General features: G+C 41.6%; 1 protein-coding gene across 1 annotated transcript; it reads right to left on the bottom strand.

The window, feature by feature from the left end:
- Window positions 1–8,131: 8,131 nt before the first annotated feature.
- On the bottom strand, window positions 8,132–44,125 carry LOC112542117 (cell adhesion molecule CEACAM1-like). Its single transcript, XM_088140203.1, has 8 exons — window positions 43,921–44,125; window positions 35,330–35,578; window positions 28,989–29,357; window positions 27,611–27,880; window positions 9,941–10,201; window positions 9,020–9,292; window positions 8,349–8,591; window positions 8,132–8,160 (listed from the first exon to the last, which is right to left on the bottom strand). The coding sequence occupies exons 1-8, from the start codon at window positions 44,123–44,125 to the stop codon at window positions 8,132–8,134; spliced, it is 1,899 nt and encodes a 632-aa protein (XP_087996329.1).
- Between the last annotated feature and the right edge of the window lie 8,630 nt (window positions 44,126–52,755).

Raw genomic sequence — 52,755 nt, 5'->3', positions numbered from 1 at the left:
CATACCTGAGATGACTAGCTTTATATGACTTTCTAATGAAACTCCAGGTGCTCCTTCTAGCAGCATATAGGTTGAAGAATCCTGTAATTTCAAGTCCTGAGTGTGAAGGGTGCAATTTTCGTAGATGGTTTCTCGCCCGGTGTATCCTGGTCCTCGACTGGACCCTTCACAGGGTGACCGGAACAGTCTCCCAATTATTTTCATTGTGTCTGGTGTCTCCCCACGGGACCAGCTGCAATAGACAATATCAGCTGGGGGTTCTGGGGGCTGGAGTACGATCTCCTGCCCTTCCATTGGTTTGGAAGGATCCAATGTAATGGCAATTTCACCATCAGCTTTGACCAGCCAGAAGTGAGCAAGGAGGTTGGTGGCTGCAGTGACAGAGGGAAAAGAAGACAAGGAGGAAGGAAAAGATCTTGAGCAAAAGGCCGTTTATGGGAACAAGTTTATTTATAGAAGCAAAACTTTCTGGCATCAAATAATTGCAGTTGTGTGATGGCAGCTGTGTCAATGGAACGAATGAATGAGAGTAAACAAACAAACATTCTTGTTTGCTTATTCACAATATTCCAAAGAATAAAACAAAGAAAGCCACCCTTAGTATCACGCAGAATAATTTCAGAACAACTGTGAAAAGTCCATCCAACCACATTAACAAAAGAGCAGAGACAGTTTGATAAAAGGCTGAAGGAATTTAAGCATCTTGGTTAAATTGTCATTCATTTAGCTAAACTGTTAGATAAAGGGAAAACCAGTCAGCTGGCCAGAAGCATTAAAAATGAAGCTAAAGCTGTTCGGGATACATAACATGGAAGCTAGAATCGTTGGAGAAGACCCTGATGCCTGGGAAAATGGAAGGCATTAGAAAAAGAGACTGGCAGAACAAGATGGTTAGATACTAACACTGATAGCATGAGCCAGAAGGTGCAAGAACTCAAAGCTAACTGGCAAAGCGGTGTCCAACTAGTCACAAAAATCTGGAAGTAACTGAACAATCACAGGAGCCAAAGAAGGCTGATTATATTGTCCAGTTGTTGCATTTCTTAAATTTACTTGAGAACATGCATTCGTAGATTTCCTTAAATGGAAAATGTTATGCCCCTTTCATGTATGGCCTATTACAAGATAGTAATCCTGTGGAGGATGGAAAAGGCCAGATGACATTTACTCAGTCTTTCTGCAGCCTTGTTCCTCTCTTATGCACTGAGTGTTATACAGGGAGTCCCCGGGTTAAGAATGCCTGGTTTAAGGATGACCCATAGTTAAGAACGGAGCCTATTGTAGCAAAATTTGAATTAAATACACAATACACAATGATTTGAGTTAAATGCAGGTAGTCCCCAGTTTAAGAACAAGTTCCACTCCCAAGGTCTGTCTTTAAGTCGAATTTGTAATGAACAGTATTATTGTACAATAATATTTTATAATATATATATTATATATATATATAATATAAGACACTGCTAAATATATATATATATATATATATAAATGCATCTGGAATTCTGGAGGACCCAATCCTCCACCCAAGCTCACATCCAGCCCTTCCAAACTCTACCTATTCAAGGTTCTCATTCATACCTGCTCAAAGCACCATCCACCAGGAATTCTTCCATCCAGGGATACTGTGTACACCATCCATCGAGCAAGGTAACTTTAGCTGAGCAGTATACATGGAAGCTCTTTCTGTTCCTTGGCTCCAGATCCAAAATTTGGTACCACCAGGGCCAAGCTTTTATCCTGCAGAATTTGGCAGGCAAGAGGTGGCCATTTCTTATCTCTCAGCCTCCTCACAGTTAGCCAAAGCCAACTTGTTCTTTGCAACCAGGTGTGGCAAAGATTCACAAGTTGTAATGTACAAGGAAGACACAAATGTACTGTAGAACCCATAAAGTGTTTCATTACTAAAAGAACATGAGTCATGGTAACCGAATTCAAAGCATCATTAGATGTTCAAAGCATATAACTAGTGACAAAGGGCTGTGGTTTATGGCGTCTGTGCTGAATTTTGCAGATGTAATTTAGCCTTGGGATACAAGTAGAAATAAATGAAAAAGTTGAATGTTGAATATTATTCCTATCAGATATCAATGATTCTTCCCATTGATGCAAGATGTCAAGAAGGTTTTCCCAAACTCTTTTCCACTGAAAAGAATGAAATAAGTGTGTCTTATTATTCATTCCTCTTATACCATGAGGATAACCAATAACAAATAATATATATGCCCTGGTACCTGTCATAACCCCTATTGAACAAGCAGGTAAATTAACCAAGAAAATATTTGACCCCTGGCTCCTGTTTTACTATTCTCTAACAAATTAAAGCGATAGACTGGTTCCCAAGTGCTGGTAAAAAGATTTTATTTCAGCAAGGGGTTTCCTTATCAAGGCACTCTTAAAACAAAATCATGACAAGGAAATTCAACAGATGTACATTGGAACAGATTCTACAGTTAGTGGTATGACATTCATCTTCTAAAAACAGAAGGGAAGATAAAAGCAGAAATAAGTGACAAAGTGCTTTTGTATAAGCATCTGTAGGGTGTGGTCAAAAAAGTCCCAATGATGACCACAATTATTAGCAACGCACATAACCGACAGGCGGAGCTTCAGTTGCACCATTATGGCTGCCATTTTGACTTTTGACCACAGCCTGTTCAAGCCCCTATGTGTGTGTGTGTGTGTGTGTGTGTATGTACACACATACACACTAATATTAAAAAGGAGGATGAAAGATTATAAGGCATCTCCACTGAGTAAGAACTAAACTATGGGCACTGTCTGCTACTGCATGTATAAAAAGTATAATTTCTCTTGGTGAGCTTTCTGAAAACGATTCATCCACCTAGTTGAATGTTTCTCAACCTTGGCCACTTGAAGATGTGTGGACTTCAACTCCCAGAATTCTGGCTGGCTGGGGAATTCTGGGAGTTGAACTCCACACGTCTTCAAGCAGCCAAGGTTGAGAAACACTGCTGAACTTAGGTACCATTGATTGATTGGCAAACTGTAGTGTGGGCAGGTTATGGTACCAGTTATTTGGCATGTGTGACGCCACTGCTCCACAAGCTGGGTTGGCAACAGTTGGCTTCTGGATGCAATTCAAGGTGCTGGTAGTTACCTTTAAAGCCCTCAATGCAGTGTTTCTCAACCTTGTCAACGTTAAGAGGTGTGGACTTCAACTCCCAGAATTCCCCAGCCAGCCATGCTGGCTGGGGAATTCTGGGAGTTGAAGTCCACACATCTTAATGTTGACAAGATTGAGAAACACTGACTTAATAGCTTGGAAGTGGGCTATTTAGGGGACCAGCTCTTCCTGGTTGTTTCTACCCATCCTACCCAATCCAGTAGGAGGATATGCTTGGGTCCTATCGTTGGCGAGGCCCAAAAGGAGAGCCTTTTCTGCTGTGGTGCCCAGTGTCTGGAACATCATCTCTCTAGGGCTCAGATTGCCCCTGACCCTGTTAATTTTCTGCAAGGCTTTGAAAACTTGATTTTATGCCCCTGCCTGGGACCCTGGGTGTGGGTTGGGGCCTATCTTCTAGCTGTGTTCATGGTTGTTTTATGATTCTGGCTGCTGTGTGTCCTTTTTGAAATACCGTATGTGTTTTATTTAGTTTTTATCTATTTTTTTGGTAAGCCACCCAGTGTCACCGATGTGAGATAGGGGGTGATACCAATCCTTCAATTAATTAATTAAATAATAAAGGAGATCAAACCAATGTGTTGGGGAGGAGCCCAACATTCCTCTATCTGTTTGGGTGGCAAGGTTAACAAAAATTAACTTTAGAGAAAAAGGGAGTGGTTGTAAATCCCACCCTACGCAATTGCCCTTATCTACCGAGAACATTCAGGTTCTTAGGGACAGACAGAAATTCCCACTAAAGAGAAAAAAATCTTTTTGGTGGATATGTAAATAAACCTAAAATGAACCCGGTCAATCCCACGGGAATCTCTAAATATGACTTGCTTTAGTTGTATATTAAGCCAAGAAGGAGTATCAAAACCCAGCTCCCTTACGCAGTACAGTTCCTGCAGAACTGGCCGATTGGCATCATTGAATAAACTGACTGGTATTCAGGGCCGTTACTGTTTATAACACAAACAAACTACAGTAATTGTAAGGAAAAGTTCTCATTCTTAAAGAGAATGATATATAGGGAACTTTAGGGCAAGTAGGAGATATTTTCATTTCATCCTTTAGGGATAAGTCTATTTAATCACAGAATCCACTTTATTTCTTTCCTTAGAAAAGCGTCTCCCCCTTTTCCAATACCAGTGGCCCCAACACATAATTCTGAAATCTGATGCTTCTTCTCTATGAAGCATTCAGCTAGTAGAGCTCGCTTTCTTATATCTCCTAGATCTTCACAAACGGTAATGGAAAATAAATAAATGTATAATTGCTTTAGGATTGGGGAAGTTTTTATCTGTGGAAAGAACCTGAGTCCGAATAATTATGGGATGAAAACATCCTTAGAAGTGCAATTCATACAGGTTATTTATGTAGATATTCAGCTCATACTACGGCGTATTTTGCAGAAATAATCTAGCCCTTCTCTTGGAAGGCAAGCCCAAACAATAAAAATGTTGTACGTTGAAGACTGATTCCTACCAGATGCCACATGAATGATTCTTCTCATTATTGCAAGATGTCAGGAACGCTTCCCCAAGTCCTTCCCACCGAAAAGAAAGCACAAAGAATGACAGAATTATGCTATTACTGTACCTTATTCTCATATGCCATAAACAGACACATGTGAAAAAGGTGTGGGACTTCCACTGTGGGACTCCATCTTGACTTTTTTGACCCCCCTCTGGATGCCTCTGCCAAAAACCAACACAAAAGTCGTTATCTACAAACAACATCCACATTGCTAGAGGCAGATGAAAATCCCTGCTAAAGAGAGGTGCATTTTTTACATGGCCACATAAATAATGTTGAAATTAGCAAAGCGCATCCCCGTGAACCCTAACCGTTACTAACTTCAGTTGTACATTAAACAGAGAAGGTGCATTGAAATGGAGCTCACTTTTACCTGTAGAAACTGGGCGATTGGTATCAGTGAACAAACTGACTGGCATTCTGGGCTCTTATTGTTTGTAACCCAAACAAATGATACCATAATTGAAACGGAAAGTTCTCATTCTTAAAAAGAATGTCCTGAGGTAGTTAATGGTAAGTATGAGATACCTTCATTTACTTCTGTAGAACTGGGTTTAGTTAATCCAGAATCCACTTTATTTCCTTTAATAATAAAAGTGTTCCTTTGTCCCACCATCTATTGTTCAGCAGCTCCAAAACATGATTCTGAAATCTGATGCTTCTTTTCCAAGATCTGTTGAACTGAAAGAGAACTCTTTATTTACCTGCCTAAAAATTTGCTTCTCTTTATTCTGAGCATGGCGTGATTTGCTTTCTTCTTCGGGAGCAGATAGGAGTATCTGTCCAATCTTTTTTGGGCTGGGAAGCTAAGCAGGGTCATCCTATCAGATGATAGCAGATCCCAAGAAGATCTCAGGGCTGAAAGCAAGACTGCAAAGTTGGGGGGAAAAAAATCCTCCAAGAAGGTAGAGGAAACCACTTTGGGACTGTGGCCAGGAAAACTGCAATGACATGTTCAAAGGTAAGGTCAGGCTGAACTTTTCTTTCCAGCAGCCCTTCCAGAATCGCTGTTGCCGCGCAAGGTGGCTTTTGCATCTTCTGAGATACGACTGCCTTTCTGGAGACTATCCCACCGGGCTTGAGATAGGGTTACAGCGCCTTCTGCTGATCAGAAAATTACTTATTGCTCTTCCCTGGCAAACTTTCTATTTTGCGCTAAGAGTTTAATTCAGTATTTCCCAACTGTTCGCTTGTCGGGAACTGACGCTTTCACGGACAATAGAGAATGCATTTTTAAAACTTTCACAAAAGCCAAGGTGTGCTTGGCTTAGTCAATAATGATTCTGCAAGCTCCAGTCCCAGCAGATGAAGGGGCCGTATTGGAGAAGACTAAAGCAAGCCGAAACTACAAATAAAACATTAGAAATAAAGCTGATGCATCACGTCTCACTGTCGCTGATGGGGCCAACAGCCAAGATGGCCAGGATGAGGTCCCCGTGTGGGTTGGGGAGCACAGAATGCCAATTTGCAATTACTTCTTTGCAAATCTTCTCGGGGCGGTGGTGGGGAGACTTTCATTCTGGGCTGCTCCCCCCATCTTTGCAGCGCTCTTAAAGACCTTCCTCTGCATTCAGCTTTCTTTATAGGACTAGTCTGTGTTTGATTGCTGTCCTTTACTTTTGCTCTCGCTCCCTAAATGGCCTCTGCCATGTTCTTCTGTATTATGTTTAGTTACTTTATTCTTTGTATTGTGTATTTCTTCTCAATGGAAACTGCTTCAAAATAGACTTTTAGTAATAGAGGTTGAATGTATGGTCCTTATAATCACACTCTGTATGTACTGTGATGATCATGATTCTACATAGTTTGTTTCATCATTTCTACTTTACTCTTCTATCCTTTTTTCCTTTTTATATAACTTATTTAAAATGTGTCAGAAAAATACAATCTCTCTCCCCAGATCTATGGATGTTTCTGATCCTGTCTGAAGATTGCTCATAGGATGTGCCCTAGCTAATGTGAAGGGGTGCGCGATGGACCCCCAACACCAAGAGATTCACGAGAACAGTATGGTGTCAATGACAGTGACAATAACCACAAAAACAGCATAATGCCAACAGGTCAGAGGGAATAATTTATTGATTACAAATTTCCATACTTCTCAGTGCATTTGATAAACTGCACACATTTTTTTCCAGAGGGGAAAATAGAAATCATATGCAGTTATTGAAATTGATCCATTTTCATAAGAACTTAAACAAAGCAAGGCCATTCTTTTCTGATATATGTGGAAGAGAGAACAACTAGTGATTCAAGGCATCTTTAAAATGTAATGAGAAGATCAGAATCCTATGCCTTGAGAATAAGACGGTCATTTTAATACATAGTGATAAAGATTTGTTTTACAGATTTACTTAGGGTATTTAATACTGGTATGGATGAGTCCCCCCCAAGGACTCTGCTTTAGAGAGGTACAGATTTCAAAAATCAAAATAATTTCAAAGCAGATGAAGCCTCAAATAGGCTGCTGTTCTTGCATTCTCCTGCTTTGATATTTTCCATCAGAAATCAGAGAATAGAAGCCTAAAAGAGAAAATACCTGACTGTTAGGGCACAAACTTTGTTCCAAATTTTAGGGCACTGTTGGAAAACGCTCCGCTGGAAATATGGTTTTAAATACAGGTGAGGTTTTGAAAAATGTTCCCTGAGTTGTAGTAACATTGCCATTAAGGAAAAGAGGAGAAGTTGCACCTTGAAATGAGCAAGGCATACTGGGGCATCTCCCCTTTCTTTTGTAGTAAAGTTGTGTCATTTCTTATATAAGAAAGAAATTACAAAGAAATCAGTTCTGTATTAAGTTACCCATTCTGAACAGGTGGACAGTTAAGTATTTCATACTGCTGATCAAGAAGCAATAAATGGTTATTATTTCCAAACAGAAAGTTTAACTAAAGGTTCTTCAAAAACCACCAAGTCTTGGCCAGTTCACCCTGGGGATGCTGAAATGGCCAGCTCACAGTGAAATGGTCCAGAAGTCTCTGGAACGCCTTGGTTTGATAGCATCATCTGGGTGTTCCATGAAAAGTTAAGTGTACAAATACTGGCAATTCCAAAAAAAAAGAAAAGAAAAGAAAAAAAAGGATCAACAGAGAAACAACTCCTCTGACACAAACACAGTATGGTTGCAAAGCTGATTCCTCCCAGGGGACCAGGGGTGTCTGCAGGATATGGTATAAAAAGTCATGGTGGCCCCAACAATGTGGCCCCAACAAAGCTCCACCAGCTTTTTATGTGCACTGCACACACTACACAGATAAAACCTGGTGGAGCTTCCACTGCACTGTCATGGCCACCATGTTGACTGTTTTCACCCTACTCTGTGGACACCCCTGCTATGGGTCCTGGATGCCCTGCCCAGATACCTTGTGAACATCAAAACACTTGGGGAAGCGAGGGCAAATGAATGATTTCTGAATATTTTCTGTAAAACTGATACTTACAGCACCCTCATTGAGTTTCCATTCCTCATTTCCGTTTTCGGCTTTTGAACTTTCCTAAACAGAGAAAAAGAGAAACAGACCCCGAGGATTATAAGGGTTGCAACAATCTTCCTTCTGTGTGAGCCATCTCTGTATCAGCGACCATGTGTCTCCACCTTTTGAGGGGACACCTTCAGTCCCAAGGCAGGAACTCGTCAATCTTTCTGGTGACTGATCAGGAGCTTCCTGCTCTGTCTACTCACTTATCATGTCAATCTCCAAGGTGGTATTTCTCTTCAGGAAAGAGACCGGATTGATCACACGGCAAGTATAGTTTCCAGAATTCTCTTGGCTGATTTTCTGAAAGAGGATCTTGTCAGCCAGTTCCATCCCATTGTAAAACCAGGTATAAAATCCAGGAGGAAAGGCAGCAGCATTGCAAGTGAGCTTGAGTTGTTCTTGAGGGACGTCAATAGTCTCATTGATAATAGGAGGGTCAGGTCCATCTGGGACAAACATGCATGTGTATGATTATTTTTAAGCAGAAGAACATTCTTCTAAAAAACATCCTTGCAATCTTCTGAGGCACCACAACGAAAAACTGTTCCATTTCATTTTATTTAACTTGTCAGTTGAAAGGACTGCCTTAGTCAGCAACTAGACTGACTAGGAGGCCAACGGAAGAAAAAACAGAATTAACCCAGTTTCTGGGTCCTACACTGAAAATTGTATCATAAACTAACCAAATGGGCTAAGTTCATGCAATGGTAAGCCACTGAGAACTTAAATAGAATGAAAGGTTAAGGTTAAGTAACAAATGAAACATTTCCCAACTCTTAACAGAAATGCAAGGCAGACTGAGTAAAAAAGCAAAAATTGAGCTTATTGATCACTGGTTGCATGCCATGACTCAAGATAAGAAGATCAGACTTACAGATGATATCTAAGCGATAGGGGTTACTCTTATCAGAAGAGATGCTGTTGGAAGCATGGCATGTATAGTCAGCAGCATCACTTCGGTGACATGGGTTGAACCTCAGGGTCTGGTTGTTGTTTATCAAAGAGATGCAGCCACCTGAATGCACCACCTGGCTTCCTTTGGTCCAAGAATAAGAAACATTTTCACCTCTCGATGTGCAGCGCAAGGAGATCAACTTGTTCTCTATGGCCTTTGATGGACCAGTGATGGTGACCTGGCTTACACGACCTGCAGTGAGAGAAAAAAGGCAGATACTGCTGCAGGTCTCATCAGGAGAGTGAGGCCTTGAGTGACAAATTAAAAGCAAATTGCAGAAGAGGATAGGACTAATGGCCATAACATGGGAATATTGGTGACTAGAAGCTAACAGGGACTCAACTGCTGCTTGATTCTTCAGTTTGGTTGTCCATCTCATTGCTCAACCCACAGAACTTAGTTTTGATCTGGCAGTTCTTACATGCTAAGCCCAAATGGGCAACCTTCTCCCTATCCTTGTGGAATAACAGCTGGCATCTTCCTACCTCTTTCCTTTCTCAAGGAGCTCAATTGCCCACAGTTCTCCCAGTTCACTGAAAGATTGGCTTGTGTATATGTTTGTGTGTTGGAGGATTTGACAGGAGTGACTTCAAGGCCACATGCGTCCTATGAATTGTCCAAGGGATCTTAGGTCACCAGGACATGAACTCAATAAGCAAGTACAAAAACATCCCGAGAAACAAAACTCTGCTGAGAAGTCTCTCAGACAGCTTGCAGTGAAAGGCAGCCCAGCCATTGGTGATGGTGGGGGCAATGCTTGGGAAAGGGGTCCCAGCCACAAATGGCTGGCTGGAGCAGTGGCAATAGATAACAACCTTGTACCACACTCTGGTTACTCACTTTTCTCTAAGTAAATTTCCAAACTGCTGCTATTTCTTTTCTTGCGAAGGAGTTCATTTTCAGCCTGGCAGATATAGCTCCCCGTTTTGTCCTTTGTGAAATCTACAATGAATAATTTTGGCCCGGTATCTAATCGCTTTCCATTATGAAACCAAACATACTGAGGCTGGGGACAGGAATCAGCGGTGCAGGACAGCAGAACCTTGCTGTGTTCTTCATAGTATCGTTCAGTTGGCTGGATTTCAGGTGTATCTGGGCCATCTGGGGACAAAAACAGGAAAATTTGGGTATGAATGGAATACCTTCTCTCTGCTATTTTGGTCTGAAAGACCCTTTTACAGATTAGATAAAGCACAGGGATGATTATTTCAAATGAAAAAAATCCAGAAACAGCCACTTGGAGGAACTGAGAAGGAGTATCCCATGAAATCCAGGCACACTACACTGAGCTCGGGATGACCTTCCACATTCTTAATTCTCAGCTCCAGGACAGCCGGTCATTTCTACCCACTACCATTTTGGGGTTATCTTCCTTGTGAGATGGGCAGTGTCCAAATTTGAAATATCAATCAATCAATCAATCAATCAATCAATCAATCTTTATATACATACATACATGTTTGTGTCTATAATATGGGCTGTAGTGCTCATAGAAGCAAATGAAATTAAATTTTAAAAATAGGAGAGATTGTTGCCTGCTTGAAATATACAAGATGTACAGCAACACCCTTCAAACATATCTTCAATATAATAAAACCAGAGTTTGAAAGATAAAGTCAAGCAAACATTGTGCACCAAAAGATTGTGCCAGTTAAGTGTTTCTTTAAAAAAAAAAAAAACTTGGTAAAGCTCATGAGATCCATGTCATGATCCTAGGAGGGAGTCCTCATTCAGAAGAATAGCTATGGTAGATCAAAGCTCCCTCTGGCTCTTTTCTGACAATGGGCTGAATGCTTAATGCATTCACATGCAAGAGTAAGCAGTCTCTTAAATATGGGGCTCCCACACATTTGGGTTTTGAAAGCCCTGGTCTTTAAGGACTCAATGGGCCTTTGGACTGGGCTGCCTCACCAATGAAATCCCTGATGGGCAAGATATGTTTTGACCATCCTATCCCTGACGCAAATTTAGCTTTAACCAAAATGCCGAGAATGGACTCCCTTGGGAACTGCAGCTATGTCTGCGTTGGGGCCGGCCCTGTCGTTGGACGGAGTGAGGCAGTTGATGCTGGGCAATGGCAACAAGACGCTGCAGCCTCTCTTTATGGACCAGGGGTGGGCCCCACTTGGTCATTTAGTTCTGGCTGATCGCCCTGCCCTGTCCCCCACATTCCCCAGGTCGTCTTCAGAGAGGCTGGGTGTGGCCCACTGTTCCACCGCATTTACCGGCAGCCATAAATTCCCTTCCTTCTGACTTTTAGAGGCTGTTCCCCCACCCCTGGATGTCCTTTTCCCCAGTTATAGGTTCAAGCCTATTTTGAGTCAAGGCAGTGCCAGTTTAGTCAGATGCAATAAGGAAACAAACCCTCTACGAAAGACAAACTCTTTATGAGAAATGTACTTCTGTGCTGACCAGATATATTTTCACCCTTCTCCTATTTAAATTCTCTCTTTTTTCCCTGCACAGTATTGGGTCACTCTACTAAAAAAAATGACTTTCGTTTTCTGCTATAACACCAAACTTTCCTGCCTGTGGCAAGCTGTCATACTTTGCCTCAAGATAGGTCCGGCCCCATTTCAATCACCTGCTGATGAAGGTGGAGGATGAAGGACATCTCAGAGCAGTGGTGGAAGGGAGAGCAGAATTAAGGCGAAGCTAGAGATGTTGGAAGCCAAATACTTACAGAGAACGTTGAGGTTGAGAACGTCACTTATTCTCGTGCTGTTTGTGTTAGAAATTTGGCACTGATATCTCCCAGCATCACTCTTGATTACAGAAGGAATAAAGAGAGTCTGATTATTGTCTAAGAGCTGGGACTCCTTCTTGAAGAGTTCTCCATTCTTAAACCACTTAATGTTTAGGTCTTCCGATGTATTGCAGGTTAGACTACCTGAGGCAAATTCCTCAATGGAATTGCTTGGTTTGGCAATCACGTTGGGCTTGGGCAGAAATTCTGCAAACAGGAGAGAGATTGTTATTACCAGGAACTTTTGTGTCTGCATGGATGCGTTCATGTGGGCAGTGATAGAAATGGCGGATGAGATGCACCACCCGAAGCCCCATGGCCATGTCTTAATGGTGTCTTCTGGAGACTCCAGAAGGTGTTACAAAATTGTAATTTTTTAACACGAAAGAGGGGAAATGTTTATTGTTTATTAATTTATGGTCCAAAACCAAACCCTCAAACATGAAAACATGTACAACACTTTTAAAAAAAATCATATATATATATATATATATATATATATATATATATATATATGATTTTATTATTATTATATTATATAATATAAAAGCCCAAAACAGTCAAAGCTGCGAGAAAGGCACCAGCCAGTTCCCATGGGCTAAAGCTACAGATAAAAATGTTGTCCCCACCCTTGATAAGTTTAGAAATTGGTCACTGAAAACAAAAGCAGGAACAACCTTGTCTTGAGGAAAGTTAAACTTTGTAATAGTTGGAGTTATAAGTTTTAATTGCTGCTGTGTATAGAGTAGACATTTTAATAGATCATGGGATACAGGTTCAACCTCTGTATCTGAACATATACAAATACAATTTTTGTATGGGAGGTTGAGATGTTTTCCAGTTCTTGCCCTGATAGGTAATGCATCAATTTGGGCCAGAGAAAAGAAACTTCCTATGTGGAACATGCATGATCTTAAAAAAAATAGCTAGGGACTGTCCAGGAGTATGGAGCAATTCTTCTATAACAGAGATGGGAGATGTTGGCCCAATTTGAGTGGATATCGAAGTTCCAGATCCCTGGGATGAGTTCTGCTAAAGTTTTATTGAGGCCTAAAGTAAGTAAAGCTGGTATTGGCAGACCACAATATATCATGTCTTGATGAATTTGCCTTTGCAGGATGGATACGAATCAATCAGACAGGGTAAGATGAACCAAGCAGGTCTCCCAAATGATTTACTTTGCCTAAGACCTTAAGTGGCAGAGTCCACGCATTTTGGGGCATGGGCCCCAAAAGAGACACAGCCCAGTTAGAATTGCATTACAGCACTACAGGTTGAGTGAGGGATGTGTGCTCCTGTTTTAGAAAATGTAGCTTATACAGAGTGGACATCTTCTTATAGACATACACCTGGGTACCTTAGAGCAACATACTCAAAACTTTGGCCATGAATGGCTTAATGGCAGCTGGGACAAAATTATTCCCATGCCAGTTTGCAAATTTTGTAATTGCTAGAGATGATCTTCAGGCCTTTACAGGTTGGTTGCCCCAGCAGGTAGAGGATTGGAAGTAGACACCTGTATATTTGACACATTTCACCTGCTCAATAAATCTTTCACTTATCAACCATCTAGCTGAGTGGTTGAAATGTTTTCTTGAAAATACCAGGGCTTTTGTTTTTGGGTGATTTATTTCAAGGTCTTCTCTACTGCATTGGGCCAGTAAAGCTGTAAGATATCTACACAGTTCAACTATTTATAGAGAGAAAATGGCTGTATCATCTGCGTGTAACAAAATAAATATGGGATGATTGGCCAGAGAGGGAGAGTGAAATTCTGGGTTGGCAAAAACCTCAACAATTTCATGAATAGAAAAACTGAACAGCAAGAGAGCAAATATGCATCTTTGCTTGACTCCTTTACAAGTGGAAATAGGTTCGGTAAGGTCCCCATTGCTATTACCCTTGACTTGTATGGTAGGTGTATGACTTGGTGTAATCGTGTAATCAGTTTAAGGAGATGGGGATCAATTGCTGAGGCTGCTAGTTTTTTTCAGAGTTTCTCTTGAGATATAGGATCAAACTTGAGTAAAACTGGATTAAGCAAGATAATCCATACTAGTGATTAATAGCTTTGTCCAGCCCTTGCTCTAATATATTACGAACATGGGCTGGCTTTTATTTTCATAGTGAAGTTAATGTGTTACTTTGCTAGAGCAGAAGCTCCCATCTTCACCTGAGTAAATGGGTCAATCTGTCTGAACATGTTATGGCCCAGGGTCTCAGACAACAACAAGAAAAAAATGTATTAAACCATACCTACAACAGTTATGTTTGCATAACCTACATAAGAAAGTCCAGGTCCTCCTTCCATCAACATGTAGGTTGCAGAATCTTGGAGTGTTAAATGATGGATGGAAAGGGAACAATTTGAGTAAATGATCTCCCGTCCAGTGTACTGTGGTCCTTGTGTGGACCCATAGAATGGGAACCGGAACTGGATTCCAATTTCCTGCATTGTTTCTGGTGACAATCCCCTGGACCAGCTGCAAAGGACAATCTTATCTATGGGTTCTGGTGGGCTCAACATAACCTCCAGCATCTCCATTGGCTTTGGAGAATCCAACGTAATAGGAATAGTATCTTTGGCTTGAGCCAACCTGAAGCTAGAATGGAAAATGGAAGCTGCAGAACAAGAGGAAGGAGAAAGAGAGAAAAAAATGATTCTAAGCAAAATAAATTTTAAGCAAAAGGCCCATTTAATTAATTAATTTATAAGTAGAAGCAAACCTTTCTGGCAAATGGTGTTGCATGCTCATTTGCAATATAACAAACAGTCAAACCAATGCTATAACACGGGAAACGTTAGGAACAGACCTGAAAAATCTTTCAATTCAATTAATAAAAAAACAGTTGAGAAAAAGCTGATGGCATATAAAGCACGCAAATATCAGGTGCCCACATCATGTTAAATTATCATTTAAATATCATTTATTGAATAGATCACAGTTGTCTGAGTTCACAGAACATGCTGAACCAAAATTGAACAAGCTATATTATACAATGCAGTGTTCCTCAACCTTGACAACTTGAAGTTGTGTGGACTTCAACTCCCAGAATTCCCCAGCCAGCATGGCTGGCTGGGGAATTCTGGGAGTTGAAGTCCACACATCTTCAAGTTAACAATGGTATAATGTAATGTGTGAACTATATCATAGTAGCAAGTATAGATTTTTAAGACTAATGTCTTAGCTCTCTACCATTCCTGCCATGATTTGAATCAGCTGAAATTTGCCAAATAATCTACAAGGGCAGTTCCATATTCAGCATACTTCTTAATCTTGGCTGAGAAGTAGCAGTCTAGGCAATTGTGGTGGTACAATCTCAGAAGGACCTTGAGTGCTACAGTATTAGAAGGATAATCTCCTTTATACAAAATTGATGGGGCCTTTGACTATGTCAAAATAGTTGAAGTTCAAACCATCCAAGTTCTTTTTTCAGATGCTGTGGGTCTATCAGGTTCCAGCAAGTCATTTCAGTTTTAGATTTCTTTTCTGATCCAACTGTTCCCCAGGCAATATAGGGATTTTTTCCCCTACAAAATTATTTAATATTTGAAAGGATATAAATGAAAAGAAGAAGGAAAGAAAGATACAAGATATATAAGAAAACAGAAAATAAGGAACAGACAATTATAATGAACTTTAAATAATGAACTTTAAAATGAACATACTTGATTAGTGCAGTACAAATTCACTAACCCCTCCCCCCCAAACAGTAAATCTATTAGATCAATACTGAAAGGTAGAGATCAGATTAAAGTATGATTCTATAAGGAAGAGAATCCAAATACTAGATGTGGCACAAATCCATATAACATTATAATCCAAGAATTACAATTAACTGGATTACAATCCAATTAAAACCATATTCTACATCATATTTAAAGCAATATAGGGATTTAAAGCAGGGGGAGGATGTGTTTCACAAGCAGAACAAGGAGAAGGATAAAATACTTTTATCTAAACAAAAATGGAATCAGGTGGTATTTCAATACAACAAAGTCTCAAGGGTAGTCTTTTTGTTATTCTCTTTTGTGTTTCCTAGGAAGGCGACTAAACAGCTTAAAAATGCTTTGATAGATAGGTCATCATCTCTGCCAAGCAAGTCAAAGAAACCACCAGATCACAGCCTTTGCCAAAAAAAAAAAAAAAAAAAAAAACTATTGTGGTAGAATGAGAGGGTTAGCAAACAATAACTTGAGTTAGCTAAGGGACATATGTATTGTCAAGGCCATGGTCTTGATCATCAGAAAGGTTGAAAGAAGAACTATGATGCTGGAGAAAATTATTGAGAGCACGTCAGGCAGCAAGAAGATCAACTTGTTCAATACTAGATGAAGTAAAACCAGACAACTCACTGGGTATGCTAATAATCAAGCAAGAGCTCAACTACTTTGGATGCAATGCAGAGGCAAGAGTGGAGTCCTTGGGGTTCTCTGAGCTTGGTTGTTTTCTTGCAAATGTTTCATTACCCATCTCGGTAACATCTAGCATGAAGATGTTACCTAGACGGGTAACAAAACGTCTGCAAGAAAACAACCAAGAACCCCAAGGACTCCACCGTTTAACCCTGAGCTACATATATTCTCTTCCATTAGAAGTAAGAGTCTTTAAAGAAGATCCTGGTGCTTGCAAGAGTTGAAGGCATTAGAAAAAGAGGCTGGCAAAAGACCAGACAGGTAGATCTTATCACTGATATCATAAATCTGAGTTTACACAAATGAGGCGCATTTGCCTACTGATTACTCTGGCAAACTGTTGTCCATTGGGTCATGAAAAATGGGAACCAACTGAACAACCACTTCCTCAACCAGTTTGTATGTTTCTTAATTTTGCTGAAATGGTAGAAGGGCTTTATTGGAGATCAGTATTACACTTCTGGATGCATTATTCCTGCCCAATTTAGAACCCTGTGCAATCACAGTTCCTAACAATGTGGGAAACCTGTAATGAATATAGTTGGTCTCTGGTCCTCCAATTCATGCTGGAGAATTGATCATAAAGAGTGGGGCCAGAAACAGAAAGTATTCCTCAGGTTTTCCCAATTTTAATGGCCCCAGGGAGATACTGCAAATGGTTTGCTCTGAAATCCTTTTGGGAATGTGATTCCCACTTCCAGAATTCCACCCAATATGTGTTTTGTTTTCCTATTGAGTCTTGGGACTCCATAACTTCATTAACTGAAATGCAATCAATAATCATTACTGTCACCAAAGTCCTGTTTTGCAAAATAAGACCAGCATTAATATCAAAATGATAGAGCAAAGCTGCAAAAAACAGGTAGAAGCTTCCGGAATTCTAATTTTAATTTTATTAATAATCAGATTGACTATAGCAGCCCACTCCGATGGACTCTGGGCAGCTTACAAAATATAAAACTATATTAAAACCATTAGAAACATAAACAAACTAAACAAGACAACCCGGACCAAACAACCATTAAAATTGGAGACAATCCAACTTTCTACCCAAGCTGACATTGAGCCCCTTCAGACTATTATTTGAGGTTCTGATCCATACCTGCCCAAAGCACCATCCACAAGGAATTCTTCCATCTAGGTGACCTGCATACAACATCCATTGAGCAAGGTGACTTTGTCTGCACTGTATAACTGGAAGGTCTTCTGGTTTCTTGGCTCCAGAACCAAAATCTAGTACCACCAGGGATCTTGACCAAGCTTGATCCAACAGGAACTTGGCAAATGAGATCTGGCTGCTTCCTTACCTCTCACGTAGCCTTCTCATTGCTAACCAAAGAGGTGTGGCTAGATTCACAAACTGTAATGGGAAAGAATGAATATATATATATATATATATATATATATATATATATAGTACAATATATTTAGAACTAGTAGAGTTTTTATTTGCTAAACATGAGTCATATTGAGATGAAAGCATTATGACACGTTCAAGGCAGGTTACAAGTTACAAAACAAATATTCTACTCATAATACTGTGGATTTTTAAGAAGTGATTTATATCTTACTTTTGGGATGAATGGAGAAACAAACAGAGAGTTATTCTATGAGATACTAAATGGATGATTCTTCGTATTGTTGGAAGATGTTAAGAACATTCCCGCAAATGCTTCCCCATTTCAAAACAGTGCAAAGAGAATGAAATAAACGTTGCTATTAACTTTTTCTAACAATTTCTCTTCTTCCCATGAAGAGATAACTAATAACCAATAGTACATTCAGTAATAATTCAAGCTGATGCCTGTCACCTCTTTTTTTGAACAAGTACTTAAATAAACCAAGAAAATGTGGTTCATTGTGAGATCTTCAAAACTATTCTCCAGCAAATTAGCTTTCTCCAGATATGTTTTCTCAAATATTTGTTTAAAGGATTTTTCCTTTCCAAATTTCTATAGTAAGTTTTGTTTTTCTTTCACAAGGCTTATGTGATAGTCTGGCCCTACTGAATGCTTTTGAAGCATCCGGCACAATCCTCAGATTTGTTGATAATATGTTTATTTGAAAAACAGATCCCCAAATCTGTTTTAGATTAACAAACTGGATTTTTTTAAACGTGAAGTATTGAAATGCCATCTTGAGTGCGCTTAATTCTTAAAAACATTGATACAAGTAACATGTATCGTGGTTTGATGTTACAGTAGTCTTTGTAGTGACTGTCTTCCTGATCAACTAAGGACTGCAGTAACAAAAGATGATTCAATTGACCTACAATATTTCAATTAAGGTACAATAAAGCTTGGAAAAGAAGCATATTGTTGTTAGATAAATTTAAATGTCAAATTAAAATTCCATTACGTTGTCAAATTAAACTCTATTACGTAGTCCCAGGGCCACTCTGACTTTTGATCTGTATTTTTGAGAATGTTATCACAGCCAGTTAAAGAATCCAAAGCTAAATTAAAATTTCTTGCCACCTTTAAACTAAAAGGTTTAATGAAACATCTGTGCGTTGGTTACAATATGATGATTATTCTTAATTGTAGTCTGTACTGTTTTATGTTGGTTTTTTATTAGTATATTTTTAATGTATTGTTTGTTCGCTGCCTAGAGTTACTTGCTTAAGATGGGTGGCTATATAAGTTTAATTCATCTTTGGTTACACCATCAGAATTAATAAAAGTCAGCTGAATATATAACAATTAAAATTAAAAACATGACCTATTAAACTGGAAAAATTCTTAATGAAAATAGCAACTCTCTAGGCAGTTTAGAGCTTTGACAGATATGTATTTGATTAGTCCAAATCTAGGACAAGAAATGATTTTCTTCTGGGAGAGTGTGGGTCTCATGCAAAAACACAACTTCAACTTTCAGTGTGTTCAGTTTGTAAAAAAAAAAAATTCTCCAGTGAAGTAAAAATCTCAGACTTTTAATTACTAATTAAATAATTATTATTTAATAACAAATATTACACAAATTATTAATAATGCCATAATTCAAAATGTAAAATATCATACTTTTATATGGTGAGGATATGAGTGAAAGAAACAAAAAACAGTAACCAATGAACTGAAAAATTAAAAAAATCAACATACACCATAACATAAAAATGACAAAGCCATCTAATTTTACTAAAAATTCTTAAATTACTATAATTTAAAAGGGAAAGGAAATAGAGCAAAATAAGTCAGAAAAAAAAATTAAAAGGAAAAATAAAGACCAGGAAATAAATGGCAAAATTATATCAGTTTGGTTAGGGTGCTTTTTTTCTTCTCGTTTTGTGGGTTTATTTCTTTTGTATGTTGGTATTTTATATGTTCTGTTTTATTGTGTTGTTAAAGCAATAGCATCATTAAAACAAGGTCAGCCTTTTCCCGAATCAGATCAAAAGGCAAATTCATTATTTTCTTTATTTCTTTTCTCATACTTGTATTCCTTTTATCTTGTTAAACATTTCTTTTAAAAAATGATATCTATAAAACAGAAAAGCATCCCTAAATTTGATGTTCTTTCCTGAATCAGGGAATTACTAACTAGATTTCACTGGCAGACTTTTATTCTGCGCTAAGAGTTTAATTCAGTATTTCCCAACTGTTCGCTTGTCGGGAACTGACGCTTTCACGGACAATAGAGAATGCATTTTTAAAACTTTCACAAAAGCCAAGGTGTGCTTGGCTTAGTCAATAATGATTCTGCAAGCTCCAGTCCCAGCAGATGAAGGGGCCGTATTGGAGAAGACTAAAGCAAGCCGAAACTACAAATAAAACATTAGAAATAAAGCTGATGCATCACATCTCACTGTCGCTGATGGGGCCAACAGCCAAGATGGCCAGGATGAGGTCCCCGTGTGGGTTAGGGAGCACAGAATGCCAATTTGCAATTACTTCTTTGCAAATCTTCTCGGGGCGGTGGTGGGGAGACTTTCATTCTGGGCTGCTCCCCCCATCTTTGCAGCGCTCTTAAAGACCTTCCTCTGCATTCAGCTTTCTTTATAGGACTAGTCTGTGTTTGATTGCTGTCCTTTACTTTTGCTCTCGCTCCCTAAATGGCCTCTGCCATGTTCTTCTGTATTATGTTTAGTTACTTTATTCTTTGTATTGTGTATTTCTTCTCAATGGAAACGGATTCTAGATTTGTAGCAATGGGAAGTGGTCAAGTAATCCATGAAGTAGATAATAAATAAAGCAATGTGGTTTGCCAGATGTGATCTGCTGAAGATTGAATGATGTTGGGACAGAGATATTACTAATCTTCTAACTCAGTGTTTCTCAACCATGGCAACTTTAAGATGCGTGGGCTTCAACTCCCAGAATTCCCTAGCCAGCAAGGCTGGCTGGGGAGTTCTGGGAGTTGAAGTCTACGCATCTTAAAGTTGCCAAGGTTGAGAAATACTGTTCTAACTTATCAAACTGGTGGGTGATTCAACTCTGTCTGGGCGCCAGCAAAATTCTTTCTAGGTGATCTTCCATCCTGCAAATAGTCCTAGAACTGTGCCTCAATATTTGGAGATGAGGCCATAATGGGCTTTTTCTTAAGGTGCAAGAAAGGACCAGCTCATGGGAATTTCAAGCAGTAATTTGTAATTTTGTGACCGTAGAGTTAAAATCCAAGACATCTAAAGGAGACCAGACTGGGAAAGGCTTCCATATCAGAAGAACATGAGTTTGGGCCTTCAGGAATCCATAGGCATGTTTTTGATCCTGTTAAGATTTCTTTTATGATGCAGTCTAGCTAATATGAAGGTGTACGTGACTGACCCCCAACACCATGAAATCAAGAGAACAACCATATTGTACTTTGATGCTGACAACAACAACATGACACAACGCCAACAGGTCAAAGGGAATGATTTATTGAATACAAATTTCCGTACTTCTCAATACATTTGAATAACTGCACACATTCTTTCATTGGAGAAATGGAAATGATACTTGGGTATTGTGATACTCGATTTTTATAATCTTAAAGAAGAGCCATTCTGCGGTGATCCACGTAGAAATGAAAAGGATCGATGATTGAAACCATCTTTAAAAATGCCATTAGGATGATTAGAATAGTATGCCTTGAGAAAAAAACCCCTATCATGTCATACATAGTTATAAAGACTTGTTTTACACACTTATTTACGGCGTTTAATACTTGCATGGGTGAGCCCCAAAGGACTCTACAAGGTGGTTTCAAAGTAGATTTCAAAAATTCAAAACTTAAAATAATGTAAGAGCAGATGAAGCATCAACTTGCATCAGAAATCAGAATGGAAACCTAAAAGAGAAGATATCTGATCATTAGGGCACAATTTTTGTTCCAGGTTCTGGGGCACTGTTTGAAAGTTCTCTTTTGGACATTTGGTTTTAACTACGGGTGGGAGGTTGAAAAATGTTAAGTACCCTGAGTTGTAGTAAGATTACCATTAAGGAAAAGAGGAGTAGTTGAAACTTGAAAACAGCATGGAATAATGGGGCATTCCCCCTTTCTTTTAAAGGAGCGTCACTTCTTCTATAAGAAAGAAATGACAAAGAAATCAGAAATTGAGGCACCGATTGTGCTGGACAGGAAGTTATGGCTCTCAGTAGAAGAGAAGTTTATCTCAGGCCATTCAAAATTCAACATTGCTTTGTAAGTTCACACTGCAGATGCTGAGATTGCTTTATGGGGGTGTGAAGTCAGCCAAATCAGTACCAAAAAGGCACCGGGGGGGGGAGGGGGGCGGGAAGCACAGAAACTGCTGGATATTCCATGAAAAATAAGTGTACAAATAGTGGGAATTCCCCAGAAAAGGATCAATAGAGAAAGAATTTCACTGACACAAACACAGAATAGTTGGAAAGTGGATTCCTCCCTGGGAGGCAGGGGGGGTCTGTAGGATATCATATAAAAGTCAAGATGGTGGCCCCAACCGTGTGATCAAAGCTCCCTTGGTTTTTTATGTGCGTTGCACACACTACACAAATTAAGCCAGGTGGAACTTCCATTGCACTGTTGTGGCCACCATCTTGACTGTTTTCACCCTACTCTGTGGAGACTTCTGCTGTGGGGCCTGGACACCCTGCCTGGATACTTGTGAACATCAAAACACTTGGGGAAATGAGGGCAAATGAATGATTTCTGAATATTTTCTAAAACCGATACTTACGGCACCCTCAATGGCTTTCTGGTCCTCATTTCCGTTTTAAGCTTTTGAGCCTTCCTAAAGAGAGAAAAAGAGACCCCAAGGATATTATAAGGGTAATTATTACTGTCCTTTATTATACTACTGTCCTTTATTATATTACTATCCTTTATTATAGGGGTAATAATATATAAATATTATATATTTAATGTATTTATTATACTACTATACTTTATTATATTACTATCCTTTATTATAAGAGTAATAAAAGATATTATTATCTTCCTCCCATGTGAGCCATCTCTATCAATCAGCAACTCTGTGATACCATCATTTGGGGAGACACCTTCAGTCCCAAGACACGAACTCCTCCATCTTTCTGTCAACTGACCAGGCGTTTCCTCCTTTCTACTCACCTATCATGTCAATTTCCAGGGTGGTCTCGCGTGTCACCCCCGAGAGGGTATTTATCGCTCGACAAGTATAATTTCCAGAGTTCTCTTTGACGATATTTAGACTGAGCATCGTGGGTCTTTCTGGAACTGGGTTCCCATTGTAAAACCATATTTTCTCTGTGTCAGGAAAGGCAGCAGCTTTGCAAGTTAGATTGAGTTGCGCCCGTGGCAAGTCAATTGTCTCATTGATGATAGGAGGGTCAGGTCCATCTGCGACAACATGCATATTATTTTCAAGTACAGAAGAACATTTTTTAAAATCATGCCCTTGCAATCTTCTGAAGTACTACAATGGAGAACTTTTTCATTTTATTTTGTCTAATGTGTCTTTGGAAGGAACTGCCCTGGATATCCCCTAGACCAGTGTTTTTCAAACTTGGCAACTGCAAGATGTGTGGACTTCAACTCCCAGAATTCCCCAGCCAGCATGGGTGGCTAGGGAATTCTGGGAGTTGAAGTCCACACATCTTAAAGTTGCCAAGTTTGAAAAACACTGACCTAGACTAACCAGAAGGCCAATCTTGGAAAAACAAAATTAACCCAGATTTTGGGTTCTATACTAACCAATGAACCCTAAACTAAGAAATGGGCTGGGTTCATAAAATACGCTAAACTACTGTACCCCCCCAAAACAAACCAAAGTTAAAATGAACTCAGCCTAGCATATTATTTGAATGTAGCCAGTAGGTTAACAAATGATCTGTTTCTTGGGCCATTTAGAAGTGCAAACTTCAACTCCTACAATCCCTACGCTGAGAATTTAGTCTGTTCAAAGGATGAAGGTTGGAAGACTTAAGGATAGAGAGAGATGGCAAAAAGTATACAAACAATGTAGCCCATGCATTTATCTTATAACTGGAAAGCTTGTGAGGTAGGGAAGCCTCTATTTCTGGCCTGAAATCAGTCCCCGGTCTACTAGTTGCTGACCCTCCTCCTAGTTTCTTCAACATCCCAGAGTAAAAAGGAATGAAAAGTTTCCCATCTTTTAACAGAATTGCAAGACAGAGTTGGTGAAAAAGCAAAGTGAGCTAAGTTGACCATATAATTCACTGGCTGCATGCCATGACCCAAGATGAGAAGATCAGACTTACAGATGATATCTAAGCGATAGGGGTCACTCTTATTGGAAGAGAAGCTGTTGGAAGCATGGCATGTATAGTCAGCAGCATCACTTCGGTGACATGGGTTAAACTCAAGGTTTTGGTTGTTATTTGTCAAAGAGATGCGGCCATCTGGATGCACCTCGTGGCTTCCTTTGGTCCAAGAATAAGAAACACTGTCACCATTTGCTGTGCAGTGCAATATGATCGACTGGCCCTCGATGGCCTCTGGTGGACCAGTGATGGTGACGTTGCTTACACAACCTGCAGAGAGAGAAAAAGAGCAGATGATACTGCAGGCCGCATCAGGAAAGTGAGGCCTTGAGTGACAAATTAAAAGCAAACTGCAGAAAAGGATAGGACTAATGGCCGTAACATGGGTAAATCAGTGACTGGGAGCTAACATGGACACAAGTGTTGCCAACCTGAGGGATTCTTCAATTTGATTGCCTATCCTGATGCTCGACCAAGCGAACTTAGTTTTGATTTGGCAGTTCTTGCATCAAGGCCAAAGCTGGCAACCTTCTCCCCATCCTTGAGGCACACATAGAAGTTGCTGGACAGTTAGAATCTGCGTGCCGTGTGGAGTAACAGCTGGCATCTTTCTACCTCTTTTGTTTTTCAAGGAACTCAATTGCCAACAATTCTCCCAGTTCACTGAAAAATGTGTGTGTGCTTGTGTGTTGGGGGACTTCACAGGAGTGACCAAGGCCACATGCACCCTATGACTTGTCCATCTTAGGTCACCAGGAAAATCATGAATGGTGGGACCTGGAAGATTCCATGAAATAAGAAGTGGCTCTTGCCAGAGGGTTGAGCTGGGAGGGAGAATGATCTAAATTAAACAAGTAAAAGTCATCCTGAGAAATAGACCTGTGTGACTAGTCTTTATGGTCATTCCCAGGAGAGCTGGCAGTGCAAAGCCACCCAATCTTTGGCAGGGGGACAACGCTGGTGGAAGGGCTGTCAGCCACAGATGGATGGCTAGATTGGTGGCAATGGATAGCAACCGTTGAGCACGCTGCAGGTACGTACTTTTCTCCAAGTAAAGCTTTTGAACAGCGCTTCTCTTTCGGAGGTTAAGGAGTTCATTTCTGGCTTCGCATGTATACTCCCCAGTGTTGTCCTCAGTGAAATCTTTAATGACTAATGTTGGCCCGGTTTCTATCTGCTTTTTATTATGAAACCAAACATACTGAGGCTGGGGAAATGAATCAGCTGAGCAGAAGAGGATAATGACGCTGTGTTCTGCATAACATATTTCAGTTGGCCGGATCGTAGGTGTATCTGGACCATCTGGGGAGAAATAGATAAGACAGGTAAATTTGGATGTGAATGGAATACCTTCTCTCTGCTATTTTAGTCTGAAAGACCCTTTCACAGATTAGATAAAGCACAGGGATGATTATTTCAAATGAAAAAAATCCAGAAACAGCCAATTGGAGGAACTGAGAAGGAGTGTCCCATGAAATCCAGGCACACTACACTGAGCTCGGGATGACCTTCCACATTCTTAATTCTCAGATCCAGGACAGCCGGTCATTTCTACCCACTACCATTTTGGGGTTATCTTCCTTGTGAGATGGGCAGTGTCCAAATTTGAAATATCAATCAATCAATCAATCTTTACATACGTGCATACATGCTTGTGTCTATAATATGGGCTGTAGTGCTCATAGAAGCAAATGAAATTAAATTTTAAAAATAGGAGAGATTGTTGCCTGCTTGAAATATACAAGACGTACAGCAACACCCTTCAAACATATCTTCAATATAATAAAACCAGAGTTTGAAAGATAAAGTCAAGCAAGCATTGTGCACCAAAAGATTGTGCCAGTTGTTTCCTTAAAAAAAAAAAACTTGGTAAAGCTCATGAGATCCATGTCATGATCCTAGGAGGGAGTCCTCATTCAGAAGAATAACTATGGTAGATCAAAGCTCCCTCTGGCTCTTTTCTGACAACGGGCTGAACCCTTAATGCATTCACATGCAAGAGTAAGCAGTCTCTTAAATATGGGGCTCCCACACATTTGGGTTTTGAAAGCCCTGGTCTTTAAGGACTCAGTGGGCCTTTGGACTGGGCTGCCTCACCAATGAAATCCCTGATGGACAAGATACGTTTTGACCATCCTGTCCCCGTCATTTTAGCCAAAATGCCGAGAATGGACTCCCTTGGGAACTGCAGCTATGTCTGCATTGGGGCCGGCCCTGTCGTTGGACGGAGTGAGGCAGTTGATGCTGGGCAATGGCAACAAGACGCTGCGGCCTCTCTTTATGGACCAGGGATGGGCCCCACTTGGTCATTTAGTTCTGGCTGATCGCCCTGCCCTGTCCCCCACATTCCCCAGGTCATCTTCAGAGAGGCTGGGTGTTGCCTGCTGTTCCGCCACATTTACCAGCAGCCATGAATTCCCTTCCTTCTGACTTTTAGAGGTTGTTCCCCCACCCCTGGATGTCCTTTTCCCCAGTTATAGGTTCAAACCCATTTTGAGTCAAGGCAGTGACAAATTAGTCAGATGCAATAAGGAAACAAACCCTCTACGAAAGACATAAATTCTTTATGAGAAATGTTCTTCTGTGCAGACCACACACATCCATAGCCTTTTCTCCTTTCCCTTCTTTTCCCTTCCTCTTTCTTTCTCACAATACTGGTTTCTTTATGGAGAATTTAATCCAGGACCAGGCTATTTTCCAAAGAGTATATTCTCCATCTGTTTGTTTGTTTTACTTATGAGAGGGGACATCCAATGTGTCACAAGAATTGTAAGATTTCCTCTACAGAACCCGCGATTCAAATAATGGTTCTGTAGATGACATTTAAAATGAGCGAAATCTCAGGAGATCACCAAAGCTTACAGAAATAATGCGACATCCTAGAAGTGATTTAGCATTCTTGTGGGATTGGGGCTCCGCTTTTTAGATGCCATGCAATACATACCTGGATGCATGGCATCTCATCTCACGGTAAAAGAAATGCAGTGGGAAGGATCCATACAAGGAAACAAGAAGTAAGCAGCAGAAAGTAAAAGGGCTTTTTTACTTCAGGGTTGGATCAAGACATTGGGCTGACTCACATTCAGATTGATTCATCGATTATGTCCATCAAGTTGGTTTTAACTCTTGGCAACCACGTAGATAGACTTTCTCCAGGATGACCTATCCCCAACCTGGCCTTCAAATCATTTAATAGTACACCCATCACCACTGTAACTGTAACCTTGCTGCTGGTTGTCCTCTCCTTCTCTTCCCTTCTACCTTCCCCAGCATATATCCTCATCTTCTCCAGAGAGCTAGGTCTTTGCATAATGTGTCTCAAATATGATAATTTGAGTATGGTCATTTGTGGCTCGATTTATTTTTTTCTATGATCCATTGGTCTGCCTCCCTTTACCCAAATCAACATACATTTGGTGTGCAAGGCAGAAAATCTTGCATTTGTCTACCTGCTTTCTTGGTAGTAAAAATAAAGTCACAAAATAACAACCCAACCTCTTCTTTTTCTTATAGAACACCAGACATCTGCTGCCCGAGGCAATCTGGTGTCCTTTCTCTCAAGCTAGGTCCAGCCCTACCTCAAACACCTACTGAGGGATGCAGTTGGTACAGGATGACTCAAGGCAGTGGAGAACATGAGAGAAGGATCAAAGCCAAGTTGGAGGTGCTGGACCCCAAATACTCACAGATCACACTGAGGTATACTGGATCACTTGTTACATTGCTGATTCCATTGGAAACAAAGCACTCATAACTCCCAGTGTCATTCCTGGTTACAGACGGAATGGAGAGTGTCCGGTTATGGTCTGTGAGATGGGCGTCGTCACTGACAGGTTTTCCGTTCTTAAGCCACTGAACAATTTTTGTGATGGTTGTATGGCAGACTAGCTGAACGGAGGCTTTTTCCACAAGGAAAGGGCTTGGAAAGACTGTCACATCTGGCTTGGGCAGAAACTCTGCAGACAGAAGAGAGATTATTATTATTATCACCAAACTATGTCCAGTGGTGGAAACAAGAGTGTGAGATGTACAACCTGAGGCCCTAAGGCCAGAGCTGGATTTAGGCATAAGCTAAATGCATAGGTGTCTGAAGGGGCCTCTTAAAATTTCAGATTCTTTTTCATTTGTTACAATTTTAGCACTTGCCAAATAGAGCCTCTACAACTTCCCACAGCTTAGAGCCTCATCATGTCTAAATCTGGCCCTTAGGTCTATATTCAACCCTCAAACATCTCAGGTGAGGCTCTCAGAGACTCCAAAAGTGATTACCAAATTGTAACCTGCAATTATTTGTAATAACTGGGGGATAATTTTATTACATTTGAAAGTCAAGTGAATAATATTTATTTTCGTCCTAGTCCCACTCATGACATTTTGGAGCACAACCCTGGCATATCACCCAACCTGTGGCCCTCAAGGCAGGACACAGTTGTGCATCCTTAGATGCTCGTTCCATATCTTTTGCATGGGAACAAATGGTATTGATAGGGATTTTAAAATAGCTACATATTCCACCTTCCTCCCATGTGGACCTCCCATCTCTACTATCTTGGCACTTCTTCATCTCAATCATCCCTGATTCCAGAAAGATCACTATGAAGGCCTAGGTCTTCTTTCTGAAACTAGCTTTGTCAGGTGGCAAGCTGGCCCTTGAAGATAATGCTGTAAAAACGGTTTGAAAGGCAAAAGTCAGCCTTCTTCCATCTGGCATGTTTCACATATATGGGATTACAGTCCTCACCTTCCCAAGCAATGAGCCAGTAAACTTGAAAGAAAGTGGATTCAACAGAGAAAATAGCAAGATAATCTGTACTAGCATTATATAACCCCATCCAGCTTGCTGTGGTGATATAGTTCAAATGTGGAAAGTCTTTGCATTTTATAACTATATTACAATAGATATTGTTTTATATTTTCATAATGAAGACTGGTTGATGCTAAAGCAGAAGTCCTCATCTTCAGCTGAGTCAATGAGTCAGTGCTTCCACGTGAGTGATGGTACGGGGGCTCTGAATGGCCACCCCCCCCCAAAAAACAAAAAATAGAAGGGGTAGTAAGCCATACCTTGGACAGTGAAGCTTACATTTCCTATATAAGAAGCTCCAGTTCCTGTTTCTTTCAGCTTGTAGTTTGAAGCATCACTTAAACTTAAGTTCTGGATGTGAAGGGAGCAATCTGGGTAGATGGTTTCCCGTCCAGTGTATGCTGGTCCTGTTTTGTTCGCATCAAATGGAGGCTGTAACCCCCTCGTCATGATTTCGACCCATTCGCCCTCTGTTGACTCACGGTACCAGGTGCAGAACAAAATATCATCTGTGAGTTCTGGTGGTTTCAATATAACCTCCATCTTCTCCATTGGATTTGGAGGCTCCACTTCAATAGGAATTGTAACTTCAGTTTGTGCCAGGCAGAAGCTAGAATGGAGGATGGCGCCTGCAGCATGAAAGAAAAAGAGAGACAGAGGGAAGGAAAATATAGATTCTAAGTAAAATACATTTTGTCAAGCAAAAGACCCTTTCTAGTATTTATTTGCAGAAACAGTTTCTGGAAAATACTTTTGCACTCGATCACAGTGTTGCAAATTCTCAAACCGATAAAGCCATCCTTAGTATCCTGCAGGAAAAAATTAGAAAAATGCATCAACCAATTTTTTTTTTGTGAAAAAGTGGAAGGAAAAAAACCCACCACCAATGTAGTAGAAACCTGAAGGAATTTAAAACACACACAAACATCTGGTGCCCACATAATTCTGTTAACGATGGTTAAGCCCCTGTTGCCTGGTTCATACGACACGCTACTCCAAAATGAAACAAGCTATAGCTTAGCAGAACAGGGTCAATTACACCATAGGACATTATCCTGGCTAACTGTTAATAATGAAAAACATTGATTGCATTCTGAGACATGGTGGAAATACATGCCTTTAAAACTGATGCATTATCTCATAATATTTGCTGTTATGCCCCAGATCAGTTGAAGTTATAGGGGCAAACCCATGGTAGCACACTTCTTAATCTTGGCTGGGAGGCAGCAGACGTGATGGGCTGTGAGAATAACCTTGGGGAAGAGGAGGACCAAGGCAATGGTCAGATGAGAGATATCTTAAAGCAGGAATGGAATTTGAGAGTCTCAGACTGGACCCTCCCTAGTTCTCTTTAGGATAAAGGCAGGGGGTGGGAAGGTACATAAAGAATTGCAAGATTCTGTCACTGTAACCCTATAATCAAAGTAGTTTGAGTATTCATGACTTTGGTGTTTAAGTCTGGTCTACCAATAGAGGTGAATATGTGTAGCTCAAGGTTGAACTGTGGAGTCCTTGGGATTCTCTGAGCTTGGTTCTTTTCTTGCAAACGTTTCATTACCCGGCTAGATAACATCTTCAGTGCTAAAATGGCACCATTTTAGCCCTGAAGATGTTACCTAGACGGGTAATGAAACGTTTGCAAGAAAAGAACCAAGCTCAGAGAACCCCAAGGACTCTACAGTCTGGTCTACCTTGGAGGGCTGACAGCAGCCTAGGCAGTCATGGTGGTACAGTCTCAGAAGGAACTGAAGTGCTACAGTCTTCCATGAGACAATCTCCTTTAAACAAAAGCGATGCAAGTCAAGGAAGGCTACTTAGTCAACCAGTCTGCATGTTTTTTAAAAATTTTGCTCAAATGGTTTATGGAAGGTCTATCTTGCACCTACAGATGCACCATCTGCTCAATTTAGAACTAGGAAAAATCATAGTTCCTAAGAGTGTGGGAAGCCCATAATGCATCTAGGTGATCTCTAGTCCTCCAAATCATGTTGGAGAATTGAATTTAAAGAGTGGGGCCAGAAACAGAAGCTGTTCATCACAATTTCTCAGTAGTAATTGCACAAGAGAGACATTGCAATAGATTTGCTCTGAAATCCTTTTGGAAAAGTGGACCTTTTGGACTTCTATGGATTTTTTTAAAGTGATGAGACTCCATAAGTGAGTTAACTGAAACAAAATCAATAATCATCACTGGCAACAAAGTCCTGTTTTGCAAAATAAGAGCAGCATGAATATCAAAACAATTGGAGCATTCAGCAAAAAGCAGGTAGATGCATCAGGAATTCTAACGAGGTCCCAACTTTCCACCCAAGCTCACATCCAGCCCCTCCAAATTCTACCTATTCAAGGTTCTCATTCATACCTGCCCAAAACACCATCCACCAGGAATTCTTCCATCCAGGGATACTGTGAACACCATCCATCGAGCAAGGTGACTTTGTCTGCACTGCAAAGCTGGAAACTTTTCCTGTCCTTTCGTCCAAAACCAAACCTAGTCCCACCAGGGACACTGATCAAGCTTTTATATGACAGCAACTGGTATGTGGTCACCTCCACACCTCTCAACCTTCTCCAAGTTAACCAACGCCTATTTGCCCTTCCCAAAAGAGGTGTGGCCAGATTCACAAGTTGCAATGGAAAAAGAAATGCACATACAGTACATTTAGAACTAGTATTTTTTTTATTTGCTAAAAGAACAAGAGTCATACTAGCTCAGATGAAAGCATCATTAAATGTTCAAGGCAGGTTACTAGTTACAAAGGGTTACAACTTAGGTGTTTATAGTACATTTTACAGATATAATTTAGCCCCAACTCTTGGGTGCAAGGACAAACAAACGAAGAAGTTGTATACTGAACATTTTCCCCTATCATTCTTATTGCTCAAGAATGTCAAGAATATTTCTCAAAGCATTTTTTTCTTGGGGGAAAAAGAACCCAAAGAGAATGAAATAAGCATGTGCCCTTACCTGCTTCTCCCATATCACAAATAGCTAACTAATAACCAACAATGAATAATAATAATGTATGTTGGTGCTTTTCACATCTCCTTTTGAACAAGCAGGCATATAAGCCAAGAAAAGATAGCTTATTCTGTACCATGGATCTTGGTTTATTCTTCTCAAACAAGTTAGTCTATCTGAGGTAGGATTTCTCACAGACAAATTCAAAATATCCTTGGCTTCCTTTGGAAATTATGATGGTAAGATTTGTTTTTCTTTCTTTTTGTATGAACAGATTTGTTGTCAGCCTCTTTATTTGAAAAAGAAAATCTCAATTTTTTTTCCTGGTTAATCAGTAAACTATGGATCTTCTACGACTGAAGTATTAAATTATTAAAAGTACCATCTTAGGCCAGCTTGACAATTCTTCCTAAAACCCATTGATTATGCCACCATTATCAATAGTAAAAAATAATCCAGCTGAGAATATGCATAATTAAGAGTTGAAAAAAAGTATAATCTTGTTGAATAAGATTTAAATCAAATTAAATTCCATTATGCAGTCATGGAGGGCATTCCAACTTTGTGAACTGTATCTCTTAGGAACATCATTACAGTCACAACTAAATTAAAATCCCTTGCCAGTTGTCACTATTATTTCATCCTTTAATATAAAAAGATTAGAAAACCAACTATGAAAAATATCTGGTTTAGTTTTGGTTGGGTTATGATTAATAAAAACCATCTTAATAAAATTAACAACATGACCTATTAAACTGAAAAATTTCTTAATTAAAATAGCAACTCCCGAGCCAATTTAGACTTTTGACAGATACAATAGATCAGTCCAGTTCAAATGCTTTTTAATATGGATCAATTTGTGAAAAATCATTCTCTTGTTAGACGAAGATCTCAGACCTTTTACAGTCCAAGAACTTTTTCATACTGACATTATTCAACATGTAACATACCATACTTTTATGATGGAAAGACTCAACGAGGCAAAAAAGAAATTAAAAAAAAAACCCTGTGCAATGAACAGAAAAATTAAAAATTAAAAAAAGAAGACACAGCACAAAATATTTTTTTAAAAAAATTAATCATTTCAGAAAACCCCATTGCACTAAAAAAAAAAGAAAGAAAAAGAAAAACTCAGGGGGGAAAAAAAAACAAAAAAAGGAAGAATAAAATCCAGGGAAAAAAAATCTTGTGTCTACAAAGAGGTCCCATGGAGTTGCTCCTTCTAAGATGGCATTATTAAAAACCTGTCCTCCAAATCCAGAGAAATTAGCTGCTTTCCACTTCATTTAAAACAAAATGGAAAAAAATCATCTTTGTACTGAAAAGATTCCTGCTCTTCCTCTTCTGCCTCTGAATGCTTTCTTTCAAATATTTGGACATCAGTTCAATGAATGTGCTTTTTTTCTTCTAGGTTGGTAGGTTTATTTCTTTTATTTGTACGTCGGTATTTTATCTGTTTTATTTTCTTTGGTCGTGTATTACAGCAAGAACATCAATTATAAACAAAGGTCATCCTATTCCTACAGTACGGTCAAAAGACAAAAGGAACATATATCTACATGTTATGATAAATAATACTGAAGCTTGAACAAGTTGCACTGCACAATTGTCATCTGTTTTTATAGCACTGCTAGCTTGCATTTGCAAAATAAAGAATATGTGTGTTAAAAAAAAGCTGGAACTGTAAGGAAGAAGCAGGACTCAGCTTCCAGCCTTGAGTAGAATATGCTGGTCGTGATGATTGCTAAATAGAGGGTGAAAAGAATCAGTGAGCCGGAAGCTGCAGAGCCCAGGCTGAGAAGGCCAATGATGACCTTGCTTGCTCTCACTTGATCACATCATATATTGCCTGTTCTCTGAGCTGCAAGGTCTGCGGGGGAAATAGACACAGGTCAAGTGGAGGTAATAATGCAGTCTCTTCATTGGATTTCTTTTCTTAAGCTTCACAAGACCTCAGATGGTTGACTTTGGAGAAATGACAATACACGATACCCTAGAGCAGCATTTCTCAACCTTGGCGACTTTCAGATGGGTGGACTTCAACTCCAGAATTCCCCAGCCAGCATGCTTTAAGATAGATGGACTTCAGCTCCCAGAATTCCCCAGCCAGTTCTGCTTTCTGTCTAGTCTGTGGCTTCCTATGCATCTAAAACTGCTTCTGAAAGTACTTTTTTCAAAATATTTTTATATTTTTTCAGTTATTATACTCTCTTGTACTTTTTACGATGTGTGTAAGCCACCTAGAATCCATGGAGTAGGTGAGTTACAAATGCTTGGGTCAAACAGAAATAAAAATGTAAATTAAAAAACTCAGGCAAACTTTCCTTAAATGGTGCTCTGATTCTGGAGTGCCACCACTAAAAAAGGCTACCTATAAGCAGAACTGGCTGGGGAATTCTGGGAGTTGAAGTCCACCCATCTTAAAGCATGCTGATTGGGGAATTCTGGGAATTGAAGTCCACTCGCCATTGAAAATTTGGGAATTCAGACAAGGGTTTCAGAAGATGCTTTTAACTGTTAGGCAGATTCATGTGAAGCTGACCGAGAAGACTCTAAGTCAGCTTTCTTCAGATGCCTTCCAGATATATTGGACTTCAATTGCTTTCATTGGGAATTAAGGAAGAGGAAAAGCACCAGTCAGGGAAGGCAATTCTAAATTATCCAAAACCAGATTAAGTTTAATTTCGAATTGTGTCTAGGAACTAATAGAAGTCAATGTAGATCTTTCACGATTGTAAAATAGTGAAATACTAGCTGAAGTGGGGAAGGAATCATACCTAGGACCACTAAGCTTATGGTCACTTTTCCATGCATGAAAGCTCCATTCTTTGTCACAATATAGTCTCCAGACAACATATTTAACATTCTGGAAAGTCATCTCATTTCTCCAGAACAACCAGAAGTTACAACCAGAATCTGAAACAGAATCTCCATTTCTCTGTGAACACAGATTGGCTGTGGTTGTATAACACCCTAAGCCATATTTAGTTTTTATCACACTTTGATGAAGAAACCACAATGGCCAAATTCACATACTGAGTGAAGACAGAAAGTGGTTGTTTAGTTTTGGGGTAATATGTTGTGTGAAGCCATCCCCTGAGGATTAACTATGATTGATGGCTTAGCACAACTTACAAACCCTGCCAATTGTGTCTGTTAACAAACTGTGGTTCAAACAAATCACATAAGATGGTCTGGCTGGTTTCACCTATCATGCTAAACCAAAATCCAAGCAGATCACTATATGGCTCAGGGAATTGTATGAACCCAGACTGAAAACACCCTGAAAAAGATACATCTCTACCAGGCATGAGATCTTGGAACCAAGATCATGAGGTAGAAAGCCACCCATGTCTTCAAAAATAAGGAATGAGTGTTTTTAGAGTAATTTGGAAGAAACAGAAATTGTATTTCCCAGAAGACTCAACAGAATTTGGAATGAAAGCTGAGAGCTATTTCAAAGTTCAGCAGAGGAAAGAACTTAGACTGCACAGAGAAGGTAAATCATACCTAAGACCTGTATGTTTATGAGCCCTCTCCCAGACATTGAAGGTCCACTCTTTGTCACTATGTAGTTTCCAGAATAATTCGGATGTAAGTTTGCAATGAGTAGAGAGCAGCCGAAGCCTGGAGTTTCACGCTTAGTGTAGGCGGGTCCAAGTGTGTTTCCATCTAATGGAGGTAGATAAACAGTGACTATCAAGTTTTCTTTATTCTCTGTCTCTCGGTACCAGTTGCAGACAAAGAACGTGACTGGGGCATGTTTTAGTGTCAAATTGATTTCCTGCCCTTCTAATGCCTCTGGTGGGTTCATGAAGATTGAGATGTTGTAATCGGTTGTAGGTGACTGGGCCTGAGTCAACAGGAAGGCAGAACTGAGGATGGAAGCTAGAATGTGGAGGGAAAAAAAGGAGAAAAACATCATTTCAGTCAAAATACCCATTGTAGCCAAACAACAGTTATATCCTCAGAAGAATCTTAGCTAATCAATATATGCCTGTTCCTCAAAATAATCTTATAGATTTACTCTCTTTCAAAATATTTATCCATAATAATGGTGACAAACACAATAGAGAAGTGAAGAACCACCACCATCTACTTAAATATTTGTTAGAAAGGTGGGGTAATGGTCCTGAAAACTAATGAACAGTCCCTTTTCAAAGAAGAAAGAAAGAAATGACAGTGATAGCTAAAGGAACTAAAATCTACGGTGTATTTTTTAAGAATAAGCCAGACTTCTTCCTTTTGGTGCCCTCCAAATGTGGTGGGACTGTAATTCCTAGAACTCCTCATCACATTTGCATGGCTAAGATTTCTGGAAGTTGAAGCCCAGGCACATCTTCAGGATATGAGACTGTGGACTGGTTATTTTGTAACTGCCTGTGACAACTACTGTCAAAAGCATGAGCCAAATGTCTCATTTTCACACAGGGGCCACAAAAGAAGTGGGACACATGGAGTTGCCCTAGAGGTCCTCAGTAGTAGTAGGTCCTGAATCAACAGGAAGCAAGAGCTGAGGATGGAAGCTAGAGTGTGGAGAAAAGAACATTAAGAAAACCTCATTTCAATCAAAATGACATTTTAGCAGTAGCACTGTACTCAAAGGAGTAGTTCTGAGAGCTTTTGTAACCTTTTATGGAGATCTTGAGTTCATTCTCGTGTCCTGCTGACCAAGGCATAGAGAAGCCTCACAGTTTCTGTAAGCCAGGTCACCATGTCACCTTCATGTCATCCCCAGCCCACTACAGAGGCAGTAGACATTTGAATTGAGCTGTTCCAGCTTAAAAGGAATATCTTCTCCTCTTCTCTCAACACCAATCTGGCCCTACAAATGACAGCCATGGCTCAACAATTCAGAGCAAAGCAAAGCAAAGCATGTTGTGTGTGCAAAGCATGTAAAAAAATGGGCCAGGCTCTGATTGCCAAGCTCTGATTACATTGACAGCTTTTGACCTCTCTGAAGACCTCTCAGCTGTTCCTTGGAACTAGCTGCGGTTATCAAACAGCCTCTGTTATTAATCTCTCTGCCCTTCTGCTGCTTTCGATATGGCAAGAAGAGGAAAATGGCTGAAGGTTGTTTTTAGCTTGATTTGGCCACAACCCAAGTGTTGGTTACCGCAGGGAGAAAACCGGAAAATCTTCCAGAGTAATGGCCATGCCAGCAGGCTGTGACAGGAAATATAGGCCACTGTACCCAAAAGTGCCAGGTTGGAGAAAGTTGGCACTACAATAAATCTGGTGCCGTAGAGATTCTTGCTTCTCTCTCATCTTTGTTTTAAAAATGTCCTACTCTTCCAGACAAAGGCATCCCATTGGGGGTGGGTATCCAAAAAGTCAAGATGAAGCACGTAAAAACTGGTCGAGGCTTCACATGTGTGGCCATGGTCAGCATCTTGACTTTTTTGATCCTCCCCCTATGAATATTCCTGTTTCCAAAGCCTGTCCCAAGTGAGGAACAGGTGATCACACATTAGCCCCGTTCATTTCCTATTGGACCAAATCCCTCCTTGATGAAACGTCTTTATCTGTAGACCTTGCCCACACCAAGCTCTTGTTGTTCACCTATGAAGGACAGGATATGCCAGGCACTCTCCCATCTTATGCCCATCTTCAGATCCAGGAATCCTTTTGGTTGGCCACATGAATCCACCTCAACTTCTCTGCGACTCCAAATGGAACTTGCATTTGAGATCTTTTTCGTCTTCCTGAGCTGCGCTTCCTCCAAGCCAACTTCTCTCTTTGTGTCTGTTGTGGTCACCCCAGTGATTTCCTACCAAAGCATTACCCCGTTCTCTGGGTGGGCTGTGAAAGTGGCTACTGTGACTCCTTGAGCACCCAAACATGCTAAGGCTCTTAGACATTCACTCTTCCCCCACCAAATGGGCTAACTCATGGTTTACATTCACAGCTCAGACCAGGACAGAACCTGCTTTGCTTCAATCTGGTTGTGTTCCATGAACCCCGCTGCTGTGATTTGTAGAAATAATATGGTGGCTTTGGTTTATGGCTTAGCCTGAGGCGTCTATTCAATAAACCAGGGGTAAAACAAACCACAACTTCCTGGAAGGCAGGAACAGTGGTGTCTGCTGGGGGATCATACAAGGTAAGATGGGAGCTGAATCAGCATGATCAAAGTGTACAAAAGGGGTGGAGTATCACTGCACTGCTGTGATGACCAAGTTGTCTTTTTGATGCTGGTTAGGAACATGCGTTCTTTAACCTCCCGAAATGCCAGCTTCATTTCCTTTTCATGGCATATCAGTTCTACTCAATTAGATGTTTAATTTTTCCCTCCTCATTCCCCCACCTTCCCAGCAACTCATTTAAGTTCCAGTTTCTATTTATAAGTTACATATCAATATATTAACTAAAAAAACCCTGCATTATTGTAATCCTTGTGATTGACTTGATAACTGATAACTATTTCTCCCGTAACTGAGTTGAGGGAGGGAGGGAGGGAGGGAAGGGAAAGGAAAGGAAAGGAAAGGAGAGGGGAGGGGAGGGGAGGGGGGAGGGAGGAAGGGAGGGAGGGAGGGAGGGAGGGAGGAAAAGAGAGAGAGAGCGCAACAACTAATAATTTGGAAACATTGCCAGCTCGCTAGATTTTACCTTGGCATTTTTCTTCGTGGTTTTAGGTGAACAATCATGTAGAAACTCTTTTGGACCTCTCAGAGAAAGTGGACATCCCCAAGGAATTATTTTCCTCCTCCTTTTGCAGTCCACTTGCTAGTTCTTATAGCAAAACTCCCAGTGCATGATGTGACAAGGGGTTTGGTTCATCAGTCAGCTGCTTGTCTCAGAGCCTGGCATTGATCTGGGCTGAAGAGGAGGGACTGGTCCAAGGTCACCCAGCTAGCTTCGGTGCCCAGGAAGGACGAGAACCTGGGTCTCCCCACTCCTAGTCCAACTTCTTCACCACTACCCCCTTCCATAATCCCTCTGTGGTTCCCCAAAATGGCTAAAATTGTTTCTACAATTTGGGATGGGAAACACAAAGACATGCTTTTTTCCCCCACTGTGCAAACACCTGCCTTTTGGGTTGTTACCTGTGACAGTGACTATAATTAAGCAGCCTCCAATATTTGGAAAATCCCCCCCCCCACATCCCCCCTCAGGAGATACAGATGGCCCCATCTCTGCTGGCATTTTGCAAACGACTGAAAGCCATCTTATTTTAGCATATTTTTGACCTTTAGTTGCTTCTTTGCACATTGTCGTTTTTCAAAGTTTACTGGGTAATTATATTTTATGTTTTATTTCTATTGCTAACCCCCACAGTTCATCAGGACTGTGTGGAATATAAACTTTGGAAATAAATAAAGAATGGAATGTGAACACAACATGACTCACTGCTCAAAGTGATGATCAGCAGGATTTATTTGCAGAAACCAGTTCCCTTCATCAAAAGTGATTGCGTGGCCAACTTTTCCCATGAGCACCAACTTAGTATGATAAATGTCAGGTTGAGCAACTGAAAAATGACCATTTTGTCTTTCTTTGTAGACACAAATATATGTCTAGGGATAAGAGGTCATACATATATATGTAAGAATAACATCACATGGGTTGTTCTTGGTGTTGTTTGCGTAGGGTAATTCGGTCTGTCTAAAACAAGATACTTGATTCCTTTTTTTAAATGATGAGATTCAGAGAAAGAAATATAGTTTGGTTTGCAGCTGTGAGAAAGATTGTGCTGGCCATTATAAACACAGGTAAGATAACACCTTCACAAAGTAACAGATCAGTGACAAAAATCGCAAAGAGGAGAGGATGGTAGATTCAGCCGTTGTTATTCCCCGCCATCACACGATTCTAGTCCCGCAAAATCCTGAAAAGAAAACAGGTAACTCCAGCCGAAAATTTCAAACATCAAACCGATTGGATATTTTATTTGGTGTTTTGGGAACCAGGTAGGGGCACCTGAAACTCCGCCCATGTTGTATGGGCATTGTACCTGTCAGGCACATAAAAAATAGGTGAGCTTCAGTTGCATCTTCGAGGCCACAACTACACTGTCAAGACGGCCATCTTGAGTTTTTGGACCACAGCCTGCAGACACCTCTGGCACCCAAGGAATATATACCTTATTTTTCAGGGCAGAAGGATGCATGTCGGAAAGGAAAAGAAATCCATAGATTTCAATCTGTATCGTTTACCTCTGGGTGGAAGATCTGGAGGTGCTTTTCATGAAGATCATGAAGATGTAGGCCAGCGTTTCTCAACCTCAGCAACTTTTAAGATGGGTGGACTTCAACTCCCAGAATTCCCTAGCCAGCTGGCTAGGGAATTCTGGGAGTTGAAGTCCACCCATCTTGAAGTTGCTGAGGTTGAGAAACGCTGGCCTAGGCAATCAGACCACTGTTCAGCCAGTGTTGGTTTAGTCTGGGTGGATGGGGAGAAAATCACTCATCCCCTTTTTTCCAACTCCCAGGCCCTTCCTCCCCTCGCGCCCAAGCATGGCACAAACATGTCTTGGCAGCATCTTTGCTGCATCCTTCATCCCATGAGTGGGACGGCCCGAGCAGTCGTTCTCAGCCGTCCCAACGCTGAAGTGTGCTTCTCCGTGCTTTATTCCAACGCTCTGCAGGACAGCCTCCAGAACCCATGAGGCTTTCTCAGACAGGTGAGTGCAATGATGTGAAACAGAGGGAAAGATAAGGATCGACCATGCGGAGGGCAAATTGCGCACTAGTATAGTTTCCCAGCATCTCGAGGACGGTTGGAAAGGCTCTTAAAGTTCAAAGGCATCATTCCTTACTTATTGGTCTCCCCAGCACTTGCCCCCTCCCAACGTGATCCATTACCCTTAGCAACATAGATCGAGGATTCTTTACTTACTTCACATATGCAGTAAATATCCGTCGTATGGTCTGATTCGACCTGGGTTGAGAAGAGTATTTCACTTGTTATTAACCATAGGAATTCTTAGGCTTAGCAAGTGCATTAGTGCTCAATTGTCTGGATTTTAAAAACCGGATCAATGCTCTAATTCCATGTTCCTAAGACCCAGGAATACCACCTGTTTTCAAAGCAGCATTGTATGCTTCTTTTCTTATGCCCTTCAGTTCTCTGACTCTGAAGTTTTGATTCCGGTTTAAAGGGCGTTGTCTTTCTGTCCCTTATCTGAAAGGCACCAGTATTTTAGAGTAAGATCTTTATACCGGAACCAAGATTTTTTCTTCTTCTTGGTCTCTGCTCCCTGCCTGCTTTCTTCTGTTGTCCAGTCTTACATAGTTACGTCTAATAGTGATTAACCCGCTTTTATATTAAGCTTGGTGTTTATGAAATATCCCAGAAATTAAATCATCCAAGGCCTGACCTGTTCAGGTGGGGAAATGTCCACCAAGGGTGGAGATGAAGGTATAGGCAGGGCCATGTCTGGAGTAGAACTCTTGCCATGCTGGCAACAGGCACCTAACAAAGAAGGGAAATTCTCAGCCCCTCCACCATTGAACCCTACGCAAAACTCTTTTTCTAGCACAAGAGAGCCATTTCTGAACATGCCAGTCCTTTCCGAAGTTTATAGACTGAATTCAAAGTTGGGTGAAAAAAGCAGTGATCCTTGGGGCCACTGATTTCTTGGAAAAGCAGGTCATTTTTTTTTAAGCAAGAGAAATGTCATGCTTTAAGGAGGAAGCAAGGTGATTCTAAGGCCTGTGCCAGGGTTCCTTGGAGGAACAAGCAGACATCCGTTTGGGCTTCGAAGGTTGTGCAAGTGGCTGAGTCACATGCAGTCACATACTCCACGCTCCCTCTTGCACACACATACCATGCTCTTCTCCCTCGTTATCGTTCTTTCCACTGCAGTGGAAAACCAGCAGACTGGTTTCCAGCTGCCATTCATTGTGCGTGGGTGTGTATGTGCGTGTGTGCATGTGTGTGGGTATTGTAGGGTGGTGGCCATGGTGAACTGCCTGTGCCAACAGATTAGGTTCATTGACTTCCTTCCATAAATTATAGTAGGATCCTTTGAATCACCTGGCTAATGAGAAAAGTAGACTCACCCTAATTCTGAGCCTTGTGCCTTCAGTCGCCAAAGAGATGTTCAATTATCTGGGCAGCTATGGTCTCCAAAACAATTTTCTGCTACTTGAGAACCCTCTCTTGACCAACAGAATAAGGAGTACCGTATCCCTGTGCTACACTGTGAGTTGCATCATTCCCACTGGACCTGTTCTTAAGGAGAAATAGTAGAGGGGGAAGGAGCAGATTCCTCATCAGAGCTCTACAGTGCTTGAAATAATGGCCATGTCCATTGTAATTGCTCAGAGAAAGACTGAGGCAACCAGCTGTGGTCTTCCAGAGATGGAGAATGTTCTGCATCAGCTGTAGGTCTTTCCTCCCTGGTGCTCACAAGGCACCTGCTCCAATCGAGCAGCGATGGGTCATGAAAAGAATAGCCCAGAGATTCATCTGTTTTTCTGATCATCTGCCCGATAAGAAGAAGGCCCTAAATGCAACTGGGAGGGTTGCGCAACAAGGACAGTCCAAGGGAAAGGCACCACATGATGTGGGAGTTGCGTCAATTCACAATGGAGCAAAGCATGACAGAGATGTTCTTGTCGGTTAACCCAAGCCTACCCAAACAGAAGAAATGTCTCCAATTTTTGCAGGTCCCCAAAATCATCTCCATCCAAGAAATAAATAAAGTTTCCAGCCATCTCCCCTTCTTTAATTAAGATTCCTGAGTCCCCATGCGCTTCCTGCTCCCTTTATTCATTGTCAGTCCCCTGCCCCAGCACTAGAAGCCAGGATTCCAGAATTCCCAGTTTGGAAGGTCTTACGGATTCGGGGGTAAAGTAAGCTTATTATTCCAATCAATCCCAGGACCAACAATAAGATCCCAAAAACAAGCCCAACAATATCTTTTGTTTTCCAGGGTGCTGTCTTTGGAAGAGGAACATCTGAAATAGGAAAAGAGAATGTCTTTTTCAGAAGGAACAGGGCCCTCTGGATCAACGAGGAAATGCTACCCAATGTCTGTATTCACACAACATCTATACAACTAGCAGTTGCATTTGCACAGGATGCTAACCTTGGCTAATGTTAACCTTTATAAGTTTTCTCATGGATTAATGTACTGTGATCAGTAAACTCGACTCATGGAGCAAACCCAATTAATTCAATCACCACATTAAGCACTTCTGGGGAACAGAACCATCCAATGCCACCTTGTTGTAAATGACAAGGACCAAAAGGAGACATAAAGATGCCATGGTTTGTGACACGCAATAAAGCTAAATAGTTACCTAGTTTCAGTGCCATATCTTCAGTTTGGTCTGGGTCAACCGAATCAAGTCCGTCTAGAATGGAAGAATGGTTGAATCAATGTGGAAGCTGGGAATGGTCCCCTGAGTATTAAGACAGGTATGTCCTTTTTAGTCATTGCCCATTTGTAACTTACAGAATCTTCATAGCATCACCCAGTCATCGTTGAAGTAAGATAAAGCCTGTCCTCATTATGTCACTTTATCACAACAGTATCTGATTGACTGCAGATCAGTGTTTCTCAACCTTGGCCACTTTAAGATATGTGGACTTCAACTCCCAGAATTCCCCAGCCAGCATGGGGAATTCTGGGAGTTGAAGTCCACATATCTTAAAGTGGCCAAGGTTGAGAAACACTGGTATAGATGATGCTAGAAGTTACTAGTGGGGTATTAGATGATCCAGAGCATTCATTTAGATAGAGGATTGATGAGGAAGAGGTTTTTACCAAACAGGATGTCTCTCCCTCTCTCTCTTCCTCTCTGACAACGTAGCACATACAAAGAAAAATAATTTCTATTTGTCAAAGGAAGTGGATTTTTGGATGATATGCAGTCTTATTTATTATTTAGATTTATATGGTCACTCATCTCACCATAGCAACTCCAGGTGGCTAACAACAGATAAAAACACTATTGAACTAAAACATCTAAAACAAATAAACCCAACTACAATAAAGCCTTTCTTGGGTAGAAGTGTTTTGAGTGAGATTCGATCAAGAAAACACTTCTGGGCTTATCTTCTGGGAACAATTTGGGGCTGTGTTTCTCAACCTTGGCAGTTTGAAGATGTTCTGGAAGTTGAAGTCCACACATCTTCAAATTGTCAAGATTGAGAAACACTGATCTGGGGTGTATAAATAGAGCCATGTTGGGGATAAATTGTCCCGGGAGATGACACTGACATGATGGCAGATAATCAATCAATGAAATCAGAGTGCTGAAAGAATAAGTAAGTTGCACCTGAGATATCTAAGTTGACTTGTCCTGTTGCAATCACACTCCCTTCCATAGTGATTGTATACGTTCCCGAATTGTCCGTCACACAATACTTAATATGAAGGGAGCAATCTGCACCTAAAGTCTCTCGACCAGTGTAAGCATCTCCAACCATGTAAAACACAGGTCGGTCATAGGTAAATATCAGTTCCTCTGAGTTCGCCGCCATCCCTCGGTACCAGCTGCATCTTGTAAAATTCTCAGAATCCAACCTGGGGGTAAGGAAGATGTTCTGTCCTTTGGTAGGCTTCAGTGGTGTCAATGTTATTGGAATATCTGTGTTGGCCACATCATGGCCTTCAATCAGCTGAATGCAGGAATTCATCAGGAGCATGGCTGTCAACCGGGGGAAGAAGAGCAATTTTTGCTGTAAATCAAAGACTTATTCTTGGGTATGGTCAGCAACACACAGGCCCTGGCTAACATGTGGCATTCAACTCTTCACATTTGGCAACCCCCAATACCTGCTGTAAGTACACATGCTCTTTAAAGGCAAGCATTCCATGAACATCCTTCGACAATACATTCCATGAACATCATCGCAAAAGTCCTACAAGGAGCTTCAGCTGATTGTGTGAAAGTCAGGGTTCCTGGGGGAGGGTGCCAAAAAGGTCAACGTGGCAGCTTCAGTGGTGCAGTTGCCTCCACTATCTTGATTCTTTTGACTCCTGCTCCACAGACAGTGCTCATGAAATTGAGTTGGCCGCAGCCTACAAATGCTCCAGTTTTATAGGCTTGGGAGGCACCACAGAAGTAATCTACTGACAGAAGACCATCCAGCCTCTGCTTGAAGACCTCCAGTGACGGCCTTCAAACCTCCAGCATTATTGCAGACCTGGAATTTAACTGTGCTTGTACAGACCCACTTGTTCCCCTCCTCCCTGATTCATGAGATGCAGCCTGAAAAGATGTCAGAAAATGGTCCTGAAGAGCATGTTGTGAGAGTTCTCCAACAATCTGTTTTCGTAGCATAGAACTGTTATTCTGGTCTACGATAATCCTGCAAAGTGGCTTTCTAAAGAACACTGAGATACACCAGGAAACCAGAGAAGGTTCTTCCGGTGAGATAGAATGGATTCACGCAGCACACATATCCTGGCTTACCTGAACCACATTTTATCCAGCCCAGCCGCTATGGCTCACAAGACACCTTGAGCCACAAGTTATCCACCCACATTTTTGCCCAATGTTGTGTGTAAGTGCAGTCAGGGCATGGGAAGGAGTGGGTCTCTACGGTGAAAAGGATTAAAAAGTAGGCTATCTTGGATCTCTTGGGGGTTCTACTGAACACAGCATCTTTGTACTACGCAGGGGCTGGCACACCCAGCTTTCCAGATATCCAAGGTTGGCTGGACTAAGCCGGTTGGCACAGGTTTAGTCCTTGGATGGGAATTCACAAGGAAATCCCACGGCTGTAATGTAGGCCGGGAGGAGGAAAAAATATCCTTCCATATCACTGATAAGGAAACTACCTACATGGGCCTGTCTAGGAGGTCACCAAGAGTCAAACAAGATTCAAAGGTAAAAAGATTAAGAAAGCCTAAACTCCATTAAAAGATTCCCGGCAAGGCAATCAAACTGGTTCTCCCATCCTGCTCAAAGGCAGCCTAGTGCCAGCAAGCTTTCTCCTGATGCCTTGGGCTGCTAGCCGCTAGCTCCATGATCCTGCGTAATGGCAGTCCAGCTCCACTGAAAAGCATTCCGCCGAAGGAAACTGCCGGTTTGAAAAAGGGGACAGGTGAGGTCTCGGTGCGATGCCCTTTCAGGCCCATCGCGGAGCGCAATCCGAATCAGCGACGGCAACAGGGCAGGGGCGGCGGGGTAGCTACGGCGGAGTAGGTGAACCCGAATCCGTGGCGGGGCACGAATAAGGGAAAGAGCAGAGACCGAGCTGCTGTTGCCCAGTAGTGCCTGCGCGGAGCCGAGCTCGCCAAGAAGGCGGAGGGCTTCGGCAGAACCCGCAAAGCCTCGCAACTGGGGGCCCCGCCGCCCGAGACCGCCGCCCCCGACGGCCGGAGCCCGCTCCCACCCACCTGCCAGCAGCGCCGCTGGGCCGCAGCCCCTCCACCGGGGCGACGCCCGTCGCTCCCCGCCCTCGCCGGACGGCTGGATCCCCCCGCTCCGCGGAGCACCCTTTCCCCCGTCCGCCCCCTCCTCTTCCTCCGGAGCCTCCGACTCGGACGCGGAGCGGAGACCGAGCGGACCGCCGGGACCCTCGGCCAGGGGACCCGGCACGAGGCGCCTCCCTCCCCGCGGCGACCGGAGCGAAGAGGCAGCTGCTGGGGCAGCGAGAGCGCGGCCCTGCCCGGTGTCGGGCTGCGGGGAGGGCGGGGAGGCCACGAGGCGGGCACGCCGGGCTGGAGGGAGGTGGGGGCCAGGCGGAACACGGCTTTGGAGGGCGACCGCGGAGCCCTGCGTCGGGCGGGAGGGGAAAAGTCCCCAGGACCCTCTCCGGCACCCGAGGGGAGACGGCCTGGGAAGCTCCTCTCCTGCGCAAGGCGAGGAAGCGAAGGGAGGCCGGGCGACAGAAGGGGCCCCTGGTCCTGGCTGGAGAAACGCCCGTCGCCCCCCATCCGCCCCCCGCGGTAAGGGGGGGGTTAATGATCTCCCTCCCTCTGGGGGAGATGGGCGGCATATAAATTTAAATAATAATAATAATAATAATAATAATAATAATAATAATAATACTCTTTGCAGAAAATCTCACGGTTCTGCTTCGTTTTTATAATCTGATTTGACGATTATGTGTTAGCGACCACATAGGTAGATATTCTCCATGATGATCTGTCTCTGACCTAGTCCTTCAGGTTAAGATTGATGATCTATATCCCCACAAACAGAGCAATTCTGGTCCATTCCTTAACAAGGTTTATTTAATCAAAGGTAAGAGTGAACGCTTCCTGCACCATAATTACCAACAGCAATTACAGAATAAGTTCAAAATAAACTCTCCCACCCCGATGATCCTCTGTATCTACCACCAAAAAAACCTGCCTCTGTTTTCCTCTGAAAAAGATGCCTACAAGGGATAGCCGTTTCTATGCATATGCAAAATATTCCTACATTTACTAATAGAGTACGCTCACATTTAAGAAGTAGAAAGAACAGCATTATTCTATGCTAGTTTGAGACCCAGAAGGACCTGTTTCAGCCCTAAATGAAAGGACTTAAATAAAATGTTGGGGTGATTTCTTTGGGGCCACGAAAGTATATTCCGCGAGAGCTAATTTGGGGTAGTGGTTAAAGGAATTAGGCTAAAAACTGGGAGACCTGGGATTCTGTCCTAGGCAGGAAGCCCTCGGATTCTTAGAGGCGGATCCTTCCTTATGGCCAGGGTGTGGAGGAGCCCTTTCACGCACACAATTAACTTTAACATTTCCCAGTAGCTGAATTATAAACCAGAAAAATATTTGCCGTGGGGCAGGGGAAGGGGCATCAATGCTCTTTGATCCAGTCTTGGCAGTTTGGGTTGGGGCACCCTCAATATTAGTCATCCAAATGTTGACAGTATCGGTTTCTAACTGGCAAGTTTTATTATGCACCCTTTTCTGGTGTCAGGGTGGATTTCTGATGGGGAAGATGCCTGTAGAAATTGGTGGGGTAGGGTATGAAGGGCACGTTTGGAGGTCAGGCCAAGGAAGAGAAGAGCAGAAAGAGAATGAAGGTGTCTTGCAAAGGAGTTCAGATGCCAAATGCGTGCAATTGGCGTGCTCTCTGTTTAGTTGCTATTACCTTGCCATCTTGGCTCAAGTCCATATGGTTCTGGAAGGTTGGACGTTGGGCCAGTCCAACTGTCCACACCAGTCTTCCTCAGCCTTGTGCCCTTGAGAAGTGTTGAACTACAACTCAGAATTTTTGGACAGCAGATCCAAAATATCTGGAGGATACCACCCGATCAGGGAAGGTTAGATATGCATTTCCATCACTGATCAGATTAAAGGGAGTTATTCCTGTGGAGCATAAGATCACAGAAGAATTTCTGGTCCTTGAAGAACTATAGTCTGCATTCCACCAAACTGGAACTCCTGCAAGAACAGATTCTGCCCCAGTTACCAATTCTTTATATGCAAATACGTGTTTGAACCAGGATGGGCTGCTTAATGCTGACCTAAGAGTTCCATGTCCTTTTGGGACTCTGACTTATGTGACAAGTTTCTTCTTTACTTGATATAACTCAGAGCTACTGAATAATCCTCATCTGGTAGCCTGTTACTTCTGGATTTTTAGCCTCGATAGGACACCTTCTGATTTCAATAACTGAAGTTAGGAGATCAATTTTACTACTTTGCTTTGCAGTGAAATGGAATTCAGAAGAGACATTATAAAATATTAGCTTGGGGAAAATATGGATGGAAGGGAAAAAGTTCCTATAAGCTTGAAAAACGGGGAGTATTTTGATATTCCTGCCCTCTGATAGGTCTTCATGGTTGCATGTCATGTATAGCAAAAAGACTCAGCTCTTTTAACTAAGGAGTGTCTAATTATTAGAGAGGAGTGTTATTTGTCATGTATATATCCCATCATAATCATTGTGTCAGTAACTCTTAGTCAAGGGAAAAGCTCGAGATGGAATATAGAATTAATCAGAAATGGGATATGCTGGAGTTGGATAACCTTAAGCAGTGTTGTCCAAACTTGGCCACTTTAAGATGAGTGGACTTCAACTCCCAGAATTCCCCAGCCAGCATGGGAGTTGAAGTCCACTCATCTTAAAGTGGCCAAGTTTGGACAACACTGACCTAAAGCATTCAAAGTAAGGAATTCAATCTGAGGCATAGGAGACATCACAGAAAGGGTATTGGCCACAGAAATACGGATCTAAATAATAACATCAGGGGCTGATAGTGGCCTATGCAGCTCCTATTCAATCTCCAAAGTGGTGTTTCCTATCTGGTGAGACAGGGGGTTCATTGCCTGGCAAGTGTAACTCCCCGACTGAATGTTATTGACCAGCAGTTCAGCCATTCTGCTGATTTCCTTCCCATTGTGGAACCAACGATACTCTGCTTCGGGAAACGAACTGGCTTTGCAGTTGACTTTGAGGTTGGATGGCTTGATAGGAAACGTCGCAGTCACCGTGATCACAAGAGAATCTGGACCATCTGGAGGGAAACATACAATATGGAAGTGTTGAGGGCTTGATAGCAGTTGGTTATCACTCCTTTCCCCCTTCAGAACCTTAAAAATCCTACCGGAGAAAAGACGCACTCTGAAAGACCGTCAATTTATTGGAACAGACCTCTCATTTAGGGTTCTAGAGCAATTTACAATAGAAGGTAAAATTCTGGGTTGTTGAGATACTTCCTTCCTCCATTCTCCTTCTTTCTCCTGTCCTATTAGAGGAAAACTGAAGGAGCAATGTAGTAGGGTATTTAAAGAAAAAAACTCAAGAAAAAGGAACTACATATCAGAGAGAAAAATGAAACTAATTCTTTGCACATGGTGAACATAGTAGCCTAAATGGTCCCATTGGTTACTCAATTTTTGTCATTTTCAGCAAGAATAGATATAACAAAGTAGGGCGCCTTTGGGAGGGGGGTCAAAAAGGTCAAGAAGGCACCTCCCCCTGAATGCCCCAGTAACAAAGCATAGTGTGCTGTGTGAATGAAGGCTGTCATTGGGTCAATGAAGTGACAAGGACACGGGCAGGAATCTATTCTGCCTTAGGAAAGAGACCAGCATCTGGTGCTGCTTTCAGCTTTAATGTGGGGCAAGCTAAAGAAAACAGATCCCTCCCTTTTTTGGCCCACTCCCAAAATGTCAGCAGCTGGGGGAAGAAATTAGTCACTCTCTTCAGTGGGGCTGGGGGAGAGGTGATTTTGACAGGTTGCTCAAGCAGCAGGTTTAGTTGTCTATCAGAACTAGCTTTGGGGCAGGTGTTGTTCCTAGGTGTGTCCAAAGAGAGATGACCATTGGCTGATAGTTGCCTTCTCTGCGGTGGCACCGGCCTTCTGGAATGAGAGTTGCGTTTAGCTCCCTCCTTGATAATGTTATGGAAGTCTTTAAGAACTTGGCTGTTCTCCCAGGCCTTGGGGTAGGTACTTATGGAGTCCCGGTTGTGTGTTGTGTCACAACAGTGTGATGAGGATTGTTTGTCTGGATGTGCAGATTTAAAAAAAAAAAACTTTTTATTTTTTAGTGTAAGCTGCTCAGAATCATTCTGGAGTTGGGAGGCCTTTAAGTCAAATAAATAAAATAAACTAAACCTTGGGCACCTTTTAGATACCAGTTTAGTGCTAGTCTGGCATTCTTCTGGAATAGCTCTATTCCAGAACAAAGGAACCACCAATCTCAAACTTGACTGCATTCAGAAGCACTTTCAGACATGCTAAAAGAGATTTCAAAGCAACGTCTTGCAAGCTAGGGGAGCTTGGGTTGGGCCCTTTTTTTATACGTTTTAAAGGAAAAGCCTCTGGATTCCAGTAACTCTGAAACTTGTTTATGCATTCAAGTGGAATTAAACTGCAATAAAAGAAAAGGGAAGGAGCTGTTACTAGTAGCAGGGGCATCTCTATGTTTGGAGGGGGGAATAAAAAAAGTCAAGATGGGGTCAGGTTCCACTCCTGTTCTGTTGATGACCCAGGGTAAACTTTAAACTTCTCTTTTGAAAACACATTTGAACAACCAGTAAGGCAGTGTTTCTCAACCTGGGCAACTTTAAGACGGGTGGACTTCAACTCCCAGAATTCCCCAGCCAGCCATGCTGGCTGGGGAATTCTGGGAGTTGAAGTCCACCCGTCTTAAAGTTGCCCAGGTTGAGAAATGCTGCAATAAGAGTGAGTCTGTTTCTAACCACGTAGCTGTTCAGAAATCCAGAGTAAATGTAAATGGTGGGAGCATGACTTCACTGGCACTGAAGCTTCAGCCACAAGGGACAGTAGGGTGTGTGTAGATAGTTATGGGTTTATTACATATCGCCCTTTGACTTTCACACTGCCTACTCTTAGCTAATCTCAGGGTCCGCTCTCTAGCATTCTCCCCGAATTGTAGAATTTTGTAGCATTGTAGAATGCTACAAGCAGAGTTCTTGCTCCCCACTCTCTGTCTGATAGGTGTAGCTAGCTAGGTGCTAGGCTACCATGTATTTGCTTAAATAAATCTGCTAGTTTCTTGGTGTTCCTTGAGCTTGACGTTCTCTGACGCTGCCTAGAAGCGTCTGCAGGAAAACCACCATCCTCAGAGAACACGAAGAAGTTCAATACTCAGCTACCTATATTCTCTACTATTAAATAAATCTTTCGGTTAAAACTGGAAGCCTGCTTTGCTAATCCTTTCTCAGGCTAGATTCCTACTCTCACACATAGCAGTGCGCAACCTTTGGCAGATTATGATCTCTCAGGAAGAAGAAGCTGGCAATACTAGGAAGTGAATACTCACAAATCACCGAAATGTTGGTGATGTGGCTCCGTTCAACAGAGAAGGAGTTGGACACTTGACACTGGTATGCCCCAGCATCATTACGGAGAAGGGGCTGGATGGTGAGAGTCTGATTATCATTGGACAGCTGGATCCGAGGGTTGGAGTTGAGTGGTCTCCTATTGTGGATCCAGCTGATATTTGCAGATCTCACTGTTGTGTCACACTTTAGATAGACAGAATCCATGTGTTCTCTGAACAGCTGGATGATGGACACGCTTGGCTTGGGCAATAAGCCTGTAGCTGAAAGAGACAGAAAATTGTCGCCGTGAGCATGTGCACACACATGATTACTGTAAGCCTAGAATTCTTTTCCCCCCATCACTCTTTCATTTCTCCCTGCTAATGATGCTCAACTGATGAAATCACTGCGCTGGGGACAGGGATAACATTTTAAAACCCATCTTGACTTGATTTGCCATACAGGTGAGGTTGCACAGAACTTGGTTTCTCAACGGTCAGGAATAATGGTGAAATTATACATAAATATACAACCACTTAGTAGAAAGATTGGTTTCCAATGATGGAATGGATCAAGGCTGAATCACATAAGCAAGTGAGAAGGTGGGAACAGGTTTGCTGTTTCAGGATAGGGGAATAAATTTCAATTGTTTGGGTTCTGAGAAGAACAAAATGAATTAGTGGAGGTAAAAGATGGAAAGGAGTTAGCTATGTCCCAGAGTGAATACCCATATCCTTGGAGTTAAATCCTTGGGCAATTTTAGGTTCATCTGACTTTAAAACCAAAACAAAACTTTAAAAAAATCGACAGGGAAAATGTTCGGCAAACTAGAACACCAGGTCCTAGCTTCAAACTTTTCTTCAAGAACGTGTCTGCACCCCAGACTGGCCATTTTTAGAAACTAAAAATGATAGGTGATACCAGCTTGGGATTCTTTTGGAAGGAGCTCTACCTGCTCAGAAAAAAAGTTATAAACTGAGATGGTTAAAAAAAAAATCTTGCAAAGTTAGAGAGATGGCATGGAACAACTTTTGCTTTCTAATAAATGTTTTAGCAACCATTTTGTGAAGAGGCAACCCTTCCCATAGCAGCCATTTTGTGAGATTGCCCAAAACATTCTCTCAAAGTGAGCCCATCAGTGCCTATCCTTATCTCAGTGTTTCTCAACCTTGGCCACTTGTAGATGTGTGGACTTCAGCTTCTGGGAGCTGAAGTCCACACATCTTCAAGTGGGCAAGGTTGAGAAACACTGCTTTAGCTAGTGGAGCAAAAAACCCCAAAACCCATGCCTCTGCTTGGATAATGGGATTGAAACATCTGATAACATTTGAGAGCAGGTTTTCCAAAATAAGACTTGAGATATCTGTGTTCCAGAACTCTTTCAAATGCTAAGGACCTATCCATTATAACTACATGGTTCC

Source organism: Python bivittatus, unplaced genomic scaffold (genome assembly GCF_059951505.1).
Source record: "Python bivittatus isolate LINGU-HERP-01145 unplaced genomic scaffold, Pbiv_v1 ctg000310_np1212, whole genome shotgun sequence".
Classification (NCBI taxonomy): Eukaryota; Metazoa; Chordata; class Lepidosauria; order Squamata; family Pythonidae; genus Python; species Python bivittatus.
The sequence above is the reverse complement of the archived record's forward strand: the minus strand, read 5'-3'. Positions and strand labels throughout refer to the sequence as shown.

Excerpts from the sequence above, each read along its gene's own strand:
- LOC112542117 (XM_088140203.1), bottom strand. The coding sequence starts at position 44,125 with ATGGCGGCGAACTCAGAGGAACTGATATTTACCTATGACCGACCTGTG. Across the intron at positions 10,202-27,610 it reads AGTATACCTCAGTGTGATCT|ATGGCCCAGATACACCTGAA; the intron begins GTGAGTATTTGG and ends TTTTGTCCCCAG. Across the intron at positions 8,161-8,348 it reads CTTGGAGATTGACATGATAA|GAAAGTTCAAAAGCCGAAAA; the intron begins GTGAGTAGACAG and ends TTCTCTGTTTAG.